This window comes from Malania oleifera, chromosome 12 (assembly GCF_029873635.1).
Source record: "Malania oleifera isolate guangnan ecotype guangnan chromosome 12, ASM2987363v1, whole genome shotgun sequence".
NCBI classification, from domain to species: Eukaryota; Viridiplantae; Streptophyta; class Magnoliopsida; order Santalales; family Ximeniaceae; genus Malania; species Malania oleifera.
This window is the reverse complement of record NC_080428.1, coordinates 69,624,647-69,696,735: the sequence shown is the minus strand read 5'-3', so window position 1 is coordinate 69,696,735 and position 72,089 is coordinate 69,624,647. Positions and strand designations below refer to the sequence as shown.

The 72,089-nt window shown below is 35.4% G+C and overlaps 2 protein-coding genes across 4 annotated transcripts in view; one reads left to right on the top strand and one right to left on the bottom strand.

Annotated features, from left to right (window-relative positions):
- Nucleotides 1–14,276: 14,276 nt before the first annotated feature.
- Nucleotides 14,277–46,107, bottom strand: LOC131144572 (protein mago nashi homolog). Of its 3 annotated transcripts, XM_058093284.1 has the most exons (5): nucleotides 46,078–46,107; nucleotides 45,766–45,939; nucleotides 41,803–42,021; nucleotides 41,077–41,253; nucleotides 14,277–14,575 (listed from the first exon to the last, which is right to left on the bottom strand). In XM_058093284.1, the coding sequence occupies exons 3-5, from the start codon at nucleotides 42,019–42,021 to the stop codon at nucleotides 14,516–14,518; spliced, it is 456 nt and encodes a 151-aa protein (XP_057949267.1). In that variant the 5' UTR covers nucleotides 45,766–45,939; nucleotides 46,078–46,107; the 3' UTR covers nucleotides 14,277–14,515. The 3 variants fall into 3 exon arrangements, with proteins under 3 accessions (XP_057949267.1, XP_057949266.1, XP_057949265.1); XM_058093283.1 differs by lacking the exons at nucleotides 14,277–14,575; nucleotides 46,078–46,107 and adding an exon at nucleotides 34,627–34,698 and having other exon boundaries at nucleotides 45,766–45,936; XM_058093282.1 differs by lacking the exons at nucleotides 14,277–14,575; nucleotides 46,078–46,107 and having other exon boundaries at nucleotides 40,847–41,253; nucleotides 45,766–45,965.
- A 24,581-nt stretch (nucleotides 46,108–70,688) lies between these two features.
- Nucleotides 70,689–72,089, top strand: part of LOC131144061 (UDP-galactose/UDP-glucose transporter 3) — a 13,869-nt gene continuing 12,468 nt past the window's right edge. The window contains exons 1-3 of the mRNA XM_058092408.1: nucleotides 70,689–71,089; nucleotides 71,740–71,837; nucleotides 71,948–72,078. Coding sequence (XP_057948391.1) covers nucleotides 70,986–71,089; nucleotides 71,740–71,837; nucleotides 71,948–72,078 — 333 coding nt within the window. The 5' untranslated portion in view covers nucleotides 70,689–70,985. The remainder of the gene's footprint in view (nucleotides 71,090–71,739; nucleotides 71,838–71,947; nucleotides 72,079–72,089) is intronic.

Here is a 72,089-nt window from a genome sequence, read left to right as displayed (position 1 = left end):
GTGGCTAGTTCGTCCACGAAGGCACCGCTTCATCAACGAATTTGACTCTGTCAATGGCTCTATAAATATCATTTTTGGTTGCTTAAGGGTGAAGAAAACCTAAAAGCTCTCTCTTTCTCTCTCTAGAACCAGTGAGTTCTCTCTCTCTCTCTCTCTACGATCCTTCGCTGTTCATCGTCTATTTCCACGATCGAAGGTTTCTGCGTAGATCAAAAGGAGAATCTCTTCAGTTATAGTGGATCAAATCCTTATTTTGAAGATTTTCGGGTTTTTCCCTAAAAACGAGGTAAGGATCTGATTTTGTTTTTGATTCGGTATATATGTAGTAGTCATGATTCTAGTGAAGTATTGTTCTTCGATTTTTAGGTTTCGGGGATCCCAGGTCGTTGTTTTGGACCGATCCGTTCGTATTTCTGTTTTCAGGATTAAGGTAAGGGGATTTATTTACATCAATGTTTTTTTTAGAAAACTGAACCGCTAGAAAGATGGCTTATGCCTTTATGCACATTCTGACTGCTTATTTGCAAAATTTTACTAGGTATAAATGTTGTTTCTTACGGTTTTACGATTTTTGGAAAAAAAAAATAGGGGTTTTGGTATATAAACTCCAAATTTTCCAAAATTACTTTAAATTGTTCTAAAACTAAAGTATGAACTGCTTGATACCCATGTTTGCGGTCCAAATGGTATTTTTTGAATTATATATTGTTTATAACAGATTTTGACGAAACGAACGTGACATATGATATGAAATGGAACCTACTGAACTGTATATGGGTAAACGAACTATGAGAAACTGAAATTTCATTCTATTATATGAAAATGTGGGAAACAGGTGTCAGTTAATCACCGAGCTTAAAATGTAAAAGGGTTGAACCAAGAGCATTTGTGCCGATTAACACCACTAATTGACAGAAAAGAAAATTTGCATGAAAGATTGCATGATTGTGATTGTGAAAATACTAGAACTGCACGGGTTGTTATTTTTTATTGTAAATTATATATATGATTAATTGAAACCACAGCTTGTTACTAAAGGAGTTGAAAGACACTTCGAAAGAGTTGAAAGATACTCCAGGTTATCTGAGGTTTTAAATAGCTAGAGGTGTGGCTCTGTTGCTTACTGAGGTACAGTGCAACCACACATGTGAATTAGTGTGGGTATCGAGATAGTCGGCTTGCAGGAGTGTATGGGGCCACTAGTGAAATTACAGACCAGGTGGGGCAGTCGGACTATATATGTGATGCTTGACAGTGCCTACACGAACAGGGCTCTATCAAAGTTATCAGTGCACAACCCATGCCACGGGATAATTAGGCATATTACTGAAAGTTCCAAAGCTGGTCATTGTCCTAAGTTTTCATATACATGATTTAAAAACTGAAATGGGTTAAGTCACAGGGTTGATTACCGTGTGGAGGGAATCGTACAGCGTATGAGCCTGTACTCTACCCTAATCTCGGGGACTCTCGATTGTAATGATGTCATATTATGTTTATATATCTCTGATACTACTATACTATGTATGTAATACTATGCAACTATTTTTAACTGGAATAAACTCATGTAGTCACGTGCTATTGTAATATCTTCCACCTTACTGAGAGGTGTCTCACCCCAATGTTACAACCTCTGTTTCAGGTCCTACAAGACGTCAGTCCTAGTTCTTCTAGAGGGACTTTGGCGCGTATAGTCTTGTAGGTAAACTTAAGTTTTTGTATTCGTACTAGGTTGTTAGCCTAGTAGAATGTAAGAGAGTGTAATATGTTTATGTTTTGAACATGGATCTTTTATACTAAGGAATATAGTTAGAACTTTAGTATATGTCTAATAGAACCCCGAATGAGAATGTTTATGTTTTCCGCTGTGTATGAGTACAAATATGTATGAGATACGCCTGTTTGTCCCTGTTTAGGGCGGGTTGTTTATATATGTTTATCAGATACAGGTATTCCATATGTGTTAGCCTTGGTGTATTCCCGAAAGGGGGGGTGAATTGGGTATTTAAAAATTAATCCTCTAGGTTTAGCTAAACCAATAGTAGTATTTCACAACTCATGGTCTTTCTATATACATATAAACCCAAACGCGCAGATAATATGTGGAAATTTAAATTATGAGCATCATTCACACTATAACATACACGTGTGGTAAATATAAAGTGCGAAAATATAAACGGACACACGATATATTATCGGGGTTCGGCCAATACTGCCTGCGTCCCCGCCTTGGCTACACCAGCACAAAGATTCCACTACTGCTCACTTAACGGGTGGAGTGACACTGGTTACAACCAGGTCAATTAACGGGGCTGTCCTCAACCAATACGCCTTACCAAGATGGCGCACCTAACTTTCCTAATCGGGTCTAAGCCAATCCGGGACTATTCCACAGGGCTAGTCTCCCTCTTTAGGCCCACGCCTGGAATACAACAAATGTTAATTTATGTACATGGAAATGTGCTTCTCAATTAAGCAAACTATGTACTACAATACGCACAGTATAATCAATGCACCTCAAGTATGTATGAACTATAAGTTCAGTGCTCTACGTGTGCAATCAACACTCAAGGTTAGGTCTATAGTCTATCAAGCACAAGAGTGTTTACAAGCTAATCTTTGAAAGCAAATTATATCAAATCTTAATATCAGATTAGTGTTTCAAAGATGCTAGCAACAATATTCAAATCAACTCAAAAATATTTTCCTCAATAAAATATGACACAAGAGTTGCTTGAAAAATATTATAGCTTGTGAAAATATTTGCACAACAAAAATATAGCTATAGGAATCTTGCAATGACAATGCAAAGATCCTTAACCTTATGAGTTTATCCCAACACAAGATTTTATCAATAAAAATCTGTGGGATAAACTATGCTAAACTCCCCAAAATCAATATCAGATATTCAAGCAAGACAATGGGAGTATTAGCAATGCCTAATAAGCACTAGCACAATTTGTAAACTCTCACAATGCTAATATGTATCAAGGGAATGAATATATGTGAGTATTTGGGGTGGAATAGGCAAAAATAGGCTTTTTGAGATTAAGAGGATTTTTCACTAATTATAGTGCTAATCTAACCTTAATTTTGCAAATGAGCCCCTATATATAGAGAATGGCAAAATTATAACCGTTTAGGACCCATAAGGAATTATTAGAAAAGATTTAAAACATATTAGAGCTTTTAAATCATTTTAATCCTTTTAACTGTGGTAATAATTTAAATGACCCGAGAAGGTTCGGGTGGCTGAACCAAGGTTCAATCGCCCGAATAGACTCAGCTTTGAAGAACATTTTAAATGGTTTGGTCACCCGAATCTAGGTTCGGTAGCCTGAACAAAAGTCAAAAACATTTGCTCCGAGGTTTGAGTGCTAGGGTCTTGGGTCGGTAGCCTGAACACAAGAGTTTGGTCGCTCGAGGCATGATTTGAACTGAAATGCTTGGTAGCCCGAGTTGGTGAATAGTGTTTTTCAAAGGGTTAGGGGCCTTGAGAGCGATGCACTCATTCTAGTTCGGTAGCCCAAACTAAGGTCAAACTGCTGACCTTTCAGTAGTTCGGGCGCCCGAGGAGTTTTGAACTCCAAGGGTTCGGTTGCCCGACCCCTCATAGTTTTGCCTATTAAGTCCAATTTTAACTTCAACTAATTCCCCTTATATTTTAAGTGATGTTGGGGACTTTCTTACGTGCAAGTGCTGGGACCTAGGGTCTTTTTAAGGCCTTTTTAAGTATGCCAAAAAAACCTGGGGTCAGTCAACCGAAGGGTGATCCCTAAGGTCTCTCTAAGGTCTTGATCTTATAAGTTCTACATGCATAATATGCAGATTATTACAGACTTTTTTGAAATGAAATTATTACAGACCCAATAACATTACAAAAAATAATAAATGTGTTGGGGTCTTCACTTCTCTTCAGGTTGCTGCATGCCATTATATGAACTTATCAATGAGAACCTGCACACAAACTTGGCAACCATTAAATATCAAAGTATTTGTCATTATCAAAACTGGGAATGACCTATAGGGTCAACAGTATGTCTAGTAGCACTCTGGGTTCGTATAAAGGACCAGGGCATTACATGAATCATTTCATGACTCTTCACTAGACTTTTCTGACAAACTATAGTAGGAGTTTACCTCAGCATTGTAAGCCATGAAGCATATGTTGGCAACTTATTGTTAACTTGATTCATTCTCCAATTCGCTTAAGCTTGTATCATCCCATGTAGCTTTCATTGCCTTCTTTTTCTTCTTCTTGTCTTTCTTTAGCTGTGGACAATCAGGTTTAATATGTCCAACCTTTTTGCAGTTATAACACGTAAGAGGTTCACTTTTAGTTTCTTTTTTTTTTTTGTTTCTCCTTTCTCAATTTTTTATCCTTTAAACTTCCGAGGGAACTTCCTATTTTTTCTGAAAAAATTTCCAAGTCTTCTAGTAATGAAGGCTAGTTCTTCATCATCTAATTCTTTTCTTCGTCTTCATCATTAGAGCTTTCTTTGGTAGCCTTAAGGGCTATTGATTTCTTATTTTTATTATTATTCTCGAAATTTCTTTTGCTTATCGCCATCTCATATATGAGAGGGGATTCAATTAACTCATCAAGAGAAGTATTTTTCAGGTTTCTTCCTTCTGTGATTGCTGTGGCCTTAGGTTCCCATATCGGAGGAAATCCTCGAAAGATTTTTCAAATCATTTCATATGTTAAGTAATTTTTCCCTAAAGCATTTAAAGAGTTTATTATGTGAGTAAACCTAGTATACATGCTAGTGATAGTTTCATCTGGGTTCATCCTAAAAGCTTCATACTCGCTTGTGAGCATGTCGATTCTACTATCTCTAACATCGACTGTTCCTTCATAGGTTACCTCTAACTTATCCTATATTTCTTTTGCTGACTTACATGTCATGACCCTATTAAATTCATTAAGGTCCAAAGCATAATATAGTGCATTCATGGGATTTGAGTTTACTTGCAGCATTTTACAGTCATTATCAATCATATCTTTTTCTTCCTTAGGCACCTCTTTACCATATACTAATTTAGTAGGGATGTGGTTACCATGTGTGACAACTTTCCATGCTTTCTAATCCATGGTTTGAAGGTTCTCATTCATTGTTTCCAAAAGGTGTAGTTTACACCGCAGAAAATAGGAGGTTTAGTTGAGGATTGACCCTCAACAAAAAGAGATACACCTAAGTGTGCCATTTAAATCTTTATGTAGCTTTTAGATTAAGATTTGCTACAACCTCACTCTAATACCATTTGAAAAGGAAAGTGTATTCCCAAGAGGGGGGGTGAATTGGAATTTTAAAATTTCTTTATACCTTCTTTAATTAATTCTTTCTCAACTTATTTTGATTTCAGCAACCACTCATGCAAGATTGATTTTTAATAACAAGTACAACGGAAAACTAATTAAGTTATAACTTCTATGAATGAGTATGAGTATACCAAATTGAATGCTTTGTGAATTTAAAAAAAAAAAAAAATTCTTTCATCAATTTAATTCAACCAACCAAGATAACCAAGACAAGATTCACAATATATAATAATTCTAGCAATGTTTCCAAGATTCAGCAATTGAGTAAGTCAATGTTGAGTTTAAATATGTAGCTGAAAAATGTCTTGTATTAATAGACTTGATTTCATAATATGAAGCACAATAGATATTTCCAACCACTCTTCTAATTTTCAGAATTTAAACAAACAACTTTCAATTAATTAATGAGTCTTTGGTGTTAATCAATCAACGTACTCTCTTACGGTTTCCGCAATAAGTATTGATCAACCGACTTACTCCCTTTCAATTTCTGCAATGCCAATATTAATTTATCAACTTTTTTAATATCCAATCCACGTTGTTTATATGAGAATAATATTAAATATCCAACCACACAGTTTATATGAGTAGAAAATTAAATGAGAGTAGGGAAGAGAGTGACACTACGAGTTTTACGAGGTTCGGCTATCCCCGCCTACGTCCTTGCCTTAGGCAACACACCCAAGGATTCACTATTCCACTCCTTTACGGGTAGGAGCAACCTTACACACTCCTTTGACGAGTAGGAGAAAACTTACAATCCCCCCTTCAATAGGATAGAGTCCTCCTCTCCAAGCGATACCCCACGCTCGGTCCAATCGATGATTCAAAAACCTAAACCGTCTACAAAAATGAAAATAAATTTGGTGTACAAAGACACTCTCTGTAACACCCCGACCCCGAGGGGTCTGGGATATTAACTTTTTACTACTCATTTACAGCGGAAGCAAAATAAACTCAATTTTTATTACACCAGAGCGCTAATCATCCATATTACAATCATTTATTTCAAAAGAAGAAAATTACACAAACGTAAATATCTAAAATCATACTAATATTTCTAGTAAATCTTTATTTTTCTAATCCCCACCCGTATGCTTGCTAAGCCTGATTTCCGACATGTCCTTCAGAGTTATCTGAAATAAAATATCATTGGGGTGAGACGACGATCAGTAAGTAAATAAGATTATTATTAGTGTGTGGCCAAAATGAGTTTTTAAAGAATTTCGTAAAACAATATTTAATACTATAACTTCAAGACTGCTTTTAGAATAAACATAAATTTAAAAATTTCTGCATAAAATTTGTGTCATAAATTTCAATAGTAAATTTTTACAATCATATACTATAACTGTTAATTTAAACTTTTAACTTTAAAACTGTAAAAATATTTAATGATAAACATACATATACTTTTCCTTATACGTTTTCCTTAGATCGTCATTTAAGTACCAAAATGATCATTTTCACGTAAACTTACACTTTTCCTTCAAATCATCAGTAACTTTGTACACGTAATTAAATATGTATAAACATATATTATAAAAACTACCCTTAGGCCTGTTTGCCGTAAGTCATGTTTACCCCCATGACTGGGTTGTGCGGTCCGAAAATTGGACTTAGCTGGCTGGCCGACCAAACTAAATCAACGTACGTAAACTTTAAGTGAGATTTTCCTTATTAAGTCCTGGTCCGGAACCAGGTGTGCACTCAGGAGAAATCCACTAACATAAATAACCACTCTGTAAACAGTGTGGGTGCACTCTGATCCGTATAAACTTTAAGCTGCGGTACCGAGCATCTGTAACTTTGAACTTTCGTTGCCATAAGAGGTTTTAAAATCATCTTATTATAATTTATGCAATTTAAAATAATATCGTGAAAATCTCATCTTTACTCATATTTTCATAAAAAAAATGTAACGTAAAAATAAACTCATGCCACACAATTTTTGTGTTAAATATATATATAATTTTATTTTTGAATAGAAAGAAATGCTGAAAATTTACCCGAGGGGATTGGAACATTTCTTAACCCAAAAATAGATGCAAGTAATTTAAAGATAGAACTGGTATAATTAAATATGCGTAAAAATAAACTCATGGAAATTTTGTGGAACTAAGTAACATAATTAAAATTTACGTACAAAATAAACTCGGGTATGAATTTAAAATAAAAAGAAACTAACATAATCAAAATTTACTTACTTTCTTCTTTTACTGTGTGCTACGAACACAATAATTATCTTTAAGAAATGAGATCGGAAAAAGTTGGTGATTGAGAATTTATTCAAAAATTCTCTCTCCACCACAAATTCTTTCACTCACTAATCCTTCTCTTCTTTGGAAAATTGTTGTAAAAATGAAGGTTGAGAGCTCCCTATTTATAGGAAAATTTTGGGGAAGAAATGGAATTTGTAAAAGTGTGGGGAGATGGGTGAAATTATAATTATTAAAAATTAAAGAATGGGCAAGGTATGGGTTGAGTATGGGATGGGGATGGAGGCCATGTGGGAGTGCTTGCCACCATTCCCATTAAATAAATTATTAATTAACTACTTACCTAATTAATTAATCAATTAGTTAATTAATTATTTTATTATTTTTCTTAATCATTATTATCATTATTATTATCATTGTTATTACTTTTAAACTATTTTTAGTATTTATTTATTTTATTATTTATTTTTGAACAAGAATTAAATTTGAATTTTGAAAACTCATGTGGGCCCCACACGGTCTTGTGGGCCCCACACAACTTCGAGACCTGAATGGATCCTACGTAATTCGAAAAATTCTTATACGATTTTATACATCCTAAATAGCTTTGAGACTCGTGTAAACCTCCATACTGTTTCGGGACTCATGTGGGCCCCACACAGTCTTGTGGGCCCCGCATATGATACTTACTTTATTATTTTATCATATATTTCTACAAATTATGTCAGTCAAAACATTATTTTATGTACTTATTTACGTATATAAACAGTGTCTACCCTGTTTATCCTATGAAATTCCATTTTGACCAGGCCGACCTCCAGGGAGCGACTGAGCCGCAATGGTCTCTGAGCACTCGCTTAGACAAGGTCTTTCTTAGGCATCAAACATGAAATCAAGGATCCTAACAGAGAAACACTTTCTTTTTTAATACTAACTATTATTATTATTATTCTTTTTTTTTTTCTTGGGTTATTACACTCTCTACAAGAGTTGATTAATACAACAATAAAGCGCAACTATATACTTCAATTCAAAATAACAATAGAGAGAATTTGAAGTTTTAGAAGTATATCATCATGAGCTTCTTTCTTGATGGAAAGAATTCAATATGCTCAGAGATTTGTGAGGATTTCACAGCAAAACTCAATAGAAAATTTCAACAAGTATGTAAGCAAGAGAGTTTTGAAAGTATTGTAAGCAAGAAAGCTTTGATTGTTGTGTATAACTTGGTATGTTCAAAAACTTTGTCTTGGGGGGTATTTATAGATGTAAAAAAGGTTAATTTCGTGTTCCCCAAGTGACTTGGAGTGTTTCTCAAGTTTTCATAACGAATACTTTTTAAAAACTCAATTTTGGAAACTTCCCGTTAACTTTAAAATTTGAATTTTCGAAGAGTTAGTCGACTAGATCACGAAGGGTCAGTCGCCTAGGTCATTAAAAATACTAAAAATTCAAAAGCAGTAAGTGTAAGTTGACTGGGTTGTCAAAAATCAATCGCTTGGGTCGTCTCGGGTTTTCCCAAATTCATTCTATATAAGTGTCAGTCGCCTAAGCCAACCATATCAGTCGCCTGGACAAGCAACTTTTCTGATTTTCAAGTTTGTTTCCAAATTTTTTTTGTGCTCTTTTGTTTTCCTCAAAGTAATTTAAGACTTTTAAAAAATATTGTCTGGGGTTTTTTAAAATATGGTCTCTAAGTCAATGATTTTCCTAATAAGGTTCAAATCCAACCATATCATCATTTGAATTAAGTACATACATAGAGAGTCTCTTAAGACTTAAACATATTCTAAGTTTGGAGTCTTCATGCTTGTCATTTGTTGAGTCCATCTTGCCTTTAAGTTTCAATTCTCTAAGCTTTCATCAAATCATCTTTGGAATTCATACTTTCTTGTCATTTAAGTTTTCATTTCCTTTTCATGTAATCTTGCAATGAGTTTCGTGATTACTTGAACTTGAGTTTAAAAAACCTGATTCCTAAAGTATTATCACTTTCACCAAAACATGTTAAATTACCTTTGATTTGTTATCATCAAAATAAAATTAGTAAGTCATGTTAGGCCAACATCATGTTCAAAATTTTAAATATAATTCAATATTGTTTGTATTTCATAATTTGTAAAAATATATAAACATTTTTAAGAATAACTTCAAGTATTTGCACTTTTTATTTGTAAATTTAGTTGTGCAATATAATATTGTTTTATTTTTAGAAACATTAGAATATATTAAAAATTATAAAATATGTTGTGCAAGATTATTCACATATGATTAACGTACAACACATGATATATTCACTAGCATCATAAAAAAAATATAAACATAAATAAAAATTGGGTCAATCCAGTAATGCCTCCAAGTTTTCCAAATATGACATTCTGTCCCATGAAAAATTTTCTAAAATTTTAATTTATTGACAAAAATGAATAGTTGACCATTAGTTAACTGTTAAGTAAGTGTGAAAAAATATATGTTATATACAACTTTCATACAAATTAAATAGTGAATATATCTTTAAAAAATAAAATATAGTTTGAAATTTAACTTGAATTGACCGATCGGTCGAATTATGGCTTACTTTTTAAATCTGGTTGAATCTCATATTTTAAAATAATAAATGGAAAATTAATATAAATATGAGTTTTTTTTTTATCCATCTACCATTCATATTGTACGCACAAAAGAACAAAAAATTAACTTTGTAAATTTAATTTATGAAGTATGAATTTTTTAAATTTTAGTTTATATTTTTTTAACACTATGTTTGATAGGTTATTTGAATTTAAAAACTATTGAACTATGTTTTATTTGTGTTCAATCCTTAAATTTTAACGAAAAGTACATTAAAAAAATTTTAATTATTATAAATATTAGTTCTTTTTTATGATTTATTACTAATTTTAATTTTTTATAAAAGAATTTAAAAAAAATTAAAATAACAATCGAATTATTTTGTTATGTTGACGTCAATTGATTGATTCAAAGTAATTGGATTGATCAGACATAAGTAACGTATACCTAAACAGGCTTGACGTGTTATTTCCTTATGGATTAGTACAGATCATTAATTAAAGCAAAATCCCTACACAACTAAAAATAGATATGACACACTTAAATGTCTCTTTCCGCAAGAATCAAGACAAATCGCTAATTAAAACAAATATGATAAACTTAAATGCATGTTTCTGCATGAATCAAGACAAATCGCTTATTAAAACAGGTATGGTACACTTAAATGTTTGTTTACGCAAGAATCAACACGAATCACTAATTAAAACAGATATGACACACTTAAATGCTGGTTTCCGGAAGAATCAATACGAATCGCTATTTAAAACATAATTGACACACTTAAATGTTAGTTTCTGCAAGAATCAATTCGAATAGCTAATTAAAACATAACTGACGCTATTTACACTGCATATCTGTCTTTGATAAGTTTTTTTTCACGCAACTCGTTTTAAAAAAATTAAAATAATAATCGAATTATTTTGTCATGTTGACGTCAATTGATTAATCCAAAGCAATTGGATCAATTAGACATAAGTAACGTGTACCTAAATAGGCTTGACACGCTATTTCCTTATGAAAAAGTACAGATCATTTAATTAAAGTACAATCCACACTCAACTAAAAATAGATACGACACACTTAAATGCATGTTTCCGCAAATATCAACACCAATCGCTAATTAAAATAGATATGACACACTTAAATGTCTGTTTCCACAAGAATCAACGCGAATCACTAATTAAAACATGTATGGCACACTTAAATGTTTGTTTCCACAAGAATCAATACGGATCTCTAATTAAAATATAACTGACACACTTAAATGTCTGTTTCGGTAAGAATCAACACGAATCGCTACTGCATATTTATCTTTGATAAGCTTTTTTGTTATATAACTCGTTTTATAGAAAAGTTATTCTTTTAACATACACATTTGTCTTGTAACTCTCCATCAATCCATGTGGAAATTAAATTTAACATTTAAAAAAAATTAACATTTTTTTTTAAATATAATTTTTTCCAATTTCTACAAAAATATGCTCCAAACACACTTTTTTTAAGAAAAAAAATACTATTGTAAAAATATTTGACAATAGAAATAGAAATTAGGATGTGGGGAGGCAAACGTCACATTGGCATAAGCCAAGAGGGGAAATTGGAAATTTCCATTAGCCAAACAGAGAAAAGAAAAAACAAACAAACAAACAAAAAAACAAAACAAAAGAGATCGCCGTCCAAAATCAATTAGATGTAGAAAATTTTTAGAGTGGGGTCTGCCCCCAGCCTTACCTCATTTTCTCAATTTCTCCTCCACGCGCAACCCCTTTTCACACTTCACCCTCCTTCCTCTTCCACTGTTGGCGTAAGCGCCGAGCTCATCCTTTCGTTGCCGTCAGCGCCGAGGTCATCACCCCCTCTCTCTCTCATGCTGTGTTGCCGTAAGGCTAAGCGCCGAGCTCAGCCTGTCTCTTTCCAGTTGGCAGTTACTCAGCTTCAATATCTTAGACTCGTCTTGTGGGCAAGCCATAAGTTCGACTTGTGATTTTGGTAACTTCCAATTTACGAAATCTTTTGTTTTTTTTTTTGAATCATTATATCGGTGAATTATCATGAGGGCATTAATATGCAGACGATTTTTATTCTAGATTTGATGTCGTACCATACTGTTCAAAGTAGCACAATGATAACTAGAGTCTCAAATTATTAAAAAAAAAAAAAATCTTTTTAACTTAGAATTACAATTTTGTAATTGTATTCTTTATTAAATTTTTATAATTTTATTATTTTTATATATAAAACAATTAAAGATGTTTAGGACTCTTGAGATTTGAACCAAAATATATATACATATATATTCTCTCCGAGCTTCCAAAAATCTAAAGAACTTTATTAGAAATTTTTGCTGATTTTCTCAATATTTGATTTTAGGATATTTTTACTCCCTAAAAAAGTTTTTTTTTTTTTTTTGTCAAATATAAAAGAAAACCTATATCTTTTTTAAAAAATTTTAGGGGATATTTATTTATTTCTTTTTGCTAAATATTATACAAGGATAGTGTATATATACTGTATTAATGATGTAACACAACATATATATATATATATATATATATATTTAATATTACATGTATTTTATATATTTTACACATACACTTAAAATTATTTTTAATTAAATTGAGTTTCAATTTTTCAAGAAAATGTAATTGAATTACTTTCAAGTCAATTTAGTTGAACTCGAGTTTTGAGCTCAAACTCTATCAGTATTTGTAAGCATGAATTTTTTGGATCTTCAACTCAAATTCGTATTGATTTAGATGAAACTTCATCCAATCTTATATTATGTTTTGTACAAATCAATAAAAATTCAAATCCAAAAAAACCCAAAACGCGTACTCTCTAATATAAACTAAAAGTTTCAGGTATTTCCCTTTCTCGATGATAAGACTCGACCCAAATACAGCTTTTCATGCTCCCCTCCAATTTTTAAATTTGGAGGGGCAGGGCAGGTTGACAAATTTGTGGAATTTTGGGGAAGAAGATGATAACGCTCAGGGGGGAAGTCAAGTCAGAATGGAGGGATTTAGGGTGGGGTGCGTAGAGATTGCAGAGTGAGTGAGAGGAAATGCCTAAGAGGGGCCTGAACTTAGAATCTACTTTGGTGGTGTGATGTGGTGTGGTGACATTTGACTTCTTAACTCTCAATCTATTTTTCAAAGACGAAAACAAAAAAGTGGATGCACACCTTTATGGTGAATGATTCCATTTGAAACTTTTGTGTCCTTCAAATTCAACCTATTTGCCATTTTAAATTGCGAGTGCAAGTCAATTAAATATTTTATGTATTTTTGTGATAATGGCAATCATAACCCATACCCATTAATTCACCTAAAAAAATAATTTTTTGTATCATGAAACAATGAAAGTAATACTTATGAGATTTTAATTTGGTTTAATTGGGAGAAAATACTTTTAAACAAAACATATAGATTTTTTAAAAAAAATTTTGGTTATTTGTAGAAATATAATCAAGGGAAAATATTTTTATTGAAATTTTTTTTTAATCGTATAAAACATGTTCCAAGCAAAAAAAAAAATTTAAGTCCTTTCAAAACGAAGAAGAGAAATTTTAAAATAAATATATTTTTTCTTTAAAATTATTTTTCTTATTTTCAATCTAACAAAGAGACTTAGGTAACATGTAATTCACAAAATCAAAAGCGTCCTCATGAAATAGAAATCTCTAGAATTTCATTCTTCAGATTAGGATGTCTACCTCAAACGAATACTTTAATTTTTTTATTTATGTTTGATGTATTTAATTTAATATGAAAATCCTAACACCATTATTTCACCTGTGTATGAACAATATATAAAAAGTAATCATATTTTCAATACAAAAACTTACTAGAAATATACCAAATTAGATCTGTATACTAAAAATTTCAACCATCATTGAAAATTAAAAAAAAAAAAAACCACTATGGAAGTAAATTTTCAACCGTAATAATGCGATATTTTTTATTTCTACTTTTGTTATTACAATAATTAATTATTATAAATATAACAATAGCATGCATTAATAATACTATATTGTTAAGAGTATAAATGTCCAACACACCAAAATAATAATAATAATACTATATTTTTAGACCACGTGGGCACATGCCACTCGGCCTTTTTCGTATTTGGGCACCTGATCCAACCACTACAATTCTCAGGTATAAAAGGGCAAAAGTAGAATATTAGTTTTACAAATTAACTGTTGCATTCTACCAAAACAAAAGAACATTAAATGGTGACAACATTTATAAATGCATTCAGGAACTAACAAGTCGGTATTCCAAACGATCAATCATATCTTTGAATTTTGAGCATTTTGAAAAAAAAAATCCTTAAATTTAGACAATCATGAATCAAAAAAAGAGCTGAAATCCTAACCTAACAATTTCTTCAATCCTTCTTATATTGGCTTGATCTTGAAGTGGAGTGAAATGAGCGAGAATACGAAACACTTCAGGTCCTGCAACCACATAAAAATGCTAATTGGTTGGGAAAATAAACAACAGAATTTACATCTTGAAATAGATTCAGAGAATAAATTGGGTAGTATCATTTACAACACCCCATTGTTTGTTTCTGATTTGACTTCACAAACTCACAAGTCATTTCCCCCTGTTCTCGATCTGAATAAGCACAAAATTTCCAATTCTTAATCTTTTACACCAAGAGTGCATCAAAATTTTTACACCCAAGTTTCTTCCTGTTTATTCAACTGAATTCACTACTTTTTACAATATTTTTAGAACAGTATGACCCAATACATTAAATAAAAAGGGAACTTCCAACGTTAGTGAGAGAGGGCGGGGAAAAGAGACGAGGAAGGAGCCTTTTTTCATCTTTAAGAAAAGGGGCGACCCTTTCAACTTTGGTAAGGGTTCTAGTAGTTCCAACTTCATGCAAGAACCAAAACTTTTTAAATCAAAATCCCAATTAAATCTCCATCCAAACTCAAATCATAAGCTATTACAATTAACAAATGAGAGGTTGGTACTCCCTTAACTAATATTGGTAGATAGACGAATAACAATATTAAAAAACACAGATGTAACACCTCACATTTGTGCTGCTTCATTATTAAAATTTTAAAATGGACATTTGAATGCTCTATGAAAATGAAATAACTAGTGTCTCCCGAACATTGAAACAAGTGCTCAGAAGTCTTATCTTGAGATCATATGGACTCCATTATTATGTAGTCAAAACAGTAAAAAGAATTAAAGCTTCAAAAAAGAGATGAAGATTTTCAAATAGTTGATCATTTTCTCTCTTCATAACAGCTGGTTAATGGTTAGCTTCTAACAGCTAGTCAATAGCTCCTTTTCAAAATATAAATTTGTCTTAGGAAGGAGTATAAAGTTGATATAAGATTGGAACTATTTTATCACTTGTGAGTTGTGCAGTCCTTTAGTCGATCAATCCCAACCTTCGTTTAGTCTCTCCTAAGAAGACCTACAGGAGTTAAACATCCCTTAGGGTGACCAGAGTCTCCAATAAACCTTTATCTGGTAATTCTTTATCATAATTTCTAAAAAAAAATGGCTTCCTCTTTTTTCTCCCCATTTCAATTGTTTGAATTGCATCACATTCTATTCTGCAACACTTTCAGAAAGCAGAGAAAGTAAGGCCAAGGCTTCAACTCATTGGAAATATTCAAGAGGCAAGAGTCCACTCAGTCACCACACTTGTCTGCAACTGCTTTCTGTAACTTGAACTAACATCCTTTGGAATACACACTTCAGTCACACAAAAATGGGCTCCCTGACATGTACACACATTGTACATTCATAAAGAGTGAACTATTTCTTTCCTTTTTTGAAAAAAAAAAATGAATATTGAAGGACAAGGGAAGAAACAGACATACACATTTTTCTAAGGTTTTACTTCACACACTTGCAGTTAGATGTGCTGCTCTTATTTGTCTATCTTCTTGTCTCATTTGACATCATCCTTTGGTTGGAGACCAACTTCAATTACTTCCACTCTCTCCATTGCTTCAAATGACGTTTATACATTTTGACCCTCCAAAAAGTATTGATCATCAATTTTGTTGGTGTTTTTTTTTCACAAGAAACCCAATCTTGTTGCATATGAACCTCTTTAATGACATAAACAGGTGCAATATACGTACATCGTTCCCTCCCATACGTGACAATTTGCAACAAGAAAATATCTTGGTATAGAAAACAGTCCAGTGTTGCAACTTCAGAGAGCAACAGATTGGAACATATTTACATAGTTTCCATTTTATGACTAAATCTGCAAAAAAGAGAATTTTACAGCATTTTTACAGTTTAAGCATTGCACATCTAAAACAAAAAACTAAAAAACAAAAAAGCCATTGTTTCAGCCTGAGAAGATTCATGAAGATGCATGCGTTCAACAGCTTAGCTTCAATCTGAAAGCGATTTAGATTTGTATAGTTGACATTTCAAGCTTTACTTAATAAATAAGCTCCAACAAGCAACACCAATCTAAGGCATTACCTAGCATAAAACCTCTACAGTCAATATATCATGCCCATTGCTAATTTCTTCAAGAAATTGTTATTAATTATGCATTTTCATCAATGATTCAAGGTACTAAAAGGATTTTTAGAAAATACCTCTACGGCATAAGTTAGCATAATTGAGTAACAAAGTTACCCAAGTTAGCCTGAAATTTTGGCAAGTGAAGGCTTGCCTAATAGGTTCAGACCAAATTTTGGAGTAAGTTTTCAAATCCAAACTTGACGAAATGCTGAACTCGGACTGTCTAGGAATGTCCTTGTCTCCTTTATCCCGCACAGCCTAATTACTAATATACAGGGCACAGTTTTATTTTATAAAACACATCGAATTGTACTGACACGCCTCATTAGCACAATCCACACAAACATAAGTCCTTGGTTTTAAGGTCCTAGGTTGAAGTCCAAAGTCATTAATTTAGTCAAAATTAAACTACTATGTGAAACAACTGCATAAAGGACCATTCAAAGCCAGCTTAAAGCCATAGAAATTTAAATTGAATGAAAAAATAAAAATAAAAAAAGACTGAATTCCGGGTTATAAGATTCGCCTCACCTAGGGCTGAAGCTAACTCAATCTACTTGCATTGCACAAACAAGCTTAAAAAGCTAGATGGGATTCACTAGGTAAGCAACTCGAGAGACGAGAAGTTGAAGACATCCTTGTAGATAGAGAGTTCACATCATCAAGGAAGAAGCAGCAGGAATTCTTAGTGAAGTGGAAAGGCCTTGGCAATAGAGAAATCAGTTGGGTTTTTGCGAAAGATACGCAACCATTCATGGACAAAGTTGAAGTGTACCTAGCGTCAAAGTTTACGAGAACGTCAACTGCATAAGTGGGCGAGCATCACAAGTCGAGCTTGTTTAGGGCATTATGCTTTCCTGTGATCGCTTGTCTTATGACACTCCCCCACTTTTGGGTTTGCCCTTCTTGAAATACTTTCCACCGTTTCCACCCACACCACTCTCTTTGGACAAAGCGAAATTATCACCAACGTAGTTAATCAAACATTCTGCGGCAGCTTGTGTGGTAGACAAGTTTTGAACTCTTTGTCCATGAAGTTTGGTTCTTACCCACCATTTCAACCCCTCAAGAAAATAGAACAGCTTGTCCTCTCTAACATGTTCTGTATATCCAACATCAAAACAGGAAATTGTTTCACATATTCCCTGATTGACTCAGTATGCTTGAGGTCTCTTAGCTTTCTTCTAGCATTATTAACATTTTTAGGGCCTTGAGTTCTCTTTTCAAGTCCACCCAACAATCAACTACACAGTGTCCATTCTCAATTTCATCATACTTGGTATGCCATCACATTTAGCATCACCAACCAAGTACATAGTCGCAGTATCCACTTTCACCTGTTCCAAGTCCATCCTCAAAGTAAAAGTACAGCTTCATATCAAACAAAGAAGTTATCCAACTCCTTGGCATCACAAGCACCCCCATACATCCTAGGTTCTGATACCTTGGTCTTGCTAAACCCCAGAGTGTTACGAGTTTCCCATAGCAAGAACCACCACATTCATCTTCGTACTCAAATCGGCTTATCTGAGCTTGCAAGGTCTCCATAGTATAATGAAAGTCCTCTGAAATTTCCACCATCGAACTTTGTTGATCCGCAAGTCAGACCATCTCTTCGGCCACATTGTTGGCTACCTTATCAGCCTGTGCTTCTAGCACATCAATTCTCTGGGCATTGGTCGACATGGTCACTTACCAAAGCTTTATCAATCCCACAACGAAGGCAATTGAATTCACGTGGCAATTAACCAAGCTCTGAGACCAGGTGTCACGGACTAAATATTTCACACCTTTGTGAAGGATCATACGACGCTAGCTAAAGCACTTTTGTTTAACTAGCTAGCCTAGTATTTACCACAATTCACCAACAGAACACTTTCATGATCATTCAAGGAAATATAAGCAGAAGCAAAAGCAACTTATGAAAGTAGTGGCACGCAAGTAGTAAACATTGAAGCAACGTAATTCATTAATCAACACCACCATTAACAATGTGTGTCTAGTGAGGGTGGCAAGTAGGCTAAATATATTTACAATAGCTAGTGAGTTTTACAAGTTGATGAACACTAACTCTCCCCTAAAGAGCTTTTTATGTTATTCTCACTCTAGCACTAGGAAACATCAATATAACCTCTTTAGCCTAGGGAAAAACTATCTCCTAAAAATAACCCTACACTAGTATTTACATGATGGAAACCCATCCCAAACGCAAAAGAAAAGCGGTCACAGGCAAACATAATGCCCTGAACAAGCTTGGCTCGTGATGACTAAGCATAGAACCAATGTGACTGTTAATGGTTATCTTAGTCATTAATCATTATTAGTATGAAATAGTGTTATGTTGGTAAGCGTGAGTTAGTAAGGATGTTATGGCCATTGATATAATTTGACATATATTAAATAGAGGGAGAGACCTACCACTGCAGTTAGGTCTTCCATTTTACCTAATATCTTAACATGGTATTAGAGGAAGATCCAACCTAAAACCTACCACCAAAAAAAACCCTAAACCTGATCATCCTATGCAAATTTGTCATTATTTGAGGATCAACTACACTCTATAGCCTAGAAACCAATCCAAGGATTGCCAGAAAATTCAACAGACAACAGAAAACAACCTAGCTGTTGCTGCCATCCCAGAATCATCAGAATCCTTCCATATTTCACGAAAACAGTCACATAGGAAGTCAAAGAACACCCTGATCTATAGGTATGTGAAATATCATTGCCTGCAGACCACCTGCCAGCTGATTGCCGTCAGCTCCAACCCCATGCACTGACATGTGAGACCTCTTCTTGACATGATTTTGCTGCATTTTTTTTCCAAAATGCTTTGATTTCTTCCATAGACCATAATATCAAGTTGCAGCACCTGGGGAATGATTGTTTGATACTTCCTAAAGCTGTTTGTCAAAGTTTATTGAGTTCATTGGGACCTGAAACAGTTGTTTGCTCTGTCTGTGATTTGTTCATCATGTGCTTGGGGTTTGCTCCGGTTGTCGAAGGTTGTGTTGTTGTATGGAGTTAGTGAATTCGAAAAGCATTTTGTTCACCATGCATTTCTTATTTGCTGCTATATCAAGGTTGTCTGTCAGGATGGAGTCCCCATATCCCAAGAGTGTATTTCCCTCTTCATTCACTTGGTCAGGTGAATAGCATACCATAACTGTATTTCCCTCTTCATTCACTTCATTCACAAGTATTCAAGGTCCTTAACACTCCCTAGCACGTGCAGCTTGACAGCACATGGAGCAGAAACACAAAATAGATTACACTCACCACAGGGAATACAATAATTTTTTAAACACCATATAATAGACATGAGCAACGAGGCTAGAAACCAGTACCTACTGGTAACCAGCTCTAAAATTTCAGTATGGTTTTGCTGATTCAGTGCTATAATACTTGAGTTTGCCTCCAACATTGTGCAATAGATCATTTTGTATTTGATTGTCATACTTCATCCGACAGTACTCTGCTTATTGTGTATGCGGATGTTATTTTGATGAATGATGACGATGATCAAGCTATCCAAGACCTAAAGCATTTCCTAAAAAATAAGTTTCAAATCAAGGATTTGGGTCCATTGAAGTACTTCTTGTAAGAAATTAAGATGTAATAAAAACAATAACTAAAATAAATTAATGAGACAATTACAAATAGAAAAGCTAAAGCACAGTAGGACCACTGTCCTTAAAACTGATTTCACGCCTACAGAGAAAATCTCTCAATGCAAATAGTAACAGCACACGGTCTCCAGGATTACTCAATTAGGCTCGGGTTTGTGTGCGCTCACAAACTCCAGAGCTTTAGGAGTTATAGTATACGGTTACCCAATGTAGAGGAAGGAAAAGAAACAAGAATAAGATGATAGAAAAAGAAAATAATAACAAGATATTTACTACAGACTACTGCAGGGTGGTGGAGAGAAAAAGTATGTAAGAAAGAGGAGATATGTTTCTTTGGTTGTGTTTTGGAAAGGGCTGGAGGTAGCCTTTTTAAAGGCTGCATAGAGGAGTAACTTCCAGCCGGTTATTGTTGCAGATTAATGGTATTTGACCGTTTAAATACCACCATTAGTATCTAGCTGTTGGAAGAAATTAAACAAAAAAAACAGCTGAAAAATAACACAAAGAAAAAAAACTGCTGCCATTAATCCACAAAATAAAGAACCAAAGACCTGCTAGAATTTGAAACATGTCCAAAAATCCCCCACATGTTTCAAATTAGGAAACAAAACAAAACAAAAAATAGAAGTAAAACAAAGGTTGGGTAACCATGAAAAAGCATGCAAAGGGTGACAATACCTTTCAGTTTGAATTGCACTTAGAGAATGTGTGCTATGAGCTACAAGAACTTGGCGAATTTTATAATCTTGAATCAACCTATTTTAGTGAACTCTATATAACACAACTCACATGACATTGCTAAATACAAGGCTCTTGCGGGTTGGTACGAATAGGCCATGCACCATACCTGGATTTTCATGAATGTTGTAGAAAGGTTTAGCCCACTAAACTTTAATAGGAAGTGGCCCCATTTCCACATTCATATAGGTGAATCCTTCATTAACTACAACTAAACACACCACCTAACAAAGGCTATGGACTTATTAAGAGATAAATTCATCCTCACAATCGCTATAGTTGCACTATTCCAACACCATAGGGATGCGCAAAACGAAAAAAAAATAGGGCTCAACAGACTCCTCAATGACTTGTTATTACTCATTGAACCTAATTCATGGGATCTCCAATCACATAGGTTGGGTTGTCATCATTAGTAAATTATGTTAAGAGCCTAAGACCCATCCCCCTCGATGTTTCTTCTACTAGCTTTCTAGCTAGTTTCTTTGCCAGAGGATCTGCTAAATTTCTCTCTGATCTCACATAACTCAAAGTGATCACTCCAATTGAGATTAATTTTCTGTCTATCTTATGTCTTAGGTGCATGGTATTAAATTTCCACGAAATTGTCGAAATTTCTGGTTTCCGTTACCCTCGAAATCAAAATGGCAGTCGATTTCCATTTTGCATAATTTCCATCAAAAACTCAATGAATCATCTAAAATTTATCGAAATCTCGAAATTTTAACTATGCAATGAAATTTCCTAGGAATTCAAAATCAGATGAGAGATTTAGGAATGAAGTGAAATTTCTCTCTTAATTTATTTTATTTATTTTTATAGAAACAAAAGATTATTACAAGTGCTTATGAAATTATATGAAAAAATAAACTTACAACAATATTTTATTTAACCATTCATGTCTAAGTTACCATTATTTGTATAATGAATCATATTTGAATGATTTATGAATTTCATTTGTATGAACTAAATATGTTTAATGCACATTATCTTACAAATATGTTTGATACACATACTATATTACAGCTTTTCCACCTCATAGACAACATAGATGTTCTTAACTTGCAATAGATTAGTCCTAGAACTTACATTATTATGTCTGCTAACCATTTCTAAAGTTTCACAAGGAATTCCATGCTTTACTACTGATTTCTGTTATTTTTTCAAATCAAAATTGAAATTGACATCGAAATCAAAATTTCCTTACTTTTGGAGCTTTGAAATTTGGGTCGAAATCAAAATTTAGGACCTTGCTTAGGCGTATATGCCTACTCTTGCCATTATAGTCTTATTATTTGATCGAGTTATTGCTGCTAGGCAATCACGACATATGGACAAAGATGGTACCGATTTAACCCACAAAGAAATATCTGCCAACATATTCCTTAACCGATCAGCTTCATTAGTTGTTTTCTCTAGAGCTACAAACTCTGCCTCTATAGTGGACTTTGCTATGCATGTCTATTTCTGGGATTTCCAAGAAACAGTAGCATTGGCTAAAGTAAAAATATAGCCACACGTAGACTTCGTATCATTTGTGTCTAATGTCCAATTAACATAGAAAAATGCTTCTACAACTATAGGGAATCCACAATAAAATAGTCCATTACCCTTAAGATATTTCAACACCTTTTTTAGTGCTATCTAGTGGTCATGCCTAGGATTATGATTGTATCTGCTCAGTTTACTGTCTACATACTGCAAATGCAATATCTAGGCGTGTATAATTCATTAAATGCATTAAAGAACCCACTATTTGAGCATACTCAACCTTAGCAACAGGATCACTTTATTTTTCTTTAATTGTAAACCAGCATCATAAGGTGCCATCAATATGATCAAGTTTTTTTCAAATTTTTTTCCGCATAATGTGACTGGGATAAACAAATACCATTGTGCTCTCGTATAACTATTATACCTAGAATTACGTATGCTTGTCTCAAGTCTTTCATTCCAAATTTTGAGGCAAGAAACAACTTGGTTGAGCTGACTATTTCAAAACTGGGGCCAAACATTAACATATCATCGACATATAAACATATTATTACACCACTATTACCATCAAATATGTTGTACAACATTTATCCGATTCATTAATTTTATATCCATCACTTATAAGAATGTTATCAAACTTTTCATTTCATTGTAAAGGTGCTTGTTTAAGTCCATACAAAGATCTAACTAATTTACAAACTTTATTCTTAGCACCATGTACCTTATAACCTTCAAGTTGTTCCATATAAATTTCTTCTTCTAGATCACCATTCAAGAATGCAAGTATTACATCCATCTTATATATATATAGGTTATATATATAAACTAAAGCTATTAAAACTCTAATAGTTGTGACCTTTGTAACTGGCAAATAAGTATCAAAAACATCTTCTTCTTTTTGGTTATACCCTTTGACTACTAATCCAGCTTTAAACTTATCAATACTACATCTAGTCTCAATTTCTTTTTGAATACCCATTTACACACTATTATTTTTTGTCCAAGTGGTAAATCTACAAGATCTCATGTGTTATTTATGTTTAGAGATTCTAATTCATCTTCAATTGCTTCTTTCCAAAACATAGCATCTAGTGAAGTTATAGCTTGTTGAAATGTAAGTGGATCATCTTCAACTAGAAAATTTGTCACAAAGTTAGACTCAAAGTTGTTTCCTTTCTACATATTTTACTTTTCCTAGGTTCAGTATTTTTTACATTGTTGTCAACAATTTCTTTTCCACAAGATGTTTTAACTATTGTTTTATCTATTGTTTTATCTATTATTTCTTCTTTATGTTTTAAAGGAAAAATGTTTTCAAAAAATTCTGCATTTCGTGTTTCTATTATTGTATTCGATTCTAACACAAAATTATCAAATCTAATAATTAAGAATCTATATGCAGCACTATTTTGGGCATATCCTATAAATACTCTGTTACTAGTTTTAGGACCAATTTTCCTTTTCTTTACTTCTTGAAAACCTACTATAGCTAAACACCCCCACATTTTCAAATATTTTAGATTGGGTTTATAGCCATTCCATAATTCATAAGGTGTTTTATCACTTTTCTTAGGTGGTATTCTATTGAGTATAAGATTAGTAGATAGAATAGCTTCTTCCCACATATTAGAAGGCAAACCTGAACTTACTAACATTACATTCATCATATCTTTCAGTGTTCTATTTTTCCTTACAGCTATACCATTCTGTTTAGGTGTATAAGGAGTTATTACTTCATGTATTATTCCATTTTGTTCACAAGATTCACTTAAAAATCTTGATTCATATTCTCCTCCTCGATTAGTTCTTAATCTTTTAATTTTCCTATCTTTTTTATTTTCCACATCTATTTTAAACTTAATAAAAGCATCTTTAGCTTCATATTTTGATTTTAATAAATAAACTATTGCATATCTTAAGAAATCATCAACAAAGGTTATGTAATAATTTTTTTTACCACCTCTAATCATCTGACTTTTAAAATCTCCAAAATCACTATGGATGAGTTCTAATAATTGTGTAGTTGTCACAGATTTAAAAGGTTTTCTAGTAAATTTAGCTTCAACATAAATTTTACATTTTTCTTTGTTAGAGTTAGCTAAGCTTGCTATTAGACCAAGATTCCTCATTCTTTTAACAGGAACAAAGTTTATATGTCCTAATCTATCATGCCAAAGATCTAAAGATCAACTAAATAAGTAGAAGAACTAATATTTTTATTCGTACTATTAATAACAGTCAACACAAGCAGTCCATTACTACAGTAACCCTTGCCTAGGAAGACACCGTTACGAGTCAAGATCAATTTGCCTGACTCAAAAACCAATTTAATAACAACCTCATTGAGGATGGATCCAGAAACCAAATTTCTCTTAATAGCTGGTATATAATGTACATCAGTTAATCTTAAGGTTTTCTAAAGGTGAGCTTAAGGTTCACAGTACCCTTTCCTAACACAAGTGAGGATTGGGCATTACCCATAAATACTGATTCCCTATCAACTTTTTCATATATGTTGAAAAGATTACGATCACTGCATATATGCTTGGTGGCACCGATATCCACTATCTGTTGGGCTTTTGTGGAGCCTAGTTGTGTCTTAATTTGGATGACGACCCGACCTCTGTTTAATTAGAGATTTCTATCCTAAGGCCTTCGCTCCATGGACTAAGCCTTAGGATAGAAATCTCTAATTAAACAGAGGTCGGGTCGTCATCCAAATTAAGACACAACTAGGCTCCACAAAAGCCCAACAAATCTCCCACTTGGAGACTAGTTCAATCACCAATATCAACTGCAATCCTCCTGAAAAACAATCCCTCATCCTTGCAACTCAACCTCCTCTCCTTAAGCTAGAAGACCAACTGAAGCTGCACACAGCTTCAGTTTCTCAATAGTAACACCCTTAGTCAACATGTCTGCTGGGTTCTTAGATCCACATATCTTTTCAAGTATTACCAACTTATCTTCAACAAGGTAACGGATAAAGTGGTATTTTGTTTGTATGTGTTTCGACTTTGAATGAAAAGCCGAATTTTTGGCAAGAAAAATTGCACTCTGACTGTCACTGTATAGAATGCCCATCTTCTGCTTCTTACCCAGTTCCTCTAAGAAACCATGTAGCCAAATCATCTCCTTTCCAGCTTCAGTTGCTGCAACATACTCAGCTTCTATAGTAGACAAAGTAACAATCTTTTGCAAATTAGAAGCCCAAGATATAGCTGTACCACCCAAAGTAAATACAAATCCAGTAGTACTCTTTCTACTATCATTATCACCAGCAAAATCAGCGTCTACATAACCCTGCAGTTTCAAACTTGCACCAGTGAAGCAAAGACATGTATCTGATGAACTCCTCAAATATCTCAGAATCCACTTTACTGCCTCCCAATGCTGCTTTCCTGGCCTACTCATGAATCTGCTCACGACTCCCACTGCATGTGCAATGTCTGGTCTTGTACACACCATAGCATACATCAAGCTGCCAATAGCTGAAGCATAGGGCACCTTGCTCATATGGTCCCTTTCTTCTTCTGTCTTCGATGACTGTTCCTTGCTTAGTTTGAAATGACTCCCCAAGGGTGTGCTCACTGGTTTAGATTCATTCATGTTGAATCTGCTGAGAATTTTCTTCACATACTTTGACTGTGAAAGCTTCAATGTACCAGTAGCCTTGTCTCTAATAATTCTCATTCCAAGGATTTGCTTTGCAGCTCCCAAATCCTTCATTGCAAACTGTTCTGACAATTGCTTCTTCAGATTATTAATCTCCTCAATGCTAGACCCTGCAATAAGCATATCATCTACATATAGCAGTAAAATGATATAAGAATTGTCAAAGAACTTAACATAACAACAGTGATCAGCTTCACATCTCTTGAACTCAATTTTATGCATAAAGCTATCAAACTTCTTATACCACTGTCTTGGAGCTTGTTTTAGACCATACAAGCTCTTTTTCAGTTTGTAGACTAAATTCTCTTGTCCCTGGACAATGAACCCTTCTGGCTGAATCATGTAGATGTCTTCCTCCAAGTCACCGTGAAGGAATGCCGTTTTCATATCTAACTGCTCAAGATGTAGATTTTCTGCAGCCACCATTCCCAGTACCAGTCTAATTGTTGATATCTTCACAACTGGAGAAAATATTTCTGTAAAGTCAATGCCTTCCTTTTGCTGAAACCCTTTGACAACTAATCTGGCTTTGTAGCGCTTGCTACCATCATGTTCGTTCTTTATTCTGTATACCCACTTGTTGTGCAGAGCCTTCTTCCCTACTGGCAATTCAGTTAGTTCCCATGTCTGATTCCCCAACAAGGAGTCCATCTCATCCTTCATGGCTAACTCCCACTTGCTTGAACTCTTGTCCTGCAAGGCTTCATTATAACACTCTGGCTCACCACCATCAGTTAGCAGAAGATAATTTAAAGCAGGTGAATAACGCTGTGGAGGTCTAGTGGCCCTGGAAGATCTACGGACCGCAGCTACAGGTGTAATTTGAATTTCCTGCGATTCTACATTCTCCCTATTATCTTCACCCCTTTCCTAGACAGTATTTTCAGTCAACTCATCTAAGTTAATAAACTCAGAATTTTTCTGATCTATCGCTGTGACATCTGACACTACAGTTGACCTGTCCTTGTACATAACCTGTTCGTTAAATATCACATTTCTACTTCTGATGATTTTCCTGTTTTGTTCATCCCAAACCGATAGCCAAATTTCTCATCACCATAGCCAATGAAATAGCATATTTTGGACTTTGCATCAAGTTTACTACGAGCATTAGAATCAACATAAACATAAGAAACACAACCAAAAACTTTTAAGTAAGAAAAATTTACCTCTTTATCGCTCCAAACCTCTTCAGGAAGTCTAAACTCCATGGGAACTGAAGGTCCTCGGTTTATCAGATAAGCTGCAGTACTGACAGCATCAGCCTAAAAAATTTTTGGTAATCCAGCATGTAGCCTCATACTCCTGGCACGCTCGTTGAGAGTTCTGTTCATGCGCTCAACCACACCATTCTGCTGTGGTGTCCCAAGAATGGTCTTTTCCATTTTGATTCCATGTGCAGCACAATACTCTCTGAACCCTCCATCTATGTACTCTCCTCCGTTGTCCGACCTCAAACACTTTACTTTCAAACCTGTCTCAGTCTCAACCATAGCCTTCCACTTCTTAAAAGTTTCAAATACATCATATTTATTTCTCAAAAAATAAACCCATACCTTTCTGGTTGAGTCATCAATGAAAGTAACGTAGTACCTTGAACCCCCAAGGGATGCAACAGGAGAAGGACCCCATAAATCTGTGTGCAGTAACTCCAATTTTTCAGCCTTCGGTGTTCTGCCACTTTTCAAGAAACTCACCCTTTTCTGCTTTCCTAAGATGCAGCTTTCACACAATTCAAAATCAACAGACTTCAATTACGGCAGTTTCCCTCTTGACAGCAGCATCTTCATCCCCTTCACACTCATGTGACCAAGTCTGCGGTGCCATAAGCTTGTATCAGTATTTGCTTCAGCAACTGCAATTGTATCTCTTGGACTTGACGTCATGTATAAAGTACCAGATTTCTTTCCACGAGCCAATACTCTGGCTCCCTTTGTAACCTTCCAAGTGCCACCAGCAAACAACATCGCATGCCCTTCATCATCAAGCTGTCCGACAAAAATCAAATTCCTTCTCAGGTCAGGAATATGTCGTACCTTCTCTAGTAACCAAACAGACCCATTTGGCAGTGACATCTAGACGTTTCCCATACCCACAACATCCAAGGCTGTACCATCAACCAAATATACCTTACCAAAATCTCCTGCTACATAATTCTGTATGATTTCATGGTGTGAAGTAGTATGAAATGAAGCTCCTGAGTCCAAAACCCAATCATCAAGTGGACTGTCTACTGCAAGAAGTAGTGTATCCTGTACCTCTTCTGTTACAGCATTAGCGGAATCATCCTCACTCTTCTTCTTAAGACTTTTGCATTGTCTCCTAAAGTGACCTGTTTTCCCGCAGTTCCAGCATTGTCCCTTTTGGCCAGGTCTGGACTTACTTCTGTTTCGATTATAGTTTCTGGATTTTGATCTACCCCGATCTGAATTTCGGTCATTACCTCTGCCTCTGGTCTCAAGATTTAGGGCAGAGCCGGATCCTGAGGTTTCGCCTGCATCTCTTCTGCGAATCTCCTCAGTCAGAATTAAATCCCGTATATCATTATACTTCAGTTTTTCCTTTCCAGTAGAATTGCTTACTGCCATCCTCATTGCCTCCCAACTGTTTGGCAACGAAGCCAAAACGATTAGTGCACGAATCTCATCATCAAAATCAATTTCTACCGACGATAATTGATTTGTGATAGTATTGAACTCATTCAGATGTTGTGCTACAGATGCGTTTTCTGTCATCTTTAAATTAAATAATTTCTTCATCAGATGTACCTTGTTATTTGCTGATGGTTTTTCATACATACCAGATAGAGCCTTCATCAAATCTGCTGTAGTTTTCTCCTTCACGACGTTGTGTGCAACAGACCTGGACAGAGTTAATCTTATAACTCCCAGTACCTGTCTGTCAAGGAGAGTCCATTCCTCGTCCTTCATAGTAGCAGGTTTTTCTCCTAGAAGTGGTAGATGTAACTTCTTCCCATAGAGATAATCCTCGATCTGCATCCTCCAGAATCCAAAGTCTGTGCCATCAAACTTTTCTATTCCAGACGCCCTTCCTACTTCCTCTGCCATTGCTCCCACTCGAACCTAACCCTAGGCTCTAATACCAGTTGTTAGGAATATACGAACAAATTCCCGAAACCTGTGAGAAACAAATAGAGAAAGAATAACGCCAAAGAAAAATTCAATCACGCACAAGACAATATTTACGTGGTTCGGCAATTTTGCCTACGTCCACGGAGTTGCAGGGATTTCAATATTATCAGGAACAAAGCACAGAGAGTGCGGCGATACAATTCTCTCGCTAATTTTTGGAGCCCATTCGGAACGGAACCCTAGGCGCAACATATAAAAAGGGTGCTTTCGGGTGATTAGTTTTTTGTGTGGTTGTATCCGCGAGAGAGAGCGAGAGCGAGAGAATTGTATCGCCGCACTCTCTGTGCTTTCTTCCTGATAATATTGAAATCCCTGCAACTCCGTGGACGTAGGCAAAATTGCCGAACCACGTAAATATTGTCTTGTGCGTGTGATTGAATTTTTCTTTGGCGTTATTCTTTCTCTATTTGTTTCTCACAGGTTTCGGGAATTTGTTCGTATATTCCTAACAACTATCCAATCATGTGGATTTTCCACAAGATTCACCTTGGATACCACAACGGAGATCACCTAATCATCTACTATATTGATTTGGGACTTATTATCATTATTATGATTATTATTATTATTACTACTACTATTATTACCAACCCCCTAGAGAAACCTACACTAAGGTGCATGATGTCCAGGTTTACCACAAACATAACAATTATCTCATGTCTTCTTTATGTTCGAGGAGTTGTATACAAATCGATTATCAGAATGGTTGCTATTCCGATCATCTCCTCAGTTGTTGATTCAGTTGTACATTGGATTGTTGGTTTGGTTGTTTCCTCTGGCTTTGAACCTTCTATTTCTGTAGCTCCCCCTAGCTCGTTTCCCAATTCTAAAGTTCCCCCTAGATCTCACCTGGCCATCTTCCACCAAATTTGCTTTTCCCATTACTTCATTATTCTAAACCGCCATTTTTCTATTAGCTTCTTCAATCCTCAGGTAGATGACAAGTTGTTCTAAGTTCATATCCTTCTTCTTGTGCATCAAAGTTCTCTAAGTCTCATTCCAAGATGGTGGAAATTTATCAATAGGGAAGCTGTCTAAAATACATCATTTACTTCTATTCCCTCTGCCAATATATTGTGCAACAATTTTTGAAATTCCCGAATTTGGAGATCTACTATTTTTTCATCTATCATCTCGTAGCGCAGGAATTTTCTACAAGCAAGTTTCTTGGTTCCAACGTCTTTCGTGATGTAGTTCTTGTTGATGACTTCCCATATTTCCTTGGCAGTGTCATACTTACAATAAACATCATAAAACTCATTCACTAAAGTATTGAGATTATAGTTCTTGCACCTCTCATTATCTTCCTCCCACTTTAATATGATGTGGTTATTATTTCCTTCTGGTTGAGGTCGGGGAGTTTCTAGAACATAGACCGCTGACAGCATTTTCAAGGCAAAATAATTTTTTTCTTTCCAACACTTGTAATTGGTCCCATCCAAAGATTCCACACGAGTGAGATCAGCTAGTAGTTTCTCCAATGTAGGATTGAAGGCGGCCACATCAGTTTTAACATTGTAAGAAATTAAGATGTAATAAAAATTATTAACTAAATTAAAATAGTGAGACAATTACAAATAGAAAAGTTGAGGCGTGGTAGGACCACCATCCTTAAAACCAATTTTGCGCCTATGGAGAAAATCTCTCGATGCAAATAATCACAAAATGCACGGTCTCCAAGATTACTCAGCTAGGTTCGGGTTTGCGTGCACTCACAAACTCCAAAACTTTAGGAGCTATAGTATACAGTTACCCAATGTAGAGGGTAAAAAAGAAGCAAGAGATGATAGAAAAAGAAAATAATAACAAGATATCTACTAGAGACTACTACTGGATGATGGAGAGAGAAAGTTTGTAAGAAAGAGAAAGAGATATGTTTCTTTGGTTGTGTTTTGGAAAGGGCTGGAGGAAGCCTTTTTATAGGCTGCATAGAGGAGTAACTTCCAGCCGGTTATCACAGCAGATTAATGGTATTTGACGTTCAAATACCACCATTAATATCTAGTTGTTGGAAGAAATTTATTTTTAAAAAAAAAAAAACTGCTGCATTAATCCACAAAATAAAGAACCAAAAAACTGCTAGAATTTGAAACATCTCCAACACTTCTTTGGGTACAAAAGTATTGAGATCTCACATGGGTGGGATCTTCTTGTCACAGAGGACATAAGTTCTTGATCTTTTAGATGAGATTAGTTTATTGGGATCCAAACATGTTGATACACCCATGAATCGTAATAGTAAGCTAGGACTAGTTGTGGGTTTCTCGATTCTACAAGAACAAGTCATTGAGATGCAGTAATTTGCATACTGAGATATCTTAAAGGTGCACCAATGAGAGATCTCATTATCAAGATTGGGGTCACACTCATATTTAAGGATACACATACATAAATTGGGCCCAGTAACCTTCCGACAAAAGATCCACAATCGGATATTGTATCTTTGTTTGTAGTAATTTAGTTTCTTGGAAGAGTAAGAAACAAACTACAGTGACCAAGTCAAGAATTGAGTTGAAGTGTTAGGCCATGGCACACATTAGATGTGAACTTGTTTGATTAAAGAATGTATTGGAGGAACTAGGTTTCCAAATTCTCGGTCTATAGAGCTTATGTGTGATAATCAAGCTACTACTCGTATTGCTTCCAACACGGTCCTCCATTAGCAAACAAGGCACATTGAAGTTGATATCCACTTTGTTTGGAAGACACTCATGTAGTAACCTGAACCCGGAAAATAAAAGTAAATAAATATAAAAGAGAGAGATAAAGGAAAATCAAAGAAAATGAAGGATTTTGGTTTGGCAGAGCCCAAACCGTCAACGGTTTCATAGAGTGTGAGAAAAACCGTTGACGGTTTTCGGTCAACTGGGCAAGTCAACTGTCAAACCGTCGATGGTTTTGTCCATCTCAGGAAAACCGTCGACGGTTTTCTCCTGGGCTGCTCACCTATAAATAGATGTGAGCTCTTTTTTTAAAAAAAAAAATCAAATTCCTCTCTTTTGCTTTGCTAGGGTTTTGAATTTTAGGAGTTCTCTCGGGTTTCTCTCGCCCTCCTAAGGCTACTCGAAGTACATGCATACGCTCCGGGAGCGGTGCTTTCGTTCCAGCTCGTAGGAGCTCGTATTCGACCGGTTTGGAAAAAGCTAGGGTTTCAGTTTTCGAGCGTCTCGGGTCTTTTTTCGGGAAACAGGTAAGGGAATTATATTATGTCAGCTAACTTTATGAGTTCTACTGATTGGAAATATGTTTATACGTATATAGTTACGGCTTTTCTAGAGTTTCCGAGCCTAGGGTTCGGTTAACCGATGTTATTTTCAAAACCAACCGTTAAATTCGAATACGATATTTTTGGATTCAAGTATTGGGCTTTCTGAACGTTTTCACCAGTTGGAATATGTGATTTCAAACCATAGGTGTGTTTTATTACCAAAGGCGGTAGGGTTGATTATCTTCGTTTTCCTGTACTTACTTACGCATCTATATTTTTAGTAAAATAACAACTTAGAGATACTTATACCTCTGCTTTCAGCATAGTGTCTATTTTCTTAAACAATTATTTTATTTATGATTTACCAGTTGAAAATTGTGTGGCATGAGTATAGTTTTAATTGGCATGAATGAACAGGTTTTGTGTAATACTGAATTGTAACTGCTAGATGCCGAGATGTGATATGACTATAAGCCGATATGTATATAGCCGATATGTGATATGACAGCTAAATGCTGAGTTTGATATGCCGGTTTCATACTGAGACAGTATATGATAGATATTCCACAGAATTACGAACAGTTTGTGTTTTATACAGTTTTATGAAAATGAATTATGATTTCAATTTTATGATGTAAATTGTCGTATATGTGTTTAGAGCCCTTTGAATATAATGTTATGTTATGAGCACGGTATTGTAACTATATGTTGGGAGATAGTACAACCACACGTCTTAGAGAGAGAGTTGGTATTGGATAGTCGATTGGAGTCCTAGGGAGTACTCCCCGATGCAGAATTCCGGGGCCCCATCCGATACAGAATTCTGGGTGACCCTCCCGATGCAGAATCCAGGCATAGGGTAGGCTCAATCGTACTTACTACTTATTTGACTTAGTTATAGTCGACCAGCTATATGCTAGGTCCAGCCTACGGGCCGCACAACCCGTCATGGGGGGAAGCATGTCGTAGTAGTATGTGAACACATGACGACACTAATTCAGCAATCCAGGTTGTATTTTCTAGGCATATATGGGCATATTTACTATAAAATGGGTGATATTAAGCCAGCAGTATTTTATTATGAAATTATGGGTTTACCGACAGATATATTGCAGTGCTGTTTTTAGAATGCCAGTTAAATGTATTAAAATGTTAACAGTAATATGTGTACACGACAACTCATGCTAGCCACACTGATAATAATATAATCCGTCTTACTGAGAGGTGTCTCACCCTATCATACAAATCATGTTTCAGGTCCTTCAAGGGATCGAGTCTAGCGTACCGCCAGGCTGGTGTTAAACAATTGTTAGATATTGTCAGAACTAGTGAGACATAGATAACAGTTTTTATGCCTTTGTGGTTTGTAATATTATGATATGGATTTGGTATGTAGTTGGGAACAATTAGAAACTCTGGTAAGTGTTTGATGTATTAGAAATTTTTCCGCTGTGTATGTATATGATGATCAAGATGGAACATCCGTTTCCCTTGTTAGGGTGGGTTGTATATATACAGGTGGTATCAGAGAAATGTGTATGTTATGTTTTAGTAGCACTCCAAACCCAAGTAGAGGGTCAGGGCGCTACAACTTGTGCAAAAGCTCGTCACAACCACTCATGTGAAGTCTAATTTGCAGCTTGCTAACTTATTCACTAAAGCCTTGTGAGGTGCATGCATTAAATTCTTTTGCAACAAGCTAGAAGCATATGATATATATAAATGTGATCTAGCTTGAGGAGCAATGTTAATGGTTATTTTGGTTATTTTTAGTAGTATTAGTCTATGCTAGTATAGTATTATTTTGGTAAGTGTGAGTTAGTAATTATGGTCATTGGTATGTACTTGACATATATTATAAATAGAGGGAGAGACCCATTGCTGCAATTAGGTCTTTTGCTTTACCTAATATCTTAATAGTGACTTAGTAAAACATTTTCAATCTTTAACTCAGCAGATTCATCCTAAGATAAGACCATGATGAATAACCAAAACCAACCCTAAAAAAGTCCCTAATACAAATCTAGATGCCACAAAGATACATTATTTATCATTTTATGTATGTGTTTGTTAGAATACCACTTTACCTAAAAGCTTAAGGTGTAAGGTTGTGGGCCAACAATGTATATCAAGCCTTTACACTCCCCTGCATGTGCAACCTGACAGCATTTGGAGAGATAAACAAACAATAAACAACGCCCATTATAGGGGATAAGATAATTCTTAACAAACAAATAATAAACATGGGAAAGAAGATTAGAACCCAGGACTCCTGATGACTTGATTTTAATGCCATGTTAGATTACCACTTTACCTAAAAGCTTAAGCTGTTAGGTTGTGGGCAAATAATGTATATCAGGCCTTAACAATGCTCACAAAATGCATCATTTGATCACCAACACTCCATCCCATGTAGATATTCTCATAAATGCATCGATCTAGTCAGTTTTCTTAGAGGAGAAAATGGTTTGCAATTTTTTCATCTACGCATCTAATTGAACTGCAGTCACTGAATGACGCAGTGCAGGAACTGGTTCATTGGATGGTTTGATTTGACCCTATTTGGAAGCCAATAGGCTCAAGGGCTAATTGAGTCATAAATCCAAAAGTGTTCCACTTAAGTAATCTGTAGGCTAATGATCATGTGAGGGTTTGTAAATATGTGTTTTAAGAGTGAGTTTATAATTTTCTTAATTTTTTGTTTTAGAGATAGAACAGAGGGAATGAGAAAGCAGATCAGGAATAGAAGCATAACAGAGAGTTACAGAAGAACAGAGAAGAACGGAAGGGGAAGAAAGGAGCAGAGAGAGAGAGAGAGAGAGAGAAAGAGAGAACTATATTGGAACTCTGATTGTTTCATACATTACTAACAAAGTACTTATACATCTAATATTACAACTAAAACAAATATTTACAAAACAACCTCAGCGAAAACAAAATTATAAAGTAATCTAAATTAACTAAATTTCTAAATATACGCGATATTTTCCCAAACTAGAATAGAAATCCTAGCTACAATATGAATATATAAAGTTCTCCATAGGTGGTTCTCCATCAAACTCCCCTTGTTAAGAGAAAACTTGACTTCAAGTTTTGAAAAACGTCATGATAGCTTTAACTCCATGAATGGAAACAAAGTCGAACATGTAGGCAAATCAAGAGGTGGCGTAAACAGCATTTTATCATCAATCACCAATGAAAAGCACCTAAAAGATCCTCCAATTGCATAGAGCATAAACAGTTGCAATGTCATCAATAAAGTAACAATTCCTTTAAAAAAGAAACCAATTTATAATCCAAATCTATAAGCAGCTCATGCAGACATGCATTTGGTCCATGTTCTAGAATGATGGACAATTTTTTACTAGATTTGGTTAAGAATATGTGAAGGGAGAAGATGGAAGGGATGGAGGCAAGGAGAAATAATCTCAGATTTTCAACAGTAGGATTCATGATTAAAGAATTTTTTCAACAATTGGAGCAACCAATTGTTCCTTACTCTTTGGGTTAGAAATGGAAAATTGAGGTTGAGGAGAGAGTTCATTCACAAACGTATCTGCTCTAGTAGTTGGCAACTCATCTTGAAGTTCATTGCAAGTCCAGACAACCAAGTTTGTTAACAAGTCAAGGTTCATCCCTGGCTTAGAGACACCAATTGTGCTTAGGGCCACTAAATACAATTGTCAAATCTTATGGATAAGAAGATTCATGACTCAAGAATCAAAAAATTGTGCATTAATAATATGCAAATCATTTATGTAGTCATGATAGTCAATTATGCAACAATTTTTGCATGGGCACTTTTTGATATTTAACTGTTTATCCTCAAAAGTTCTCTTGAACATCTTGGGTGGGCCTAGGACCATTGAGAAATTGATCTAGACTAGTGAAACTCTTTAAGATAGGAAGTAGCTTTATGAGTTGGTAGCTGGAGAAATCTCTCAGCTTTCAAAGCCATGCGGTAAGCGTTAGATAGGGCAGCGTGATGCTTTTGAATTTTCAAAATAATATGCTTTATGAAGTCATATCTTGACCTTTTTTTAACATAATCACCACACTAGGTTCCTCACTAAGAGTGCAGCGATAAATGAGGTCTCTAAATTTAAGGGCAATGATTGGTGACACAAGAAGAATGCTGCCTAAGACTTTACAGTTGGTCCAGTAATTGCTTCCTATAAAAAATGTGAGGTATATTTCTCTCTCAAAATATACATCATTTCATACCAAGCAGTATTAGGAGGTTCTCTACAATGGTATTTGTCCCTCTCGACTTTTTGCCAATATTGCTTTGCTAAACAAAGAAGTTTTGATTTACCTAAGTAGGTATTTCGACTATAATAATTCTCCATGTCATTCAATCAATCTAAGAAAAACTGAGGACTTGAAGAACCATCAAAATCAAAAGGACACCTAGTTTTTCTCAATTATTGATAACTGCCAAACTAGGTAGGTACTAGATATGTGGAATTGACTCATCATTTTCTTTCTTTAAACTAAAGACCAAATACAGCAATGCAAATTCAAACAAGTACCAATCAGGTAAGTGACATTAAATGAATTTCCGATGATTCCAAGCAGTGTAAGTTTATGCAACCTTAATGAAGGTCCTTAGATGCTCATAGATTCTCCACTAATAGACTTGAAAAAATTTCGTACACTAAACTTATCCCCCAAAATATGTATCAAACAGTCTAAGTTAGATTTCTTCGTACCAGCATCAAAATCTCGCAAAGGAAAACTAATTTATTGCAGTACCACGTCTGGGACTCAATTTAAAAGCTAGCAGACCTCCAAAACTCTGAAATTTGCATTGGCAATCCAAGATCCTATAATTGAGGTTAAAATATCTCAAAGATAGGCCAAAATATTGTGAAAAATCCCAAAATATCATGGTTAAACTCAATTTCTTGCAATTCTTAAAAATGCAAGATAATCTGGAACTGTTCCACACGCACATTGCTGGAGCATAGGGTGCATGTGCAGCTGGCAAGGATCCTCTGGCAATACTATTCTAGCTCATAGTAGATAGAGGGTTGGTCAGGTGGTGGCGGTGAGTGAAAAAAACACTGGCAGATGTAGGACTTTAGAAGAGGATTGGCTAAATTACTTTTAGGTGGTGTATGGGGCCACATCCCTCGTTAGATGAAAGTAAAATTGCAGATGAAGGCCTTCAGGGGGTTCTTCTCTTACTGATGGTGAGCGAGGTGTTGTAAAATTCTTGCCGGAAATAGGTGTTCGATTTTCAAGGACATGACTATAATTTCTGGAGAAGTTGTATACGATGAACAATGCCTAAATTCTTGCAAGTAACTGGTTTGAAACAATGTGGGCAGAAATTGAAAGTGTATTGCAGTTTTTTTGGTGGATTTGGTTTGAATTTCTGGATGATCCTCCAATGAAGATTGTGGTAGGAGTTACACACTTTATGGATTAGTTACAGAGGAAAACTGTGGATGAATCAAAGTTTGCTCTCATGCCATACTGATGTAAGGCAGAAATAGAAATAGTGAGAGAGAGAGAGAGAGAGAGGAGAAGAATGGGGGAGAAGAGGAGTTAAAGAAAGAACAGAGAAAATTATAAGGCAGAGCAGTGAGTTAAGGAAGAAGGGAGAAGAACAGAAGAAAAAGAAAGAAGGAAAGGGGACGGAGAGGCTGCATGAAAGAGAGAGCGAGAAAGGGAAAAATGAATTGGAATTCTGACTCAAATCTGATAATTGATCTTTTCATACATTACAAACAAAATAATTAAGCATCTAGCATAACAATTAAAACAAATATTACCAAAAAAAAAAACAACTAAAACAAGAAATGACAAACTAACCCCAAAGTACTTAAAATACACAAAATGACCCTAAGTAAATTCCTAAAATAACCAAAAATCTCCCAAACTAAAATAAAAACCCTACATACAATATAAACATCTAAAGTTCACCATCTAGTTTGTTTCGCCCATCTATCTTCTTCTTCCCCTACCTCCTCTCTCTTCCCTTCCCTATCTCTATGACATCATTTGATAACAAAGCACCTAAGATCCACCTTCTTTTCTTCCATTTCAATCTTTCTCATCCACTGCTCCTTTTGCTCCATTTTACTTCTTCTCAAGGTACCCATTGATCCAGCCACTTTTTCACTCCTCAAACTTCAGTCACAACCTCCTGTCTTCCCTTCCCACAATTTCTCATCCATCTTTTAAATTTCAGTCATCATCCCTTTCGCCACCCATAATCAGCACTAGGACTCAAAAAAAAGAAAACTAAAAAAACAAAAAAAAAAAAAGGGAAAAAGACATATGACATTAGCATCGTAGGACCCCCTCCAGTTCATCAACACTACACTGCCAACACACAAACAACCACCACCACCAGAATCAGAACAATCCAATTTGCTTGAACCCCAAGGCCCAATGCCTTCCAACATCTCAACGACCAGAACGCACCTCTGGGAAGTTGAACAATTGACGCCCCTACTAGTTGCCCATTTTACTGGAATTGTTTGCTCCCAATGAGACTAGTGTTGACTCCCCACCCATTGATCTACCTGAACACCGAAAATTATAGCTGGAATTGCCAAACAACACTGCACACACTGCAACCTGTGCATAGCCTTTGCAAACACAGATGTTTTAGGTTTCATCTCTTCTTTCATTTCTACCTCTTCATTAAAATTTCCAGACCTGTCTTTTAGAAATTTTGTGCTACATATAATTTCTCGCAAAAAAAAAAAATTAGAGATAAGCCAGCTCAACATCATCTAAATAGGGGAATTAAATTGACAAATTCAGATAATATCAGAGACAGTCCTCCTAATGAATTTGATGATTGGATGCATACCTTAAAGAAAATTTTTCAGTTGTTTAACATGAATGTAACTCATAGGTTGTTTCCAGCCAAATCTAGATTGAAGGGAACAGCTAGAAATTGGAGTAAACAGAAACCATTTTCAGAAGGGAAAGATTTAGTAAGTTCAAAACAAGAGATGAGATGTAAAGAGCCATGTGAATTGAGTTTACCCCCTGGCTATGTGTCTCCATCTACAACTCTCTGATTTAAAGCAAGAAAACGAGACAATAGTAATTACACTACTTTGTCATTTGGCTACTTGCACAAATATGGAATGGAAAGAAGATGTGATATTGCCTTAAGCTGAAAAGGACTGAGCACCAATGATCGCATCCAAACTTGTTGCTTGTCAGCTAATACAGTCAATGATGTAGTTCAGGTTGCCACTAATGTGCAGCATAACCCTCCTAGATCTATATTGACCATCCGGTTTGAGAAGACTACTGATGGAGTGGCATACGTGTGAGAAAATTCTGTTTATTACTTTTTAGAAGACCCAAGAGCATTCTGGGCCAACTCTTAAAGTCTACCTTGCAGCTAAATCTTTTAAGTACCGAGATTTTGGGCATCAAGACAATCGCAGAACAAAAATAAGATGAAGAAACAGAAGTGACTAATGTTGGGACAGAAGTCTCAAATCACTTAGATGAAGATGAAAATGTGAAATGCAAAGGATGTCTAGTACTTTGCCCACCACTCTCTTTCCATAAGGTTGTGGGAAATAAAGATTGGACGAGAACTAGCACTTTTCAGACTCAGGGAATTTGTCACAAACAACTTAGCTTGTTGGCTATTAATAAAGGCAACTATACAAATATAAGTTATGAAGAGGCTATGAAGGAATTGAATCAGATGATTGAGCCACATCAAAATACATTCTGGATAGCTCAGCACTAATACCAACTTGAAGGCTTGTTGTGATCCTTGTTTGCTTATGTGCAAGATTCTGTGCAGAGAGTGTAGTGTGACACCCTCTCTCTCAGAACTTGTTGCATTTTTTAGAGCATCCATGGTTGTTTGACAGAGAGGGGTTAAGCATGATCCAAATGAAAGTTTGTATGCCTTCTCCATTTACATGAAGAGGTACAAATTGATTCCATCCCAAGATCCTCCACTAACCAAGTTGAAACGCACTACTAGTTCCTTTCTTATGAATTAAGATGATTCTTCTCATGGTGATGAAATACTTTGCACTTTTACCAGCTCAATAAAGTTGAGTTCTTTTCAACATGATGGAAATGGGAAATAATTTTGTTCATCTGGAGACCAAATTCTTACTGGATACTTGGGTACCAAAAAAGACCAGCCACCACCTTCTTGAAACAAGTAAATGCGAATGCCCATTTTCCCCCTCAGGTACAGAACAAGAACTATGATCAGTTAGAAATTAAAAATAGCCATTGCACAATTTCAGACTTCCATCTTCCATTGCCAATGTATTCTAAGCAAGTCATAACATATATCAGTGTAGTAGCTCGGGGACAGAACAAGATCAATAATTAATCTGGATATCAAAACCAGACAATGCAGAATTTCTGACTTCCTTGCCAATATAGTCTAGGCAAATAATAACAAATATCAGTGCACTACATACTTAACCACCATTTCATATGGAGAAACAAAACAAACACATAAAAAGAACCCAGCCAACCTCCAGGCCCCCAACAAGTATATAGTAGTCTTTGTGGTAGAAGCTGACCTGAACAAGATAATAGAAAATGCGAAGCCCTTCAGGGTCATTACTGCTCTGGACATCAACAAGTGACCCAATCTTCGAAGTTGTGAAGGATATATGCTCATTGCCCATTACAATCTCAAGCTCTTGCCGGCCAATCCGATCAGGCTCTGGCCAGTTCTTATCATCTTCCTTCATAATCTATACACAAAAAAATCATTTCAACTAAGGAACATAAATTAGCACATAACCATAAAATCTCACAAAACAAAATCCTAGAAGCCTCGAGTTGACTGAATTACAATGGGTTGGACTCGGGAGAGAGAGAGCAAAGGAGCCTCAAAAGCTTCGATTCTATCACAAACTAGAAACAAAAGTGTGTGTGTGCGTGTGTGTGTGTGTGTGTGTGAGAGAGAGAGAGAGAGTTGAGGAGATTCAAGAGAACATAATGTTTAGGAAGAGAGAGAGATCTTATTAGTCAGGACTTTGGAAGTACTTCATTGCATGCATTTAGGAACTAAAAGTTGATGCAATATCTGCTTTTTAAAACAAGAAAAAGTATTTTAAAAAAGACAAATTATCAAAGCCAATAGAGAAAAATCGTAAAACATACAACACAAGCAAGCAAGACTTAAGGGAAAAGGCACATGAAAGGAGAAGGTGGAGAAATAGAGCAAATGCAAAGTTGCTCAAGAAGCTTAAAATCAGCAAAATTTGAGAACAAAAATTGGAGGAAAGGAGGAATGGTACCTCACTGTCAGAAATGATACGGCGACACTCACGGAGGACAGCTGGGGAGAGGAAGACCTCCTTGCGAATCATGGTGTCGTTCTTGTAGTTGGAATTGTTGGCATACCTGAGCTTACCGTCTGGCCTAAACTCAAACTCCAAGAACTCATGCCCAAACTTCCCCTTGTGCCCTACGTAGTACCGAACATAGAACTCCTCGTCTTCTCCCACCGAACCCATCTTTGGGGGCATTTGATAAAATTAAGCATTAAAATGTTGAATCTTGGAATACAATTATGAAAATGAACTTGCTAAGGGGATTAAGTATAACTAGTTAACTAGAACTAGTCCCTAAATAAATGTTGAATTATTTTCGTTGTTTGCTAACTAACCTCTAAATTGTTTTAGGTATGAGCTAACAAGAGCAGAAGTGTTTGTTAAAAGTAGAGAGCCACTTCAATAAATCACAATAGTTTCTTTTAAGCAAAAATAATGCCTCTCAAGTATAAAACATAAAATATTAGCTAAAGATATTTTCTTTTAACAAAATGCTATAAAACATGAAAATCTTGTTCAATAATAAAAAGAAAACATATAAATTATATAGTAGAAAAAGCCACCAATTAATAATTAATTAAAACATACCATCCACCGCACCATATCATAATCACCGTTCGTATATGAACTAGAAGTACCATCTCATACATTAACATCATCCCATACTATATACCCATTGAAGTGCATTTCTGCACATATACTGGTCATAAATTGTTGGTCTTGTATACTCCAATGGGGCATGTTTGCTTCATTGTCACCTCCATTTCCTACATTTTTCTCTCAAGCTCCATTATAAGTTGATTAAATTGGTGAAAAAATTCATATAATGACTCCTTCCTTTTAAAATTATGAATTGCAAAACAAGTGATCACTTATCCCTTTGAACATTAATGTCCCAAGAAGCCATTAGCTTCGAGATTGGAAACCCATCCATCAAAACACCATACTATCGCTCTTAACATTTCTAATCTGCACATGGGCACAATTGTACCTTTCCTACATCAATGTTGCATGCCTATGACAAAAATCTCCTAACTAGTACAACACAATGCAATGAGGTGCCATAAATCCCCAAGTGTGCATAATAGGTAATATGACAAAGATATTATTTATCTACAATATTCATTAATATGAGCTCAACAAACTTAACGTTAATATGGAACCAATATAAAATTTATACTGTTTTCATGTAAATGCTAAAATCACATGTGGGGGGGGGGGGGGGATCAAGTTGTTTGCTATGTTGATGAAAGTTTGGGTTTGGTTAATGAAGAGAAGACATTAATTATTAAACTAAACCCAACTTTGGCAAAATTTATCACCTATTCTTGCTTGTAGCCGACATCCTTCCACCTCTAACTATCAACAATACAATGATTATCAAACCATTATATGCCAAATTATCAATTTAATGATATTGTCCTACTATAGGCCCCTAGCTACTCAAAATATTTGCTAAAGACTACAACATTTTTCTTGTACACATGGCCAAACTTTGCCTATCCTTCCTCAAAAGCCTCGCTGCCTTTTCTTTGTACAATATTTGAAGTTAATTATCACAAATAACCAACTTGCCCAACAAATGATATCTATGCATATCATGACATGTAGTAGTAGAAGCAAAGAATTACTGCCAATGATGGAGAATAAAACAATGCCCGCACAATGGACTTGGCCAAGAAAGTGAAAGGTCACTTAGCATAAAGGTGTGATTTAAAACTCAATTAAGGCAAAGAATGAAGGGGTGTAACTCCTAAGTAATGGAGGGAAGACAAAGAGGTATAACCCTTCATGTATGATATAATTCCCTCCCACTTATAGAGATCATACATTGAATACATGGGGGTATCTTATGTACAAAGTGGGAACACCCGAGAGGGGTAGGGCATCTAAAATTCATCCCTCTATACTATTACTACTCCATAGTTCCTAACCTTGAACATCGGAAAAGGCCCCTAGAGGCCACAAAGGTTCTCCCAAGATTTCTTCTTCTTGGTTGTAGATGATTGCCCTCACATACAATGGACATGGAGATCAAGTTCAATTTTTGGCGTCAACAATTTGGTGTCGTCTGTAGGAAGTTTGTTTCGCTTGTGACAATCCTCATAATTGGGAAGAGAGAGAGAGAGAGAGAGAGAGCAAGCAGGTGGGACCTTGATCTCCCCCTCCACAAAAAAAATTGAGGAACAACTTGGCCTAGGGTCCGATGAGGCAAAAAAAGGGTGGGGAGCACCTAAACTTCAGTGCTTGGGGAGATAAATAGCCCAAGAAAAAAAAAACAAAAAACAAAAAGGAAAAGACATCTTAGACTCCAACTTCCACAATTTTCTATCAAAGAAAAAAAAATCATGTGCAGGAAAATAACAAGGAGAGACTTAGCCCTAAAGGGGGCACCGAATAGGGTTGCGAAGATTAAGCCCTAAATGACCACACTACAAGGCCATGAAGTACAAAAAGCCAAATAGGCCCACTAATAGAATGGTCAAAAACAAAAAATCAAACAGACTCACTAACCAAAATGTTCAAGTTCAAATAAGTTTTGGTCATATTCAATAGATGAACTCTATTTATAAATCATAGATAAGCTCTCTTCATAATTGACAAGTGAGCTCTATCCATATTCAACAGATAAGCTTTTTCATAATTGACGGATGGGACCTGCTCATAAAGAACAGATGAGTTATGCTCATAAATGATAGAAGAGTTATGCTCATATTGATAGATGATCAATGCTCCTAAATTGACAAATAAGTACTTTTAGGTTTTCAAAGCTCAATAGTGTTGGGGGGGGGGGGGGAGGTGTACAAATGATGGAGAATAAAACAATGCCCATACAAAGGGCTTGGCCAAGAGAGTGAAAGGTCACCTTAGCATAAAGGTGTGATTTAATACTCTTTTAAGGCAAGGATTAAAGGGGTGTAACTCCTAAGAATGGAAGAAGATAAAAGGGCATAAGCCGCATAACCCTTCATATAACTCCCTCAAACTTAAAGACACCATACATTGCATACATGGGGGTATCTTCTATGTAAAATTGGAGCTCTTGGGAGGGGTAGGGCATCTAAAAATTCATATTTTAACATGTAAAGGCGCCCTCAAAGGCCACTAGGGTTGTCCCAAAATTTCTTCTTCTTGGTTACAAATGATTGTTAAATACTATAGACGCAAATATTGAGTTCATTTTTTGGTGTCAAGAGCCAATATTAATGGTCAAAACATCTTTAGGTTACCTAATTGCCAGTTGTTAATGGCAATTCACCCATCTTCTCTCTCGTAGTTTGAATCTAGTGGATGTGTCACGAGCCAGAGGATCCTTTTACAGTAGGCTCACAACAACAGTAAGGATTACGCACTCCCAAAAAAATGAATAAATTTGTGTAACTCACAAATGCCAGTGTGTGTTATTCTTGCGAGCTAAATGCCGTATATGATTTTGAATTATTTGGAGTTCAATATATTGTGAATTCCTTTCATGAATAATAATAATAATAATAATAATAATAATAATAACAATAATAAAATCTAGGCATTTTTCACTTCAAAAATGGGATTTGCAACAAACAACTGGATTGAGGTTTGAGACACATAAACATTGAACAATAATACCCAAAAATCTTTGGTCTGCTAAAATATTTATCAAACCAAACTCATAAAAACCAGAACAAAAAAATATCCTCCCCCTGCAATGACAATTCAACCTTTTTCCTAATCTTCAAGGCATCTCATAAGGCCTAATTTAATCATAAATAAAAATGCAAACATGATAATAACAATAAGTTGCATATCACAGAACCCACACTAATGAACCAAGAGAATCTCAGCTTTGGCGACGACGGGGCAGAAAGCGAAACCAAGAACCATAGAAACAAGGGCATAAGAAGCTACGGTACACGAGGATGGCAAGAAAGAGTAAACCAGAGCACTTACCGGTGACCAGAGTAGCAAACTCGACGGCGGAAGAGGGGCTGCGATGCTCTGGTTCGGCAAGAGGGCAATATAGACTGAAGAGTTGTGCGGGGAAGGAGAGCAAGGGTTATCTTGGATATGGGAAAGTTTGTAATTTGTATTAAGCGGCCGTTAAGCAGAGGTTATGCAGAAATACTGAAACATAACAATGAAATGAAATTAAGTAGAGTTGAATTTGCTATAGCATAAAATGATACACTAATTAGAGGCAAAAATATTGAAACCATAATTATTTTTCTTATAAATATCCTCAAATCAAAATATATCCCCCACCATCTAAATAATTAACCATTAAATATCAAAATTAATATGAACATTGCCTCCCACGACTATAAAAAGAGTACTTCGATAAGAGGCAAAACATCTCACTCTCATCCATTCTTATTGTTGTAATAATTCAATCATTCCATATTCTCTAACTTAAACATCAGAGTGATCTTCCAGAATATACCTCGTGTCCTTCAAGCCTCTCTTGTTGATTATTTACAGGTGGTCAACATCAGGATTGATTCGCATTTTTTGATAAATTTTTTGGCAACAATAACTGGGCTCTGCCTATGGGAATCGAAGGATTTTTGTCTTTAATCTTGACCATGGTCACGTCACACAACTCAAAATCAAGACCTATTATTGGTGATTAATCACCCTAGCCCATTTATTCCTTACTGATAGACAATTTGTCACAATGTCTACCACTAGACAAATTTGTACTATAAATTTTTAACTTTTGAAAAGAGGATGGAAGATACATTTAGTATGATCTTATAATAGAAAAAAAAAATTTATGTGAAACATGGTCTGGAAGCTGCTCAAGCAAAGATAGCACTTAAAGGTAAGGCGGTGGTACCATAGGAAGCAGCTTTGAAAGTATCACATCCGACAAAAAAAAAAGTGAGGGAAACATTAAAGGAATTTATGCATCACTTTGTTAATTTAACCTTGAAAATTAGAAACTTAGATCATAGGATCACGATAGAAGCTTTGACGACAACCCTCCAGCCTGGTGATTTCTTTAATTCCTTAGGAAAACCCCCAATTAATATAGGAAAATTAATGACACGGGCTCAGAAGTATATCAACCTAAAAGAGGTCATCATCATGAGAAAGAGGTAGAAACCCAATATGCAGCGTGACGAGCAGCAAACCCTATACCTTCAACAAGCATCATCTTTAGCTCATAAGAATCCTCTAAGATAATTGTACATTGAAGGGACATGCTAGAAACTACTGAATCATGTAAACCAAATCCCTTAGTAGCGATAGAATAGGGCAGGGGAGGCACTTCCTCTTGAACCCAAGGAGTGCCCTATGCCTGAGATGATTCCCATTAGACCATCTTCTTCTTGAAGGAACCACTTTTTCTTTTTCTTTTTCCCTTTTCATTCATAATCATTCATTCAAATTCAGCCTAATCCACCCCTATATAAAAAAACAAAAAACAAAAAAAAAAGTTAGAAATATGATAATAGATAGATAGATACATACATATATATATATATATATATATATATATTTATCCGTTAAAAACAAGATGATGGACTAGGGAAAATAATCTATCTGATGAGCACCGCTCATGTGGCTTGAAGATGCCCACTTGATAAGCACAACATATAAAGCAATAAGAAGTAAGCACAACTCATCAAAATAGGCCTATCTGATGAGCATTGCTCATCAGGCTCGAAGATGTCCACTTTGTGAGCACAACTTATGAGGCAACAAGAAGTGAGCAAAAGTCACTAAAATATGACCCGTTTGATGAGCATCGCTCATTAGGCCCAAAGACACCCACTTGATGAGCACAACTCATAAAACAACAAGAAGAGAGCACAATTCACAAGAATACAATTCATTTTATGAGCACTGCTAATGAGGCCCGAAGACACCCACTTGATAAGCATAGCTCCTGAGGCACACAATAAAAAGCACAATTCACCAAAATATGATCTATCTGATAAGCACAACTCATGAGACACAAAAATGTCCATCTAATGAGGACAACTCATAAGGCAACCAGAGTTAGGCACTACTCACCAAAATATGACTCACTTGATGAGTACAACTCATTAGGCAACAAGAAAAGCGTACAGCTCACCAAAACATGACTCATCTATCAAGCACTGCTTATGAGACCCGAAGATGCCCACTTGATGAGCACAGCTCATTAGGCAGCAAAAGAGATTACAAATCGCTGAAATATGACCCATTTGATGAGCATTACTCATGAAGCCCAAAGACGCCCACTTGATAAGCATAGCTCACCATAGTATAACCCATTTTGTTAGCCTTAGTAATCCTAATTGTCGTATTTTGATAATAACAACTAATTAGTGGTTCTAAGTTAAACTAATCTTTGCATATCAAGTTAGTACAGGTACAACATGAAGGTACATGAATAAATGCAAAGATCGAGTGAACATTCAAAAAAGAAATATCAAAGTGGACACTCACTCGAAAGAACTTAAGCACATCCAATAAAGCAAATGTAAATTCATAATGTAATGGGGAGAGTTTGAGGTGGGAACTGTGTTAACTCTTGAAGTTTTGATTCACAAAAGTTTATTTAGAAAGAGTCGAGTAATTGCATATGCATACTAGTATATAAGATATCACTGTATCATAAGGTTTATACTTATGAGTTTTCAAATGCAATTCATGAAAATATCCTATAATCAAATGTATTTTAATAAGGTACAAGTTTTAAATGATCATAGTATTATAAACTTTTACATACTTGGTCCCGGTGGGTTAAAACCTCATTTATGCACCTAAATATCAAGTTTGTGAAGAAACAGGGCAAATCGTCAACGGTTTGGCACAAGTGCGTTGACAGTTTCAGGCAGAGAGCTAATTGGAAATTGATCTGAATGAAATCGTCCACAATTTGAGGGGAAATCGTCAACGGTTTGGGGAATCTATCAACAGTTTGTGTCAAGATTTTGAACCCAGCGGCCATAAACAGTTAGTTTTCAAAGTATTATATTATTTTCTAAGCTCAACGACCATAAAATGGCTAGTACTCCAGAAGGACTATAAATACAAGGCCAAAGACTTGTTTAAACATCGATTTAGTAATTTACATATCATTTCCAAACACACTAAATTTTAGTTCATCATCTTTGTACTCAATATCTCTCTTACTCTCTAATCTTGTTGTGATTCATTACTTTGAGAGATTGGGTGAGGTTTTCATTGTATCAAATATCAGCTCATTCAAGGAGCATTATTTTTGTAAATCATATTCATCCTCTTGTTTAAAAGGGGTTCTTGGTGAACCGAGTTGCAAAGGGTTATTGGTAAACTGAATTTTAAAGGTTCTTGGTGAACCTTGTTTGAAGGCTCTGTATGAGCGTGAAGGGATTGGTTCCCTCGTGTAAATGTTTTTCCGTCCTTGAAGGAGATCATATAGTGGATTGAGAATCCTTGAGTGTGTCTCAAGGCGTGGATGTAGGCAAGGGGATGAACCACATTAATATTGTTTATTGAGCTTTTCCTCCCTACTCTTTAATTTATATCTTGTGTATGGTTTATATTCTATATATTGTGATATAATCATTTGTATCTTGCCAATATTTTATATTTTTTAGAGAAAAGCTAAAATACGCAAAAGAGTCTATTCACCCCCCCCCTCTAGACTCGATTCTAGAGCCAACAAGTGGTATCAGAGCAAGACACTTACATTTTTGAAGTAACTTCTAGAGCAGCGAAAAGATCAATGGCGTATATGGTGAACACTTCTTCTTCCTAAGGACAATCCATGTATGAACCACCAATGTTTGAAGGCACAAATTATTCTTCATGGAAAAATCGTATGACCATCTTCATTCAATCATAAAATCTAGATATGTGGGAGATCATTTCAAATGGAGACTTCTCCTTCACAAATAAAAATAACAAGAATGAAGATATTCGAAAGACAAGAACGAAGCTATCAATGAGCGAAAATATGTTAGTACAACTCAATTTTAAAGCAAAACATTGTCTTTTCTATGCCTTGAGTGATTATGAATATAATCATATTTGCGGATGTGAAACCGCAAAAGAAATATGGGATAAACTTCAAAACACATACAAAGGTACATATCAAGTTAAACAGTCGAAAATATGCATGCTAGTTAAAGAATATGAGATGTCCAAGATGAATGAAGGTGAAACAATCACCTCCATGATCACTCAGTTCACACACATCATAAACAACTTAAAAGCACTCAATAGAACTTATTCAATTGTAAGATTATGTACAAAAAGTTCTCTAATCTTTACATGAGTCATCAATAACCATTAAAGAAACAAAAGATCTAGAGAAGCCTAAGAAATAAATAGATATTGCCTCAAAATCATCTAGTTCTACTCAAAAAGACATGATATAAGAATATGAAGATAGTAAGGATGATATAGAATTTTTCAAAAGGAAACTTAAGAAATTATTAGTTAAGAGACGACAACTTGGTAAGCAAATTATAAGAGAAGAGTCAAGTAATAATGATAGCATTAAATGCTACAATTGCAATAAGAATAGGCACAAATTGATAAATTGCCCTCTAAACCAAAACCAAGGGAATTTTCCAAATGAGGATTACAATGCAATGAATGTTGCTCCTTGGGATAAAATCGATGGACTATCCAATCATCATGAAATAGAGGAAGAAGCACATTTTTTCTTCATGGCTGACGAACAAGAGTAGGTAAGTTATGATGATGATGATAATAATTATGCTCCTTATGATGAATTAACGATCACATGCACTAAAATATATGATGAATTAGTTGTGATCAAAAGAAAGAACAAAAATCTAGAGGAAAATTTGTCAAAATGTAAACGAACGGAACCTTGTCTTTGTTCCACCTTAAAAGAGGAAAATATCTCCCTTAAAAATAAAAATGAGGAGCTTGCTTCAAATGCTAAAAAAGACTATGAAATCCTTCAAGCAGAAGTAGGAAATTTGAAAAATCAAATTGAAAATATTTTAAAAGAAAATTTTCTCTTGAAAAAGAAAGATGAAGATTATGGTAAAACTATAAACAAATTCACAAGAGGAAAAGAAAATTCCAATAAATTCTTAGGAGTTAAAAGATATAGCTTTTACAAAAAAGAATTTGAGTTATAGTTCCTCTTATAAATCCCATGGTCATATTAATGTTTATGCCTCATCAAATAAAAATAGGGTTAATAAGACAAATCCTTCACATACAAACAAGACTTGCTTGTATTGTGAAAGGAAAGGTCACATCCGTTACTCTTGTTGTAGGAACTCGAATCTGGAAATAAAAGAAAATAAATATAAAAGAGAGAAATAAAGGAAAACAAAAGAAAAATGAAGGAATTTGGTTGGCAGGACCAAAACTGTAGACAGTTTTAGAGAGCATGAGAAAATTGTCGCCGGTTTTGGGTCAACTAGGCGAGTCAACTGCAAAATAGCCACAACAGTTTTGTGGGTACAGGGAAAATCGGCACCGATTTTCTCCTGGGCTGCCCACCTATAAATAGAAGTGAGCTTATTTTTCTTGAAATTTCAAAATCTTCTCTTCTTAGGCTCTACTAGGGTTTCAATTTTTTTTCACTAAAAGGCTCCTATGGGTTTTCTCTTACTCCCGGATCACTCTCTCTCTTCCTGGGTCGTAGGTTCTTGAGTTTCTACCGGTTCGAAAAGCTAGGGTTTTGGTTTTTTATTCTGTTTCGGTTTCTTTTTCATAAATAGGTGAGGGAATTAAGTTAAGTCAGCGTTTTAACGAGTTTGAACCGATGGAAAGGTATTTTGGGTATGTATATTTATGTTTTTAGTTGTTATTTCGAAAATCGACCATTCAAAATGGGCTTTTCCAAACCTAAGATATACGATATGATATTTTGAGTAAATATGAACGGTGGGAAGCTTGGTTTTATCTTCTAAACCGAATATACTATGTTTTCTTGGTTGCCTACGGGCTAGGTTTCAATTATTGAAATTTTGTGTGGCAGGTGAATGATATATAAGTATTATTTTATAACCGAATTTAGGAATGTTTGTGAAATACTGGAACTACTTGTGAAAATACAAGGATTTGATATAGAAGATGTGAGACGAGTTGTATATGACGGCTGAGGGCCAAGATTTGATAAAGCGGTTGTGAGCCAAGTTCTATATGACGCCCAAGGGCCAGGATTATGTTTAGCGGATGTGAGCCGAGTTTTATATGGTGGCCACGAGGTTTAGGATTATGTTTAGCGGTTGTGAGCCAAGATGTATATGATGGTCGGGGGTCGAGTTTTATAATATGACATATTTTATACGAAATAAGTTTCAAATACAATTTTTATTACTTAAATTGCATGATATGCTCTAGGAACCCTGAGGGCCAGTTATGTTATGAGCACAATACCATTGCTAGAGATTCAGTATTTGACCATGTGCACCCACACTATTCTGGATATAAGTGTAGGTGGTCTCAGCCGATTAGCGTCAGCAGAGGGTGTACCTTCCCTGAAAGTCCGGATCAGGAAGTGGTAAGGTAATCGAACCCGCAAGCGAGTTGCGGATGCCTGCGTAGTCGGAGTTAGATGCAGATGTATGTTTTGACTTAGTCTGGGTTGATTCTCTAGGGCTAAGTCTAGCCTTTAGGCTACACAACCCATATCATGGGGGAAGTAAATGGTGTTTAGTCATAGGGAATGTCTTTTATGCATATCTATAGATTTATGTAAATGATGTTACTTATTTACTGATTTGTTTATATTATGGAAACGAGACAAGTATTTTCTATGACGACCTGCTTAATTTTCACATTTTTATATATATATATATATATATAATAAAATCAATATCATAAATCTTAGCAGATCATAATCCACCTAGACCCGTGGGTACCAGGGATACATCAGAACACATAACGGAAGCCTAAGCAGTAGGAAACATATAATTACATTATCATAAATACCAAAACATCCATCACAATATCATAAATACCAGAGTCACTATATCCCTTGTATTTCAGTATATACATCCCAAAAACAAGATCTAGGGACATTTCCCACAAAATCCAATTGTCCCTACTAAAACTTACCCTTCAAAGAGGGCAGGCAAACAACACTAGATCAGCGGGGCTTTTCCCGCTCTCCTATCTAGGGCTCTTGAAAAGTTTATAAAATTTTGGGTGAGACACCTCTCAGTAAAGGAAATAAACTAATACCAGTGTGTGGCAACATGAGTACTCTGTGTTATACATATACCATACGGAATATATTCAGTAATTGTTTTGTCAAATCGGGGAAAACATATATATCATTAAAACATGGCAGAACATACTGTATTTTCATAAACATATTTCATCTCATATAATAATAATACAAAAACATTCCTGGTAGGTTAGCTGGCTGTTGTCATGTATTACCCCCACATGACTAGGTTGTGTGGCCTGAAGGTGGGACCTGACAATGGTTGGCCGACCACTGCCAATTCAAAAGTACAGTCTGTAAGTCTGATGGGTCTGCCAGACCTGGTCCGTACACCAGGGGCGCTCACACACTTCTTAAAAACCACACCGACCATCCAATCTCACACCACTTCATACAGCGGTGTTAACACAGATATCATGATCATGATAACCATGGACACATAGCAACGGTACCGTGCCAGTGCTAGCCCAAACCAAGCCAACCAGGTTCTGATATCATATAACATATACTGAAACTGTGATACATGGATATTTCATATCATTAATTATCATATCAATCATATCATTTTGCATATATACGTATATTATGAAAAATCATTGGCCCGTACGTCGGTATTTCACATTTTACCATAGCTCGGCCCATACGCCAGCAAATCATAACACAACCCGTACACTGGCAAATCATTTCCATAGCTCGGCCTGTACGACGGCAAATCATACACATAGCACAGCCTGTATGCTGGCAAATCATATCCATGGCACAGCTCGTACGCTGGCAAATCATACACATAGCTCAGCCCGTACGCCGGGTTTTCATTATAAAAATCCATATCATAATCACATTTCCAGAAAACAATATTTCATAATAGTTTCTACTCATGCCACACTGAACAGGTTTTTCATATATTCAACATACCATCATTTTCAACAGTGTTTTCTCAAATATAAATTATATATATATGAACATATTTTGTAACGACACGAATAAAAATGAGATTTAAATAATAAAAGGAAGGGAAATGGAAACCAAAAAGCGTTCGTCGACGACATCGCATTTTGGGGGATAACCATAATTTCAATGAAATGGCCAGAACTCGTCGACGAATACAGGGCCTCGTTGACGAGTGCATAAGAAAATTCATTGACGAACACAGGACTTCGTCGACGAGAAAATATCGAGAGAGGTTCTCGGGCAGCCTGAATTTCATCAATGAATACAGGGTCTCGTCGACAAATTTAATGAAGGCCTCATCAATGAGGTGACGTGTCTCGTCAACGAAATCCCCTGTCTACTATAAAATCCGAATTTTTAACTTACAAACGAAGCTAAGTTTCCCCTCTCTCTCTCCCCTTCAGTTTTCCCTCTTTCTTTGGTCGATTTTGGGCCAGATCTTCGCCGGATCGACAATCCGAAGTTACCACGACGCTCCTGGGGAAGTTCTCTCCAAATCTATCGGAACGGATCGTCGGCGAAAGCTAGGTGGAAACCATTCCAAATCCAGGGTAAGGCTTTTTACTCAATATTTGAATTTGTGACGGTTGTAAAAAGTGTTATACGCTTAGAAATACTGAACTTTAATTCTGGGCAATGTTGTTTCCAGGGGTGTTGAATTGGGAACGTAGGGAATCATCCCTAAGTTGAGGTAAGGCTTTTAAGCCGAATTTGACTTAGTGGTAGTTATAGAAAATGTTGTACGTACGAAAATACTTAACTTTAATACTGGGAGTCTTCATTTTCAGGGTGTTGAGTTAGGAACCCTGCGGGTGCGGGGCAGTTTTATTAGGGGGATGAACCCGCCGACATTTTCGAGAGAACCAAACCCGATTGCGGCGAAAGATTGGATTAAGGAGATGGAGGAATTGTTAGGGGTGTTGGAATGCATAGAGGAGTAGGAAGTGAGGTTTGCCACCTTTAAACTGGTGGGAGAGGCAAATAGATGGTGGAGATCAGCTAAGTTGGTGGAGGAATAGTGGCTAGAGTATGCATCTATTACCTAAAATTGTTCCAGGGAAGTCTTCTTCAGCAGATACTTCCCTGTTGCCACTAGAGAGGCGAAGGCAAAGGAATTCCAGCATCTAACACATGGGTCTTTGTTGATGCAGCTAATTCGCTCCATATATGGTCCCGGATGAGCTAAAGAAGTTTTGGATGTTTGAGAGAGGGCTGAAGCAGGCAATATGCGCATGGGTGGCGGCATTATTGGTCTAGAGCTTTACTGAGCCGGTGGATAGAGCCATTGCGACAGAGGCTAGTATTCAAGAAGGGGAGAGAGAGGCGAACCAGAAGAAGAGACCCTTGCCTCAAAATTATTAATCCAACTCCATCCAGAGCTCTTGGAAGCGGCCTGATAATTCTACGGGCCAGCGACAGGTGTCGGGATCTCGAGCCTTGCAGGGTAGTTCCTAGAGTGCCACTTGTCCCAGATGCTATAAGAAGCATTGGGGTGTGTGTAGGGTTGGAATGGTGGTTTGCTACCGCTGCGATGCAGCAGGACATTAGGTGCGGGACTGTCTCGCGACAGTGAATTATACACCTTAGCAGCAGCAATATAAAATAGGGAATCAAGCAGCCCACAATGGTCACCAGGGGAACACAGCTCAGACACGGGTGTATTCTATGATGCGGGGTGATGCCGAGCACGGAAGGGATGTAGTTACAGGTATTACTTATATGTTTTTCCATAAAGCTGTTGTGCTTTTTGATTCAAGTGCGACCCACTCATTTGTATGTAGGGGGTTTGTTAAAGTATGTAAAATAAAGGCTCAACCGTTAGGTGTTGAGTTAGAAGTGACTATGCCGACAGGGTCGGTTATTGTATGCAGTAAGGTGGTTAGAAACTATCCAATGGAGATTCAGGGGAGAAGGCTGCCTGCTTGCCTAATCATCTTCAATATGCATGGATTTGACATTATTCTAGGGATGGATTGGCTAGCCTTCAGCTACGCAAGCATAGACTGTCATAGGAAGGAGGTGGTATTCAGGCTTCTAGGGGAGCAAAAGTTTAAATTTGAAGGGTCGTGTGTGCGCTCTGCACCACGGATCCTTTTGGTGATTCAAGAAAGGAGATTACTTCTAGGGGGTTTCTAGGGGTACTTAGCATATGTGAAAGAAGTACCAAAGGAAGGACTGAAGCTGGAGGATATTCTTGTGATACGGGAGTTCCTAGATGTTTTCCCCGAAGACTTACTGGGGTTACCTTCTGATCGCAAGGTGGAGTTCACCATTGAGTTGACTACAGGGACGGCACCAATCACCAAGGCTCTGTACCAAATGGCTCTGACTGAACTGAAAGAGCTAAAGGAGCAACTGCAGGAACTTCTGGATAATGGTTTCATTAGACCGAGCGTATCACCCTGGGGAGCGTCGGTGTTGCTCGTGAAGAAGAAAGATGGGTCAATGAGGATGTGCATCGACTACAGAGAAATTAACAAGGTAACAGTAAGAGAATAAATACCCGTTACTGCGTATTGATGACCTATTTGACTAGCTGAAGGGTACTTAGGTTTTTTCTAAGATCGATTTGCGATCTGGGTGCTACCAATTGAAGGTAAAGTAGGAGGATGTATCGAAGATAGCTTTTCGAACTCGTTATGGCCATTATGAATTTTTGGTCATGCCGTTTGGTTTAACGAATGCGCCCGCAACATTCATGGATTTGATGAATAGGGTGTTCCAAGCGTACTTAGATTAGTTCGTGGTGGTATTCATTGATGACATCCTAATTTATTCGAGGAGTCCTATAGAGCATAAAGCTCATTTGAGGCTGGTACTTCAAGCACTCAAAGAGAAGAGATTATTTGCTAAATTCAAGAAATGCGAATTCTGGCTAGAACAGGTTGCATTTTTGGGACATGTAGTGTCCAAGGAAGGGATATCAGTAAACCCGAGCAAAGTAGAGGCAGTAGTAAACTGGGTGAGACCGAAGAACGTACATGAGATCAAAAGTTTCTTGGGTCTGGCAGCGCACTATCGCCGATTCATCGAGGGTTTTTCGAGGCTATCAGGTCCTTTGACACAACTTATGAAAAAGAACAGTAGGTTTAATTGGACTAGCGAGTGTGAGCAGAGCTTCCAGGAGTTAAAGCAACGTCAACCTCAGTGTTGACCATTCCATTAGGGGATGTTGGTTTCGTGTTCTACAGTGACGCGTCCCAGAAAGGACTCGAGTGCGTTTTGATGCAACTGGGTAAGGTTATTGCATATGCTTCCCGTCAATTCAAGGAGTATGAGAAGAATTGCCTTACACATGACTTAGAGCTGGTAGCCGTGGTATTTACACTAAAGATCTAGTGGCATTACTTATATGGTGAAAAGTTTGAGATCTTTATTGATAATAAGAGTCTTAAATACTTCTTCACCTAGAAGGAGTTGACTATGAGGCAATGCAGGTGGTTTGAGTTGATTAAAGACTACGAATGTACTATTAGTTACTATCCTAGAAAAGCTAATGTGGTAGCCGATGCGTTGAGTCGGAAGTCAGCGCCTACATTAGTTTCAGCAATTGGGATTCAGCATGAGACCATAATGGATCTGGAAAGGTTGGGGGTAAAGTTAGTAGAAGGAAGTCACCAAGAATTCATTGTTATCCTAGTAGTACAACTAACCTTATAGGAGAGGATTAGATCAGCTTAGATGAAATATGTGGAGTTGGCGGAGATTGTGAGTGGGATACATGATGGGTTAAACGTAGATTTCCACGTCTCATAGGAAGGGGTGTTGAGATTTTACACCAAGATCTGCGTACTGAATGATGATGAGATTAAACAAACCATCCTGGAGGAGGCACATCACTCTTTATATACGGTACATCCAAGACGCACAAAGATGTACGAGGATCTGTGAGATTCTTTTTGGTGGTCTAACATGAAAAGAGAGATCGCCATTTTGTAGAGCAGTGCCTGACGTGTTAGCAGGTGAAGGTCGAGCACTAGAGGCCAGCAAGACCACTACAGCCACTTGACATTCCAAAGTGGAAGTGGGAGCATATCTCGATGGACTTTGTGTCGGGATCGCCTTCGGCGATACATGGGCAGAATGCTATCTGGGTTATAGTGGATTGACTAACGAAGACTGAGCACTTCGTTCTGATCAGGGTCAGTTATTCCATGGATAAGCTGGTGGTGCTTTATGTGCAGGAGATAGTATGACTTCATGGCATCCCGATTTCTATAGTTTTAGATTGAGATCTATGGTTCACCTTTCGTTTTTGGAAGAGTTTGCAGGATGCCTTAAGATATCAACTTACCTTCAATACCGCATTTTAGCCGCAGACAGACGGACAGTCCGAGAGGACCATTCATATTTTGGAGGATATGTTGCAGACTTGTGTACTGGATTTTGGTTGAAGTTGGATTAGATATCTACCGTTAGTCAAGTTCGCGTATAATAATAGTTATCATGCCAGTATTGATATGGCACCATATGAAGCATTATATGGTCATCGGTGTCGATCTCCGTTGTATTGGGATGAGGTAGGCAAACGATAGGTGTTGGGACCGAAATTAGTTCAGCAGACCTCTGCAAAGGTAGAACATATCAGGGAAAATATAAAGGTAGCACAGAGTCGGCAGAAGAGTTATGCAGATACTCGTCAACGGGTGCTAGAGTTCGAGATTGAGGATATGGTATTTTTAAGGATTGCTCCGATGAAGGGAGTAATGAGGTTCGGAAAGAAAGGAAAGCCAAGTCCTCGGTATATTGGGCCGTTTGAGATCCTGGAAAGGATTGGTCCAGTTTTTTATCGAGTGACGTTACCACCAACATTGTCTAGAGTTCATAATGTCTTCCATGTATCAATGTTGAGGAAGTATGTGTCAGATCCTATGCACATGATCAATTATGAACCATTAGAGATCAGGGATGTTTTGACTTACGAGGAGATACCAATTCAAATTCTGGATCAGAAGGTACAGAAGCTGCGTACGAAAAAAATACCGTTAGTAAAGGTACTATGACATAATCATGCGGTTAAGGAGGCTTCTTGGGAGCTAGAGACAGAAATACGGTAGAAGTACCCATAGCTTTTCAGTGATGATCAGTGTTAGATAGACTGGTACGGTCAAACAGGTACGTGTTAGTTTATATGCAGGTTAGGTAAGGTAAGTATGTTTAGTTTGTAAGTTGTTATGAGTTTATGTATGGATGGTCTCTGGGAGAATTATGTATACTATTGTAAATTCCCGAGACACTAAGTGTAACCACGGTATTCCTTCGCCATAAGTGAGGGCAAGTAATAGATTTGGAATGGGGCCGCTATGTGGGTGGCTACCGGCTCATTCCAGAGTCGGAGCAGTGATAGTTCAGATGATGTGATAGAAAATAGTTAGCAAATTTCGAGAGCAAAATTTTTATAAGGAAGGGAGATTGTAGAGACCCGAACCAGAAAAATAAGGAAAATTAAATAAGAAGGGAAAATTTCAAAAAAATAAAATAAAAATAAACAATAGGCTTCGTTGACGAGGTCTAGGTTCTTGTCGACGAAGGCCCTTAGGTGTGCAGTCACCGAAATTTAGAGTCTCGTCGACGAAGAGATCCAAAACGGCCAAAAATATTAGATTTAGGGTTCGTTAACGAACGACTTTCTGTTGCTCATTGATGAAGGCGCCACTTCGTCGACGAATTTGACCGAGTTAAAGGGCCTATAAATAGATTTTCAATTGCTTCATTGTTAAGAAATCAAAATATCTTCTCTCTCTCTGTCTCTCTAACCCACGACCACTCTCTCTTTCTCTCTCTTCGATTTCTTCACCGTTTGTCGCCCGAATCGACGATCTGAGGTTACCATGAGGATCAGGGAGCGAATATGTACAATCCTAGCGGAGTAGATTCTTGATTTCGGGAAAAAGTTAGGATTCTATTTTTCGAGTGTTTCAGATTCTTTTTAGAAATAGGTTAGAGGGTTAAGTTAAGTCAGCTTTTTAATGAAATTGAACCGTTAAAAATGTTTGTGAAGTAAGTATATTTATGTTTTCAGTTGAGATTTCTAAAACCTAGGATTTAACTCAGTGCAACTGAATTGATCTGTATAAAGTGTGTTGACCTTATAGGTCATAACCTATTTTGATTATGACAAATAATCAAGTATTTAATGTCTATTAAGTTTGTGTGCATGTTCATATTAGTAAGATCATTTGATGGCATATGAAGATTTGACGAATAAAGACCTAGAAGATTCATTTGTTGTAATTTATATTATCTTCATTTCGGGTCTGTAATAGTAATATAGGAAAGGTCTGTAATAATGAATGCATATCATGCGTGTAGGCACTACAAGCTCAAAGGCTTTAGAACAACCTTAGTTCCCTACACATCACTTGGAAATCGAGAGACCTTAGACAAGACTTCGGTCGACCGACACTAGATTTTTTAGGATAAGTTAAAATGCCTAAAACCTTAGAAAGACCTTAGGTCCTTGTACTTACACGTAAGATTGTCCCCAATATCACATATATTATCAGGGGAATTAATTTAAGTAAACACATGACTTAGAGGGATAAATTAGTGAAGCTTCGGGCAACCGAACTGTTGTGTTCAAAACACTTCGGGTGACCGAACCATTGACCAATCAAAGTGTTGACTTGGTTTTGGGCGACCGAACCAAAAGGACCGTAGCGTCCCAGGTCAACAGAACTTATAATTTGACTTTTCCACCAACTCGACAGCTCGAATGTTCACGTTCAAAATTACCTCAGGCTACCGAATACATTAGTTCGGTAAACCAAACTTAGGACTAAGTGACTGAAGCTCGGACATAATGGAAATCGCCTTTGGTCAGCAAACCGAACCATGATTCAGGCACCCGAACTTCAAAAATCAACTTTTTTTGTTGTGTTTGTTCGGGTGACCGAACCATGGGTTAGGCGCTTGAAACTCTTGGGTTGTTTTAATTTTTACTGTGCTTATTTTAAGTTAAATAGGGTTAATTCTCTTAAATGGTTTTAAAATAAATTTAATAATACCCTACATATCCCCAACGGTTATAATTTTAACCTTCTCTATATATAGGAGTTCATTTGCTTGGATTAGCACCTAATTAGAACATTAATTAAGCAACAAATTCTCTAAAATTTCTTAAGCTTTATTTCTTCATACAAATCCTATACACTCATAGACTACCATTCTTTTGAGAAATCAAGCTTTGTGAATGTTTTATTCATTGTGTGCTATTGCTAGAAACTCTCATTTGTTTATTGTATATTTGATTTTCGGATTGAGAGTTGAGCTTAGTTTTCCCTTTAGATTTAATCTAATAAATCTTTTGTGTGGGAAAAGTTAGAGCTTGTGGGTCTTGACATTCATATTGCAAGACACCTTAGTTCATATTTTTGATTGTGCAAAAATCTTTTTACAAGCTCATATTTGAATATCTCTTTGTGCTTTGATACTGAGAAAATATTTTTTGAGATATTCATATCACTCTTGGTACAAATCTCTGAAACCCTAAAACTGTGATTGAAATTTTTATCTAAACATAGTTTCAAAGATTAGCTTGTAGATATATTCTCGTTTTTAAATTTGAGATAATCTTTACTTTGAGTGTTGATTGCACATATGCACCATTGAGTTTATTATTTATACATTATTGGTGTGTTTTGATTATTACTGGTACAAATCTACTTGATTGAGAAGCATAATATTTGTACGCAAATTATATTGTGATTCTGTTGTATTCCAGGTGTGGCTTGAGGGAGCAGTAATCCAGCTTGGAAGGATTGGTTGTAAAGGTTGAGGTCAATCCTGTGCTAATTGACCTGATTGTATTCAGGTGCCGCTTCACCTGTTAAGTGAACTTTAGTGTAATCCTTGTGCTGGTGAGCCAAGGCGGGGACATAGGCAGTTTGCCGAATCTCGATAACATATCTGGTGTCATCTCTCCTTACAGCTTTACTGTGCATGCTTAATTAGATTACTTACGTAGTTTAATTTCCGTTGAACATACATTGATTTATTTTATCCACATTAGATTAACCGTAGGTTTGTGTAATACTGTTGCTGGTTAATTGACCTAGGGGATTAATTTTTAAAATACCAATTCACCCCCCCTCTTGAGATTGCACCAAAGTCAACAAGTGTATACTGACTCACTTCTAAAAATGAGTAACACTATGGTCTATCCCAAGTATATGAGTTATGTTGTGTAATAATTAGACTAAACAAGTTAGATCGTCCCCTCGGGGAATGCAGATTAGTTTTAAACTAGCGAAAAATAGGAAAAAGAAAATAAGAAAACAATTTTACTGAACGTGGTTCAGATTCGGTTTCTTTGAGGTTTTAAAATATTTGTGATAGAATTGAAACAAACAACATCTAAACTATGAACCTAACAAGCATAAAACCAACCAAACAACTCACTAATTAAATATTCAAATAATAAAACAAAGATAAATTAAAATCAAACTTCAACAATGACTCAAGAGAAATGAACCGACTCTATACAATAGTAACTTGAATGAAATAAATAGATCTTGCAATATCTAAACATAAACTGAACTTAACAATGACTCAACTAAATGAAAATAAACTACACTAAAAAATAAATAAAGCTCGACTGAATAAATAAACTAAACCCTACAATAGATAAATTCAAACAACTCTTAAATAAAAATGACTAAATTTAAACCAATGAACGGCTCCAACAAGATATTTGAAATGACTTAATAATAAATTAAACTCAAACTAATAGAAAACTCCAAAAAAAATATTTAAAATGATATTAAAGTAAAAAAAAATTAAATAGCAAGGTTCCAAAAAAATATTTAAAATAATATTAAAGTAAAAAAATGCAACTAAAATAACAGTAATGTATTTAAAAAATGACAATGAAGTAAACTCATACAACTAAATGGTAACAAAAGAGAGAGAGAGAGAGAGATTGAGAGAGAAAGGTAATTAAACAAGCATTAATCTATTACAAAATGTTTCAACAATGAAATAAACCAACACATTAATTGACTTAAACAAATATTTAACTCCAACACTAACTTTAAATAAAAATAAACTAAGATCTTAACAATGAAAACAATTCTAATAAATAATGTAAAATCTAAATGGGGAAAGTGAGAGAGAGCAATGGAGTGGAAGACGAGTAGCTAGGGTCTTCACACTGCAGCTGTGTCCTGCGGCGCAACTCCCAAGGTTAGCAAGCAGCCCCTCACATGCAACCCTAGCCTCCTTAAGTAACCCTCCCTCTTGCTTTTATTTTTTTCTTTTTAATCCTAGCTTCCATCTAATCACCTAGCTAGCCTTTTCTTTTTACTTTTCTTATTTCAATATGCTCTCCTGACTCTCTTCAACGCCCACCCCTCACACACACACAAGGCCCCTTTTTTATTCCTTTGCATGGCCGGCTCATATCAAGACCCAACCCACTTTATTTTTTTTCTTTTCTTGTTTCTTCTATTTTCTTTTTTTGTTCCGCAACGCACAAGCCCAATTTTTACCATCCTAAAGTCCGTATTTCTCAAAGATCAAAATACGAAAGTTGTAGAGATCTTTCTTGGCTTTCCACAGTATTTTGAATTGTCTCGATTGGAGCTCGAATGAGAAAGTTACGTCCATAATACGAAGTACGATCGGTTTTTAGCTTCCAATAATTGCACTGCAATAAAAAAATACCAAAAGTTCATAAATTACTCAACAAAACTCAAATATAATAAATAAAACATAATGTTAAAATATTAAGAATAATTAGGCATTTAATTAAAAATATAATCCTTAATGCAGGAATCAAAATACCTAATTATGCAATTTAGGCGCATAATCACGTCCCCCAACTAACGTTTTGTTAGTCTCTAACAAATAACGTGAATGCATTCAAACCAGGGGAATAACAACTAAATTTCCAATACTTATGAAAATTACATGCCATGAAATATGTTTAATGAGTTTAGGAACACAGAAAACAGATTAACCCAAGTTATGTCTCAGCTAAAAGATTTATACATCATTTAGTAAAACAACCAATATAATGAAGTGTAACAAAGGTTACGTGTACAAGAGAGGATCAGAGTTCCAAGATTGACCACCATCAAACATTAACGGTTTCAAACACACCAATTAATTTGAGACAACCGCACGGTCTTACTCTAATTCAAAACCATTATATTGGCGGCTTTCACACTATTACACTTTAAAAGACACCTACTTTCTTGATTAGTTAGGACCCCGGTAGTAGGTCACACTACTACAAGGTCCTACGTTTTGTTTAGTTAGGGTTCCGGTAATAGGTAGCCCTTTCCAATACACAGTTGCTCCCTTCTTTTTATTTCTTTTTTTTTTTTTTTATTCTTTTCTCTCTTTTTCTTTTTTTTTTTGCAACTAATCCTTGGCTTGTTTATTGTTTTCATTTGTTCCAAACTTTTTTTTTTCTTTTTTCTAAACCATTAGGACATGGCTCATTAGAGTCCCAAACAACTAAAGTGTATATCAACCAGAAATGGTCTAAGGTAGTCTTTTTAAATCTTCTAACTTGTGTAGTGTGTGTATCAAGACTTTCAATATCCTTCTCTTGGTTACAACTAAATGAAATGAATAAAGCTCTCTTTTGATTAAAACTTTGATTACACTACATTCTACATATTCCATATCCTAAAAGAGAGAAAGAAAAAAAAATTGGCATGTAACGTTCACAAATAAAAAATTCGGCATGCTTTGAGCTTAATAACAGTATTTCTCAAATGTGGACCAAGGTAACATGCAAACATATATAATATGCAAATATCACATTAAAACTCATCAGATGGAAGCACACAGTATCACATGCAAATTCTCTCCCCCCAACTAAAATATAACATTGTTCTCAATGTTTGAAAAGAGAAGCAAAATAATGATAATGAGGGAAGTAGAAGAGTACCTGGGCAGAGCAGTAAGGGAAAAGAATGAAACTAAAGGAAAATGTACTTGCTAATAAACTAAAATAAGACAAAATAAAACAAAATGAAAAACAAAGGAAAGAAAAACATCACAGTATGTCTAGAGGAGGCTCTAGAGGAATTTCATCTGGTGGGTGCAGGTCTATAAATTGAACTGGCTAGTCTCCAAATTTGAGTTGCCACAATGAATCAATCTTGTCGTCTGCATGAAAGTTAGCCTCAAATAAGTCAATGCATTCTAAGGTACCAGAAAAAACATGTGCAGATTGGCTTCCTTATTTTAACAAGAAAGGATCCTTATTTAGTATATTTTTCAAGGAATTCACTTCTTTAAGAACCATTCTTTGAGGAGCAGATGTTGGAAAGGTTACCTTAGGTGCTTCAGAAACATCAACATCAAAATTTTTACTTGGTTTTTTGAAATTTAAGCTTTCATCATTCTGCTCACCCTCTTTATCAGGTGTACCCATCACCTTAGCACCGCATGGATTCGTTTCAGCATTGCACTCCTTGACATTTACTTCAGTAGGGAGAGACGGTTCCACTATTGCCAATCTCTGAGAATAAGATACCACATGTTGGTACTCCTTATTAGTCTCAGCCTCCTCATTAACTGACTTCTTCACTTCCGGGCTTGCTTCCTACGATTTTTCTTTGACTTCATTTATCTCAGTTGTAACTTCAGGTGCTGGAACAATTGTTTGTCTGTCGATGAGATGCTGAGGAACAACCAGATGATATATCGGCTGATGAGGGGATGCATAAGACTTGGAAGGTTGATTCCAAAATTACTTTGTACTATTCTCCTTTTTCATCATAGCATCCAAACTTCTAGTGAGTTCAACTTGATGTGCTTTAACATCAAAATCATTTTTCAGTTCATATCGGTCTCCACTATGTATTGCTCCTAATGGTTGAACTGTAATTGGTCTTTTGTCAATCCTAGTGTTCCATTGCCGAACATAGTCAGTTAAATGATTTGAAAAACCCAATGCCTCATCAAACTCCTTGTCAAAGAAATCTCCTGAACACATAGTATGAACGAACTGTTTCGATTCAGGAGTCAACGCAATGTAAAAATAGTTTATCAAACGCCATGATTCAAATCTATGGTAGGGACACATATTGACCATATTTTTAAATCGCTCCCAACTTTCATGAAATTTTTCGCCAGCTCTTTACTTGAAGTGACTGATCTGTTTCTGCAAAAATTGAGTTCTCTGTGAGGGAGAAAATTTATACAGAAATTCACATTTCATATCATTCCAACTAGAGACAGAATGAGACATCAAAGAATTAAATCACATCTTCACTCTATCCTTCAAAGAGAAAGTAAATAAACGAAATCTAGTAAATTTATCAGTTCTAACACTAGGAAAAAAATATTGCAAGTTAACTCAAACTCCATCAGGTTTCCATAAGGACACTCGGATTCTATCACATAGATTTGAGGGATCAATGGTGTCTTCCCACGCTGAGTCATGAAATTAAGTACATTATCAGATAAAACAGGGTAAGATGGTGCAGTGGTGCATGTAGGCTGTATAAAATCCATAAGATTGTATTGTGCAGGTGCAACCATATTTTCTTCAAAACTTTTTTTTTTAATTTTTTTTATGAGAAAAATTAAAATAATAGGAAAAACACTAGTTTGAAACTAAAACTAACATTTCCCATCAACGGCGTCAAAAATTTGACTCACTTCTAAAAATGAGTAGTACTATGAATATCCCAAATATAAAAGTTATGTTGTGTAATAATTAGCCCAAATAGGCCAGATCGTCTACTCAAGGAATGTAGATTAGTTTTAAGCTAGCGCAAAATAGGAAAAAGAAAATAAGAAAACAATTTTACTGAACATGGTTCAAATTCAGTTTCTTTGGGATTTTGAAATATTTGTGACGGAATTAAAACAAACAACATCTAAACTATGAACCTAACACGCATAAAACCAACCAAACAACTCACTAATTAAACATTCAAATAATAAAACAAAGATATATTAAAATCAAACTTCAACAATGACTTCAGAGAAATGAACCAACTCTATACAATAGTAACTTGAATGAAATAAATAGATCCCGCAATATCTAAACATAAATTGAACTTAACAATGACTCAATTAAATGAAAATAAATTACACTAAACAATAAATAAAACTCAACTGAATAAATAAACTAAACCCTACAATAGATAAGCTTAAATAACTCTGAAATAAAAATGACTAAATTTAAACTAATGAACGACTCCAACAAGATATTTAAAACAACTTAATGTAAAATAAAAATTAAACTCAAGCTAATTAAAAACTCCAACAAAATATTTAAAATGATATTAAAGTAAAAAAAAATAAAAATAAATAGCAAGGTTCCAACAGAACATTTAAAATAATATTAAAGTAAAAAAAATACAACTAAAATAACAGTAAAGTATTTAAAAAATGACAATAAAGTAAACTAATACAACTAAATGATAACAAGAGAGAGAGAGAGAGATAACTTAAACAAGTATTAATCTAATACAAAATATTTCAACAATGAAATAAACCAACACATTAATTGACTTAAACAAATATTTAACTCAAACACTAACTTTAAATAAAAATAAACTAAGATCTTAACAATGAAAACAATTATAATAAATAATGTCAAATCTAAATGGGGGGGAGAGAGAGAGAGAGCAATGGAGTGGAAGAAGGGCAGCTTGGGTCTCCATACTGCGGCTGTGTCCTGCCGTGCAGCTCGCAAGGTTAGCAAGCAGCCCCCACACGCAACCCTAGCCTCCTTAAGTGACCCTCCCTCCTTCTTTTATTTTTTTATTTTTAATCCTAGCCTCCATCCAATCACCAAGCTAGCCTTTTCTTTTTACTTTTCTTATTTCAATCTGCTCTTGACTCTCTTCGGCGCCCACGCCTCACACACACACACACACACACACACACACACACACACAAGGCCCTTTTTTTGTTCCTTTGCATGGCACGCCACATCAAGATTCGACCCACTTTTTTTTCTTTATTTTTGTTTATTCTATAATGCACAAATCCAATTTTGACAATTCTAAAATTTGTATCTCTCAAAACTTAAAATACAAAAGTTATAGAACTCTTTCTTAGCTTTCCATAGCATTTTGAATTGTCTCAATCGGAGTTCGAACGAGAAAGTTACGCCCAGAATACGAAGTACAGTCGATTTTTAGCTTCCAATAATTGCTCTGTAATAAAAAAAAACCAAAAACTCATAAATTATTCAATAAAACCCAAATATTATAAATCGAATATAATATTAAAATATTAAGAATAATTATACATTTAATTAAAAATATAATCCTTAATGCATGAATTAAAACATCTAATTACGCAATTTAAACGCGTAATCATATACTTTATGTTGTATCTCAAATTACATTTTGTACATTCATGTACACTAATTTTATCTCCTAAGTTTGCATAAATTGTTCAATCTTCTCATCCATAAGTACCATTTGGTTAAAGAGTGAGAATATATTTATCATAAAATTATATAAATTAATATAAATAATGAGACAATAATGTTGAAATTATAGTTGTTTTTTTCTTTTTTAACATTTTTTTTTATAAATAAGGGCATATTAAGAGATGGAATGGGCATGCTCAACGGCCAATTAAAAAGTTTAGGCCCAACGAATTTCAATCCCAAAATCAAACCAATTTAATTGGTATTCCTTTCTGTCTTTGTTGGTAACAACTGTCATGTTTTGCTTCTTTGAGTTATTTTTGTTAGTTAAAATATAAAAGTTAGATTGAGTTTATTACCTCAAACTTTAAGATTTAAATCTTGATTTTTACTCTATGATTAGAGAAATTTTAGATTTGAATTTGTGTATATTTGGATAAAATATAATATAAAGTTATATTAAATTTTATATAAATTCACACAATCTAAATTTAAGATTCAAAATTTATACTCCTAAATACTATCTTAATGTTTAAGCTTGAATTTGATTTTGATTTTACTTTGCAAAATTTAATTTAATTTCAAATATATGAGGATATTTTAAGGTTTTCAATATAATTGTATTATTATATGAGGATGTTTTAAGGTTTTTATATGGGGCTATCTATATACATTGTAATCGAAGGTTGAAATCTTAAGACAATGTTTGTTTAATAGTAAAAACTGCGTAGAAATTCTGTGGATGTAGACACATTGTCGAATCATGGAAATTCATGTTCTTCTTCTCTTTTTTGATTTTTAAAATTTTTATATTTATTGTGTTTGTGCGCTCATAAGCTTTCGGAGTAATTTTGCGACACTTATAAGTAATCAAAATAAGAAAGCACTTTCCTAAATAAAAGTACAATTTTAAGGACAATTAGGAAAATTACAACAACGTTCCAATGATGCAACCCTGACTTCAAAATGATTACCTACACCTAAAATTTGAGACCTACCAAATTAGAGAAATTATGTTATACCATTTTACAATCCCACGTTATGTTTGTGAGTATGAATATGAAGTATTCAATTTGAATTTAAGCAAATTTGGACAAAATATAGTATATAATTATTTTAAGTTTTGTCTTGATTCACAAATTCAAATCTAAAAACCAAATCTATATTTCCAAACTAATATCTTAGAGTTTGGACTTTAGATTTAAATTTATATAGATTTGGACCAAATGAGCACAAAATTGTATTGAATTTCATACAAATAAAAAACTTTAAATCCTTGTCCCAAAACACAAGCTTAGGTCGTGCTTGAAAACTTTAATCTTAGAGCAATGAGATTGTTTGGAACAACTTATAAAAAAAAAAAAAACACTTTTTTAGAAAAAAAGTACTCGTCTTAAAGTAGTTTGAGATTATTCATTATTAGTATTTTTTTAAGAAAAAGTATTTTTATAAAAAGTAATTAAATATTAAAATTAAAAGAAAAGTTTTATAAGATAGCTAAGGCCAACTATATTTTATGGTTCAAAATGTTGGGTAATTAAGAAACAACATGTACAAAAAATAAAAGTTGTTGAGATGCGAATGTTGAGATAGATGAGTGGTTTAATATTAAAAGATAAAGTAAGAAATGAATAATATATACAATAATTTAGGCACAACACTGATTGAAAATAAGATAAAGAAGAGACAGTTTAGATGAATTGAGCATTTGAAATGCAGGTCTAGTAAAACAATTATAAGGAGAAGTGAATTAGTTATTGTGTCTGACATGAAAAGATGTAGGGGTAGGTTTAAAATAACTTTGAGGTAGTGAGAAAGAATTTAATAACCTTTAATCTAATGGAGGATAATGCTCTTGATCGAATGAATTGACGGAAAATGATTCATGTAACTGACCCCACCTAACGAGATTTAAAACTTATTATTGTTGTTGTACTTATCTTAAAATAGTTTGAAATTACATATTATTTTTTTAAAAAATAATTTTTTAGAAAATATTTATAGAAAAGTACTTATCTTACAGTAGTTTGAGATTATATCTTTTAAAAATAATTTTTAAAAAGTATTTATATTTTTAAAATTAAAAATTATTTATATTTTTAGATTTGAAAATATTTTAAAATTTTAAAATTATTTTCTAAATAAACACTTATTTGAATGTAAACTAAGTTAAAATTAAATTTAGGTAAATTTAAATAAAATACCTTATAGTTGTGTGCAAATTGTAAACCTAAATGCGAATGTTATTAGTTCATACATACTGTTAAACACAGCTTTATCTATTTGGAGTGATATCGGTTTAATTAAAATTTTCACATAAGCAAGACTTTTAACTTGTCTTTTTAAATGCCACCCCCGCCCCACTGCCAAGAGTAACACGCTCTATATTTATAAAAAAAAAAAAGAAAAAGAAAAAATCTTCTTCTCCCGGGAAAAGCCAGGCTACGTGTTTTCGGTTGCGCATCCAATCGGAACGCTTACAGAGTCATCGAGGCCAATAGTAGAGAGCCGCGTGGACTGGCCACGTGGTTTCGCCCCCTCTTATAACACCAACGAAACTCCTCCTCCTCGTCCAGGAGGCGTCCCGGTCGTTACGTTGGCGGATTCACCCTGCCTGCTCCTACTCTGCTCCTGCGCCTGCGTTCCGCATTCCGTCGTCTCAGAGGACCACCGGGAACTCGGCCTACCTCGCCGGATCTGGTGATTCCGGCGAATTTTCAGCCGATAATGGAGGTTCACGGCACAGGGCTTCGCCGTGTATTTTTGCTGGCCTTCTGCGTGGCGGGGATTTGGTCTGCCTATATCTACCAAGGTGTTCTTCAAGAAACTGTGTAAGTCTTTCTACACCTTACTTGATCCAATAATTTTTTTTTTGGTTGTATCGTCTTTCGGCAATTCGCCGTGTTTTTTTATTTTATTTTATTTTAAATTTTGTATTTCCTCAATGGAATTTTTAGAGTTATTTTGCGTTTGGAACTGTTCCGATTTAGGGTTGATTTGAATGTGCGAAGTCCTACTGTTGGATTTTCGCATGTTATCACAGCAGTCCGTTAAAATCACATTAGAAAAGGAATCATCCATTGAAAATAATTTTCATCGAACATATATTTGTACTTGATGAATTTAGGGATTAACGTGCACACTTGTACTGGAAGCAATTGGCTACAATTGCGCATTGCTTCTGGATATAATTTCACCGAAGTGGCTACTTTCAACTATCTTTTAGAAGTGGGACTAGTTCTCAAAATTTTGGGAGGCTGAGCATTGCCTTTAAATTGTGTAGTTCTTAGATTTAGATGCATTTATTTGGATGAACATATGATATATATTTTTGTTTATACTTTTGGTGGTTAGCAGTCTCCTGGTGTAACCATTACCGGTTTACTGATGACGGTTGAGTGTTACTATTTACTAACGTGATGGCATTGTTATTATTATTATTATTATTATTATTATTATTATTTTTTTTTTTTTGGTTCAGGTCCACCAAACGATTTGGTGCAGACAGGAAGAGGTTTGAACACCTTGCATTCCTCAACTTGGCACAGAATGTAGTTTGTTTAATCTGGTCATTTGTTAGTGAGTTCTTCTGCACACACCTCTCTCTCTCTCTCTCTCTCTCTGGTTTGTTTTTTTGAAGTGGAGCGATTCATCTAAAACTTAGTCTCTGTTGTGCCTCTTTTAAACAGTGATAAAGCTTTGGTCCAGAAGTAGTACTGGTGGTGCTCCTTGGTGGACGTACTGGAGTGCTGGCATTACAAACACCATTGGCCCAGCTATGGGAATTGAAGCATTAAAGTATATTAGTTACCCAGCTCAGGCATGTCTTCC

Excerpts from the sequence above, each read along its gene's own strand:
- LOC131144572 (XM_058093282.1), bottom strand. The coding sequence starts at position 42,021 with ATGGGTTCGGTGGGAGAAGACGAGGAGTTCTATGTTCGGTACTACGTA. Across the intron at positions 41,254-41,802 it reads GTATCATTTCTGACAGTGAG|ATTATGAAGGAAGATGATAA; the intron begins GTACCATTCCTC and ends TTTTGTGTATAG.